We start from the raw sequence: 72,089 nt of genomic DNA on the forward strand, positions 1-72,089 counted from the left end.
ATGACCCCTTTTATACTTACCCCCTAAACTATGAGAATGCACACTTATTTTCCTAAATTATTACCTATGGAATGGGTTGCAAAGTGTTACATGAGTAATAGTCTAGGAGGGTAAGTGTGCACTCTCATAGTTTAGGAGGGCAAGTGTTATGCAAGTAATAGTTTAAGCAGGTAAAGTGTGCATATATTGTTAGAGGGGTAAGACGGACAGAGAGACAGAGGGTGTAAGAAGATTGTGGAAACTGGTTAATAACATATATTGTTAAAAATGAATAAAAGATAACATGAAAATATGGGATAGAACATAGCACAAGATACAACAAGCTAAGAGATATTATTAAATTTAACAACTTTTTTACATCAAACATAAGAGAGACTGAGAAACATCTTACAAGGGCTTTTTCTACTTTGCCTATTACAAAGACAGAAGGGACCTATTTATAGGCAATATCTTACAGAAATAATTTACATTCAGAGCACAATGATTTTCTAGAAAGGGGCGATAGGGGATGAATTCTTGTTGACAATTGTCCAAGGAAGTAGGGGTCTTAGTTGATAAATGATAAAGTGGGTTGACAAATGTCAAACTAGGTAGGGGGCCTGGCTTGTTGGTGATCTTCATCCGGATATGCTTCTGACAAAGGAGTAAATATCTCTAACTCCTAAAAATAAGGGTGGCATGCCTGAAGATGTTTCTAGGACCTCTTTTTTTTTTTTTTTTTTTTTTAAGTATTGTCTAGTCCCATCCATCTCTTCCTTGGAACCATTCTTCATCAATATCTGCATTGACATCTGGATCACGGTTATGATAATAAGGATCATCATTTCCTATAAGAGGATTGGGCATTTCCCAATGATCTTCATGTGGCCATTGCTGTCTACAAACTTCTGGATCAATTGGTACTATTTCATATAAGATTTCCTTATTAAGGGATTATGTCATTGTGAGAGCATGGTAACAAGATACCCAAAAAGTGTCCATATGTGTGTGGAAAGTGTCATCTGGATTAGTGACCCGATGCATCTCTGCAGGGTGAAGGATTCCTTCTGCACGAATATCATTTTTGGAATTGAGTTTAGCAACTAAACACCCTGAAGTAATTTTGCAACCAAATCTTGGATGTTCTGTGGTAGGATACTTTATCCATTCTCCTTCATGAGCATCATTTTCAAAATTTCAAACCAGAATTTTCGAAAATACCTATTTCCACGCAGGAAAATATATCTGTAAAACTCTAGCTCAAAATGAAGACACAGGTAATACTCATTGAGTAAATACCACATGTAGAGATAATGTACAACAGTCCATTTGGTTATCCAAAAGGCAAAAGGGGTTTTCCATTGTTGGTCTATATCAGGAAAGATAGCAAGGAAAAGTCTTTGGTGATCTTTGAGATAATTATGGAGAATTCTAATGATCCTTCTAGATCAGGCTTAAGGTGTTTATTTGGTCTTTTATTTCTAGGGGAAGGCTATCTATCATATTAAGGATATCATCAGGTGGAGGAAGGACCTAAGGATGAAGATGGATATGTAATAGGATATATACATAAAGGTGGAGAAATAATTGTGGTGTTAAGAACTGGAGGTTTTCTAGAAAGGTAATCAGTGATAAGGTTACATTTTCCTTTAATGTGCTTGACTTGGAAAGACCATTGTAAAAACCAATTTGACCATCTGAGTAACTGAGGATGTGGGAGCATTTTCCTTTTGAACTGAAGCATTTTGGGAAAGGAGGATATGTCGATTTCTACTAAAAAATTATGCCCAAGGAGATAAAACTGGAATTTTTCAATCCCATGTTTGACTGCAAGGATTTCTTTGAAAGTGGAGTGGTACTGAAGTTCAAAAGGCTTGAATGCACCACTTTTATAACCACAAATACTTTTCTTGCCATCTACTTCAAAGAGAGTTGCCGCCCAGTATTTATGACTTGCATCTGTCTGCAATATCCGTTTGCCTGGTCCTGAAATTTGTAAATGGGGGAGCTTTTCTACTAATTTTTTCAATTGTTGGACTGCTTCTATAGAAACAAAATTCCATTCTGGAGGAGACTTCTTTAACAATTGGGCTAAACAATTCCTGTATCTAGAGATTTTTGGAATGAAATCTGACATGTAATTAACAATTCCAAGAAACTGTTATATCTATTTGGTACTTGTGAGCTTATCTGGAAATTCACCAAGAGAGACGGCTATGTGAGGCTGCAAAGTATACTTTCCATCTGAGATGTTTACTCCCAAAAAATCTATAGAAGACTATCCTATGACCATTTTCTTTTCTGAAAGTATTATCCCTTGGAATTTCACCAAATTGTAAAATTTAGTGAGCAATTTTTCGTAGGATTCTTTATCCTTTGAGAACATAAGATATCATCTACATAGATTATTACATTGGTCAAGAGTGGTTGGAACAACATTACCATTGCCTTTTGAAATTGAGATGGAGCATTTTTTAGACCAAAAGCATGACAATCCATTGGTAATGGTGGTCTGGAATGCAAAACGTCGTCTTGTATCTCTCTTCTAGATGGATTCCGAATTGCCAAAATCCTACTTTAAGATCAAACTTTGAGAATACTTTTGCATTTGAAAGATGCTGAAAGAAAGCACTCTTGTTTGGCAAGGGGAATTTATCATCTGCAAGAAAATGATTAAGATACTGGTAATTGATTATCAATATGAGTTTTCCTCAAACTTGCTCAGCATGCTTGTTGACAGAAAAAGCTTCACATGCCCATGGAGAAGTTGTTGGTTCAGTGAGGCCTTCTGAAAGGAGAGTAGATAATTCTTGCTTGGCCAAAGCTAAATGATCTGGATTCATTCCTCGGTGATTGGCTTTTGTGGGGTTAACATCTTCATTCTTTTTAAAGGGAAGGTGCATGAAAAAGTTTAGGTTTTTCCACAAAGGATTTGGACTTTTAAGGAGGAATTCAGAATGGCTATTTGCACAACAATCATTGATAATCTGGAGTCTCAAAGAGTCAAAGGGGTCAACTATGAATAAATGAGGTACTTGGGTCCAGGTGAGAAGGTGTTGTTCATGCAAAAGTCCTTTTGAAGACCATCTGAGGCTAGGTTTTTTATGAAGGAGATCAAATCCTATGAGAAGGTCTTTGCCTATAAGAGGGGATCTAAGGAATTAGTGTCTGATGGTAAGGATAGGAAAGATTCTGATGAAGATAGGCTTACTTTTCAGGGTAATCAGGAATGTTTCTCCATTTGCCGCTCGAAACGTCTGATTATGGCGTAACCAAAAGTCTGTAAGTAAAATCTTAGGATGGAGAATTGTTGCTGCTGCTCCTGTATCAAACAAGGCTATCACTAGGATAGGTCTAGAGTAGGTGTCAAGGGATATGTACTTAGGCTATGGGTGTGGGATTGGTTAGAGGGGCTATAATGGGCTGGGATGTATAGATGGTTTGGATTTCTGGGTCTAAATCATCATCATTGTCTGGATCTGAATCTTCTTCTAAAGTGGAATAGGCCATTATTGCCAAAGCTTGAGGAGAGTAGTCATCATCAAGTGAAAAGAGTGATTCTACATCCGAGAAAGGAGTATCATTTGCATGGATCTATGCTTGCTCAAGAAATTTTGCTGCTTTCTCCTTTTTTGGGCAATTTTTTGCAAAGTGGCCTGGTCTTTTGCATACAAAACATACTTTTGAAGTTTTTCCATTAAACAGCTTTCTTCTAAAAACTTCCATGTTTTCTTCCTAGAGGATTTTTTTCTTTTGACCTACATAGTGTCTTTTCTTCCAAAAATATTTCTTGAAATGATCTCTTCTTTTTGTTGGACAGGCATAATTTTTCTCATAGCACTTTATCTACAAATCTTTCCTTATGCAATTGTCTTTGAGTTTGCCATGAACTTTGTTAATTTCTGAAAGAAATTTTCTCTGATTGCAAAGTTTTTTTAGGGCAATGAGCACATGCTAATAAATTTCTCCCAAGGAGGCTTGCTGTAGAGTTACTTTTTTGGAGATTCATCATACGGAGAGTTTCATCTCCTAATGAATCTGGGAGGGAGTTGAGAAAGGTATGTTTGGAATTAACATCATCCACGCCATTAAAAGAGTAGTATCTTCTTGACATTTTGTCAAAATGTTTCTCCAAATCTTTTCTTTCAAACAAGCAACACTTCACCAGTAAGAATTCTTCTCATGCTACTTCCGTATAATGGGTCGCCAAGCCAAGAAATTCATTATGGATGATCATGAAAAAGTCTTCTACTATGTTGCATTGAGCTACCTGTCTTTGCCTGTATTCTCCTAGGTTGATCAACCATTCTCTTAGTCTTCCTATGATTCTTGCAACAAATTTGGCAATGATCTGGGCAATAGTAGCATTTTGGGCTTGGAGTTCAGCTATGCACCATGAATACATGTTAAATATTTCATCATGCCATCTAGAAGGAGGAGCATTATCAATGGTGAACAAATGTTTTGAGTCTGTGGTTGATGAATATGTCAACCTTGTTTGGTTGTCAGGGATTAAAGGTGGTGGAGAAAAGATTGGTGGTGGAGGTGGAGGCTGTTTAGGGCAAAGAACATCATCTTCTTCTATCTTTGGTTAGTTATCCACCATAAACACTTCCTCTAGACCAAGATCAGACAAGTCTAGGTCTGTGTGATCAATTACTGGGAGCATAAAAGGTTCTCTTAGATCTTCAAGGGTAAGGGTTTTAAGAAATGATGAAATTGGGTTTGGAGGGTCAGGATCCACAGCCAACATGTTCATATCTGGAGGTCTTGAAGAGCACCAACAGTAGAATCTGGGGGTTGGTATAATGGTTCTTTATCCTTTTTCATAGGAGAAGATTCATTTTGTGGGCCAGCTTAGGGTTCTAGTTGAAGTGGAGCTAAATATGTTATGCTAGGGAAAATTCCACTTGGTTTAAAAGGGTTGTGATCTGGATGTGTCATGGCTAATGGTTGAAGATTTTGGTAGGGAGAAGTTGATGAAAATGGTGAGGTCAAAGGCATGGACAGGTCTTTATATAGTGATTGTCAAGGTTGGTAGGGCATATGAACATGCATCAAGAGAATCTGAGTTGCTTTCTTCTGTGATCCTTCCATGGATTAGAGTTGTAGTAACAACTGTTTTCTTTCTTTTTACTTTTGCCCAATAAGAGGAAAAGAAATAAACAAGTTTTTAACTGTGGAAGCTATTGTTGCCAATTGTTGTTCAACTGTCTTAATTTTCTTCTTCAAATCTTCAATAAGAGAATTGAGGATGAGAAGGTATGAGTAACTACCTTAGCCATCTTTTGTTGATTATCAAGAATCTTCGAAAGGACTTGGTTTTGTGCCACAACATTTTTTGCTTGCCAGTTTAAAGCTGCTTTTGCCGAAGAAACCTGTCTCTTGGTACCGTGATTAGTTCCAACAGGATTTTTGATTTTCCAAATATGGTTTGTGTTGGTTTGGGGATGGCCAAAAGTTTCAAGAGGAGGAAAATTTTGTGAGTAGGAAGTTGAAGTATGGTAAAACATATAACAAGGTAAAGGCTTCTGTGTTTGGGTTTGACTGGTAGGAGAGGTTTGGTATTTCAGTGTTTGGGGAAGGACTTTTTGGTAGTATGGGATTAATGGAGGTTTCAGATTTTGGTCATGCTTTTCCTTACATGGAGAAGAAGGAAGAATTTTTTGCTTTCTGGTTCTAGGATAAAGGACATAACAATCAAATTCTCCAAAATATTCTCCAAGAAGGTCAACTTCTGGATCTCCTGCTTCATGCCTTTCTTTGAGTATTTGCTAGGAAGATTTTTTTCTTTCTTCTTGAATGATCTTCTTCAAAAGCTTCTTCTTCTTGACAATCAGCACAATCACAAATATCCCCCCATATGTAACTAGAAGGTGATTTTCCTTCATAGCAAGGCTTTCCATCTTCTCGAAATCCCTTGATTTTAAGACCATTTTCACAAACACATGACACTGGTTGGAGCATAGAAATTTGAGTTGGAAAGACTGTTACATCTTACTTCTCTGGTGGAGCTGTTAAGAATCTTGTCTCAACTTCGCCATTTGATTTTCTAATAAATAAAGGATCATTTGACTAGATTGGTTTTGTAGCCTGATGAAGCATCTTATATTTCGTAATCCATGATTCTGGAAAGAGAGAAAGCATCTAGTCTCTATTGATTTGTCTCGGAACGAACGTACACATGGGTGTCATTTATGGATCAACTTGAATCAATAAAGCATCATTGGATTGGGCTATGTCTGGAACTGCCATGTCAAAAGCATGATTCTGAAGTCTATAGGCAAGCTGGTAGTGAAGGGTGGTAGCAAATGTATCTTGCACTTGAAAGGCTCCTATAATCTGGACTTTTACTTTAAGAGCATCACAAAGGTAAGGATCTTTGAGAGACATTTTGAAATTGGGAAAAAGTGTGACAAAAATTGTTCCCGCATTTAAAGTGGTCTGAAAGAGTGAAATTCTAAAGACTATAGGGAGTCCCTTTCTTCCGTGGAAAGTTAGTCCCTTTCTTCAGGAGTCAGAGATATTTACTTCTTTGTCAAAAGCATATCCGGATGAAGATCACCAACAAGCCAGGCCCCCTACCTAGTTTGACATTTGTCAACCCACTTTATCATTTGTCAGCCAAGACCGCTACTTTCCTGGACAATTGTCAACAAGAAGTCAGCCCCTACTGCCCTCTCTAGAAAATTGTTATGCTCTAAATGTAAATTATTACAGTAAAATATTGCCTATAAATAGGTCTCTTGTGTCTTTGTAACAGGCAGAATAGAAAAAACCCTTGTAAGATGTTTCTCGATCTCTCTTATGTCTGATGTAAAAAAGCTGTTGAATCTAGTAACATCTCTTAACTTGTTGTATCTTATGTTGTGTTCTATCCCATATTTTCATGTTATCTTTTATACGTCCTTAACAATATATGTTATTAACCAGTTTCCATAATCTCTCTTTTTTTCTTTTTTCTTTTCTTTTTTTTTTTCTTTTTTTTTTACATTAATAGTTAGGGGTAGGGAATTTAAACCATCGGTAAGAAACATCAAGAAGTGCCAATAGAGCTAAAAGGCTCTTGGCAATTTTGTTAAACATTTTAGTAATAGTACTTTAAGCTTGGGCTTACCGGTACAAAGTATTAGCAAGGCTTGCAATCAACACGTTAGTAACAGAAACTAACGCTATTAAGTTAATAGATGAAATTGTCAAAACAGAGAGGATGGAACAAGGAAAAATTCTCAGACCGAGGCCCGGTCTTGTAAAACTTCAATTGAAGCAGGATCACGATATGTTCAGTCACAGAAAAAGTAACTGTTGCGACAGAAAAGATGGAAATGCTGAAGACAAACAAAAAAAAACAAAAAACGAAAGTTTCACCACCCCTTCAACACAAGTCTCTCTCAACTGGGAAGTTGACCCAATTCCATCCATGTGCCTTGGACAATGATGATTGGTTAATGCAATGTTGGGCGAGTAACTCGCGGCCTCACGGGTGTCTTTGATGGACTTACCCTACAAAATCAACAATATACAAGATAAAGTGACATCAAACTTAGTTAAGGACAAAGAACAATCCAGTCCAGAGGCAAACCTGATGGGTTGGGTTCCTACTATCATCCCACTGCAACTCAGTGCTGTGGTGGCACTTTCCGCCTGCTCAGGAAAATAAAATAAAATGTCAGATTTAAGCAAGAGCCATTTAGTGCAATCAGAGCATTGTGGCATAAGGTTTTAGATGACTCAAACACATCAATAAATCATTAAAAAAATTAACTAATTATTAAGTAAAAGCATAAATCATAAAACAACTGTTTGCAAATGTGTCTCATGTAATCTAGAATTGATAGTTCAATGTCAGTGTAAATAAAATGTTTGCAAATGTGTCTCATTTAATATAGAATTGATAGTTCAATGCTATAGATCTCTTGTTAAAAAAGTGACCCCTTTTTTCTTTTTCTTTTTTCTTTTTTTTTTGTGTGTAGGGGGGGGGGAGGGGGGGGAGTTGAATGACCCAATTTTAACAAGAAAAAAGGCCAAAAAAAAAATTAACAATGTATAATAACCACAAAATCTAGAAATGATTCATGTAACATACAGTAAATTATATTGCACAAACTATAGAAATCCTCTTTCAAAAAAAGGTGCTGGTTCCGCTATGACCTTCCACCCTTTTCTCAAATCTTAATTTGGAAATTTGTTTTTCTAAATGCAGAAATGTGTATACACCTCACCATGGAGATGAAACATTGTCCCTTCATCATAAATAATTCACACAAAAAGGGGACTCATCAAGCATATAATTTTTTTTTTTTATAGGTCTCATCAAGCATATTAGATCACAAGTAAATATCATTATGTCTTACCCCATGATGTTATCTCATGGATCTATTATTTTTCTACTAGTAAGCTACACACCCACTCAATTAATACCCATGACTACACCCAGACCCCAATCTTCTGGAGGTGTCATACAACCTCGAGCTCATTTGCAACATATAGATCCTTCATACCTAAGTAACATCAAACAATGTGCAGTGTTTCTTAATTCTTAGGTAGGCAAACAAGAATTTATGTAAAGATAATGTCCGCAACACACCCACACCCCCCCCCCCAAACTATGGCGGGCGGTGAAATATAACTGTAGAGTGCATATAAAAAATGACATTTCTAAAGCAACAAGCAAGCTTGCTGTTTTTATTTAATGCAGATTTTCTGCATCCCACAGAATGCCCAAAAGCATATACAAAAAGAGTGAAAACTCCTCTAATTTTGGTTTCCAGTCTTTTTCAAGTAAACAATGCATGTAACTCATTGCCGAATATATTTAACATACACAGAGAAAATGCACAATTACTTCCATAATTCTCTTCCTGAGAGAGAGAGAGAGAGAGAGAGAGAGACAGAGGGGGGGGTGTTGAAGGGGTGATTTTTGTGCTTTTATAAACACAACTGTGAACGACTTTTCATTTACAAGTACTCCATCTATGACAGTATTTGGTACCAGTGCATCACAGAAAAGGAAATCATCATTCAGCAACTATGAATTGTGTATTATTGTTATTACTAATTGTTTTCATGATAAAGGGAAGTGCAGGCACAGTTCTAGGAATGAAATATGTCCTCCATAAGAAGGCAATAAATTCTCTCCACATAATTTATTTACTACATAGATAAGTACAACTTCCTCTCTAGTCCTTATCTCCTCTTAACTAGAACCTCTACCTTAATCTTCATTATCCTTTGGTTTCTAAGCCAAGTAATTACTAAATCCACACCCCATCTATAGAATATAGTCATGCATAAGATATGAAAACATCAAACGTCTCTCCATTTTACAAAAAAATTCAGGAAGAATTAAAATAGTTGCAAAAGGCACAAATCAAGATACCTATGTCATAATATGACTACTATGTTAATGAACCAGTGTCAAAAAGTAAACCTAAACACCAAATATTAGAATCAGTTTGAAGAAGATTGACATAGAAAAAAAGTAGTTTGTATGCTTTCTTTTTTAATGATAAATGTAACATCAGTTTTGATTAGATTTCACAACATTTCCACAAAATTTAAGTGAGTGATTAATTTCAAACCAAAGTGTCCCCATTTTTGTTAATGATAGACATGTCTTGACAAATGAACATGACATGTTCCATCTTGCCAGCAGATAAACTAAACATATAATTCATGACTGAAAATAAATGTAATATAAGCAAGACATGTTGATTTTTTTTTTTTTTTTTTTTTTTTTATCAGTAAATCATATGGCTGATTAAATGTGCTAACAATTTTTTTGAGAAAGTCTCAACCTATGGCGTCTACTCTTGATGATACTCTTTATCATCAGACCAAGACACCAATCGGTTTTTAGTGTAAGCAAGACATGTTGATAAAGTAGTTAAAACCTACAGAATGAGTGCAAGAATGTACTGACAAGAACATCGGAGTCAAAAGCAAGAAAGAAAGGTCTGGCACTATAACTTTGACAAATGCACAGCAAAATGTCATCGATTTAGGCCAATGATCTATAGCTCAAATTGCACTTTCTCCCCCTATTCTTTAGATGAGTCCATGGTTCAAAGACACAATGTCAATGAGCTCTAGCTCAAATGAAACTTCTTCCTATCTTAATAATGGGATGGAAGGTAAGGTTATGAGTTCAAGACCCACAGGCTAAATGTGTAACTTATAACTTTTTTCTTTTCTGTTATTTTCTTTTTTGTTTTTTTTTTTTAATTAAAAAAAGAAGACACAATAGGGTCATGGGCAACTTCATAATCAAAAAAAAGAGACATTAATTTATGAAATGGTGTTCTACGTAAGTATCCATGGCATGTTCAACAAGATAACACTGCCAAAATGAAAGTAACTTTTGACATAAAAATAAATAATTCAATCTCATGGTTTGAGATGTTAGCTGATAACAGGACAACACACACACACAAACCCTTTTTTATATATAAATAATGAAATTATGAAACTTTATTGATACCAGAAACAGTCATGCAAGTATACAGGATGTAGATAAATGGGGACAACACAATCAAGCACGCAGATTACAATGATCAATTAAATCATAAATCGAACATAAAGAATAACTACCCACAACTGACATTGTTACACAAAAATAAATAAAATAAAAACACCCTTATGTTACCTAGAACGAGGATCACTGTTTTTTGCAAAAGAGAAACCAGAATGTAGTATACCACTCATTCTGAATTGGACTCAATAGGGCTTATTTTGCAGCTCATAATTAGAAGTTAGAATGTGATAAAGCAGTCTTTAAGTCAACAACTCTAGCCTCTTTTTGCACCAAAGCTTCATAATCTATAAATTTCTCATATCCCTTTATATGGTACCTTTCAGAAATGCAGATAGGGGAAGAAATTAGAAGGAATTCCACAACAGAAAAAGTTCTTTGGGATTATAAAAGACATACATTTCCTGTTAAAATGGTAGTACCTCCACCAGAGGATTGTACCATGACCTATTAATACTTAAAACCATAATTGATTATTTCACTAGTTTTCATTTGTTCATGTATATTGCAATAAATACAAAAGACGATAGTGTTGAAGCGCACAGCTGGGAGCCAGGTCCGCAGTGTCACCACAGAAAGACCTCACAAATATCCTCTCATCATAATTTTCCCTTTTTTACTTAGCCAACAGGGCACTTAGATCAAATTACTTTTGTGATAGGTTTTTCAATAAAGACATCTTTTCAGGTTGATGCCCCTAAGCATATACTTCCACCGTTGAATTTCCTAAGAAATTGTTGGATATGCCATTTTATCTTGGATTTTAGAGTGAATTCCTGAAGAGTAGGATAAGGTGATAATTGACCATGCTCCCAAACTGTCAAATTAGATTCAGCACCACCCACTTCATTTCTTCATAGATATATTGGGCCATTAAGATGACTTCCAAAAGTCAAAATGGTTTAGTTAGTGGGATAACTCTTGACTATGAATAGGGAAGTAGTCCAAAATAAATAAAAACAGACAGAGATATATCAAATTTGGACAATGAACAACTGATATAAACCTTGAACATGTTAATAAGTATCCTATTGTTTAAACTGCCCACTATTCAAATGAGCAAACAATCATGAACTCATTGTATTTAACTTATAAAAATGAAGCATGCTCACTGCAAAGGGAATGGTAATTCTCTAACCCAGTGTTGTTAAAAGCACGCTTCAGGCACACTTAAGCTCAACTCAAAGCCCCAAGCTCTTAATGCTTAGCTAAGCCAAAAAACAAAAAAACAAAAAAAAACGCACTTAATGAAGCGCACTTTAGGCACACTTTTTTGGAGCTTTTTGAAGAAGCTGAAAGCACACAGCATGCTTTTTTTATTTTATTGCTAAAAAAGATATGGATCATCAAAATTAATTGCTTGATCTTGAAAGAAATGATGCGGACCAATGATTTACTACACAACCACTATCCTTAGGGTGTTGAATTACACAAACAATTTTTTTATTTACATGTCATAAGGTACGAACAAGGTTAATTTACAATGTTTGTGTTTTTTGGTCTTTGACTTTTAGATGTATGTTGATTGAACCATATACATCATTTGATCATAATTATCATGGTTATGTACTTTTATAAAGCACAAAAGAATTATATAAAATATTATGTTTAAACTTTCTATGACTAGATTGTTATGATATTAATCAATGATAATTGTTTTCAAATTACTATATAAAAGTTGTAAGAATTGAAATGACTTATGTAAAATTTTTAAAACTTACAAACATTATACAATTGAACTTACCTAATAGGTAAAAATACAAATTTTGAGTTTTTTTTTTAATTATATGTTACCAATATTTCTATTAGAAGTTATGAAATATTATATTTGAAAACTGTGTGCTTTACTTCAATCAGGTGCACGATTATGCTTTGCGCCTAGGCTCCAAGATGCCTAAGCGCTTGACGCATTTACCAACATTGCTCTAACTACTGCAAGACAACATGAGACCTTTTACTGAATGACTTACTACTTCCAAAAGTCACAATTATGTTACTGAGTACGAAGAAATATTATGAAGCATGGATGCTGATACAAGAGATGGGGATATATATAGTACAGATATGTCAACACAGCAAAACCTTGAAATTAGGGTATGAATCCCATATTTCATATGTTTGTGCACGTGTCTGACAAAAACAATTGTTTTGTTAAAGTATTAACATAACCATTTATAACAAATTAATTACATGAGTATCCCTAGTTAATGCAACAAAAAGGTAGGAAACATCTGTACCAGACAAAGGATACAAGTAAGCCTGCCTATGTATTTCCATTTTATTTTGTACTAAGGAAGGTTGCAGTTTGTTATTTGATGTGTGTTCTACATCTCCAGAAGTAACTTAATTTCAAATTTTGGATGTGTTTAACAAGTATTTGCAAGTATTTGAGATGTATTACATATAAAATAAAAAATAAAAAAAAAGTAGTATGGCTCCAGTGAAGAAATTTCCTTGATAGTTAGATTCATCAGCAAAACAGTGAGCAAAGATCATGCTATGTACATGAAAATAGCTCATTCTCATACCTATATGCACTATTTTCACCCAACTCTGACCTGAGAAAATGAGAATAATATCTATATCTAAGAACTCCATGAAAACCAGATATCAGATTGTCAATATTCAATAATGTTTTTAACCAGGCACAGAGAAAGAGAGACCTTTGCAAATTATTTTTTTTTTAATTACCTCTAAAACATCAATAACAATAACTTCAAGGTTGTAAACAAAAACTTACCAGTGCAAATTCAACAAAAGCTATACGAGTTGAATGAACATGATCTCCCAAAAGCCTCAAGCGAGTAACCTGTAAATTTGAAATGATGTCAACTATCAATCACGTAACTTGATATATCATGTTTTGATTGATTTCTAACCCATTAAAACGCAATCATGTTTTAAGTATTGTCCCAACCTCACCACCACAGGCTGTTTCAAAGAAGTTCTTCACTTCAGCTTGAGAAACCTGCATTCACAAATGAACCTTTTATTGGGAAAAAATTAAGATTGACTGGGAATCAAGTAAATCAACTACAATCACTGCATATGCATGCATAATGCATATGACCACTATCACTATGATGGGCATCATCCAGAACAGAGACGCAGTTAAAAAAGTATCAGAAGGAATGTGAAACTTAATACTTCCAAATAAACAGAGGGGAATACCTTCTTATCAATATTTGTACAATAGACTGTCCTGGCACACATTTCCCGTTCATCCTCTGACTGCAGTTAATTTTCAGTCATCAAAACACCAATACAGCAAACAACTTCATAGAGTTTTGAAATTAACACAACTAGAATGAGCCAGAAAATTAATGATTCATACCCTAGGAAGGAATGTAGGGTTCACAGGAAGGATGGCAGTTTTTGAAGGTAAAACCCTAACCGGATAGTACCCAAGCATCGTCCCTCCAAGTTCTAGAGCTGCTCTTGCACCATCTGTTGGCATAAATCCCATGTTCACATTATATCAGTATGTTTTGGTGGGGGAAAAAGAACACCAGTAAGAAAGACTTGCAGGCCAGAACAATCAACTTACGGTCATCAGCAAACTCCACAAATGCAAAACGTAGAACTGAGTGTGGATCACCACAAATTCGGCAATCATTAACCTTCAAAATTTTAAAATAAATAAATAGATAAATAATACTGAAAAAGGTGATTTTACTATCCCATCAATCAAATTAACCATGTAGTAAAAGAAAATGCAATTATCAAAAAACCTAGTTCTCTCATAAATACAAAACATACTCAGAGAGAAAGACAAATTACCATTGTTCTTAAAGGAAGAGGCAAAAACCAAAGCATTTCACTCCGCATGGGCCACACATAATACAGGCAGAGGAAAGCTACTAGTAATACTTTGTGAAGGCACAAGGTTTAACAAGAACAAAATACAGGAATTCATATGATCAAACTATTGGGGAATAGAACCAGGTGATAAAGAAGTTAACATCAGTCACTTAAAACAAATAAAAGTATGATATGAGTCATGATTATTGTAGATTGCAAATGAGAATTATCACTAATAATAAGAATGGGGAAAGAGAAACCATTTTAATCAAGAACAAACCAAACTGGTTTTTGTTTGGTATAATATCTATTTTTTTTTCTATTTATAGAGAAGGGATGAAGGTTCTTTTTACAAATGATATAGTTTTAGTGGTATGAAACTAGAAGTAGATTTATGCCAAGTTAGAAATTTGGCGAGATGCTCTAGAATCCAAAGTTTTTCAATTAAGTAGGACCAAATCAAAGTACATGGAATGTAAATTTAAATTTAGTAAAAGTAGAAACGGTAACAAAGAGATGGTAAGACTTGATAACCATAGAGTGATAGCTTTCATTATCTTAAATCAATAATTCTTAAAGATTGAGAGATTGAAGAGGATGTGAATCATAGGATAAGAGTGGGTGCGTGAAGTGGAGAAGCACATCAAGAATATAGTTCAATCGTAAAATACCTATTAAGTTAAAGGGAGAATTTTATAAGACTGCTATACATCCAGCTATGTTCTATGGTACCGAATTTTGGAATATTAAGGTGCAACATATTCATGAAATGATTGTAGCTAAAATGAGAATGTTAAGATGCATATAGTGGAAATACACAAAAAGACATGATTCAAAATGAGGAAATTTGCTTAAAGATAGGGTAGCCCCTATTGATGAAAAAATCAGAAAAATCATGTTCAGATGAGAAAGACTAATGCACCGGCATGAAAGAGTGAGTTGATCCAAGTTGAAAGAACAAAAAAAAAAGGTAGAGGAAGACCAAAAATCATAAGTAGAAGTAATAAAAAAGAACATGTCAATGAAGGAAGTAATAGATCATATGAATTTAGATAGAATAGGATGGAAAAAAAATAATACATAAGGCTAACTCTAACTAATCTAGTGAGGATCCATAGCCAACCCCAAAATTTTGAAACTAAGGCTTTATTGTTGTTGTAAAGGGTGAAGGTTGTTGTTCAGGACTTATGGGTAATTTTGAACATTTGATACCTTGACAGTATTTTCACCCAACGATTTAATTGGGGGAAAAATGCCCTTAAATTTTTTTTAGAAAAGGGATTAAGAATTTAGAAAATTATTATATATGAAAAGAGGGTATATTTTCTTAGAATAAAAATAATTAGTCTAGTTGAATCTAAAGTACATGAAACAGAAAAGGCAGGTATTGAATACAGAATAAACACACCCTACCATGGTAGACATGCACCATAACCTCCCATGTCTGGGAACTAACAAGATCATAAAAAACAGCAAAAAAGTATTAAACCTCTATCAAGGAGCACAGCCACAAAACCTTTCAGCCAATGACTCATATAAAAGGGGAGATACATAGAAGACAGATTCAAATGCATAGTAAGAACAAGATCTTAAATCAGTGTACTTATGAGAAGAAAAAAGAAGAAATAAATAATTGCAAATATTTCAGAAAATGAATTTGGCAATATTAAACTAATATTGCTGACTACAACTCTTGTAGGAATGAGGTAGTAGTTAAAAAGGCTATGGTGGTAAAGAACTAGAGATTACACAACAGTAATGAAACATGATGAATTTTTTTTTATCAAATTGCACCTACCAAGGAGAGTATATAACAAACAAAGATAGAGCAGAAAAAGATATATATATATATATATATGAAAAAAAAAAAAACAACAGTCATATATCATCAAATGTGGCTTGATTATGTTATTTGAGCAGTCAAAGATAATTATAAACATCCCCATCATGATTGGTTCTTATTCTAATCAATGATTTTTATTTTTTTATTGGTAAGTTACACACACACACACACCCAATGTGTCTTGAATGCACAGCCTCACCCTCCACCTTGCTCTTACAAGGGAAAGAAGTGCCAATTGAGCTGTAGTTTATTGGCTTCTAATTTATGAAACTATCAGATTTAACAGCTTATAAAATTACTAAAGCCCTTCAAAGACATCCATACTAATCATTCAGTGGACAACCACAGCTCAGACTGCAAGTAATGCAAGACCATTGATAGAGTACATTAGCCCTATCAATGAGGTAGTTATAGCAACACAACCACTTCCGATTTTACAAATTAAAAATAAAAACCCCAAGAATCATTCTTAGTCCCAAAAAGGGCATGGAGAGAACCAATCTCTGGCATGCATCAGGTCCCAACACTCCATACTCAGATAACCATTCTAGACTTCTAGGTGATGATCACAACTAGAGTATTTACTTTTTCTAGTGACAACTTTACCATTCATCTTCTAATGAATTTTTTTTCACATATACTTGTTCTATTACATAAATTAGTACTTCGAAAACTACAATTTAGTGCATGCCCAGGTACACATATTGAGAGTCAGGTAGATACTTCATCATAACAATCAAAATCCTTCTACATTATACACATAAGAATTCAACTACCTAAAAACGAAAACCACCAGCTCCCTTAACAAATTTTTTTATAGTTACAAAGGGGAAGGGGACCTTTGAACCCTAGACATCTCCGTTGTAAACACTAGGAAGCGCCAATTGAGCTACAAGGCTCATGGCACCAGATCCCTTAACAAATTCATATAGCTCATGTTAAGAAAATAACAATAAAAACAACCAAGTGTGTGAAATAAAAGTTAAATAAAAACAGCCAAACAGTAGAGTAAAAAATTTTACTTGCTTAGTAGAGTAAAGAAGACAGTTTCGAAGAATGGGGGAGTGTCATTTCAAGCAGCCTACTAGAAGCTGCAGGCCTAGGTAGCATGCTAGGAAATGGCCCTTACAATGGCTACATGCCAGAAGTAGTATCAGAGACTGCTGTATTAATAATGGTATTCATGCTGGGGCTACCAATGGAGCAAGGGGCATCTAAGGATAGGCACTAGGCAGCAGCTGCACTGGGTCAAGCGTGTAAATTTTCTCATTGCATTCAAAGGAACAATGGACTCAAGAAAACATATATAGTTGCCAAATATGTTCCACAAAATTTTTATGATGAACTCATTGACAAAATGTTTAAAATGTGAAAGCCTAAGGGGATCACATAGCCAAATTGTGACAACTCCCCCTGACATGATTTAATTCTTCTGTTTATTTTTGATAAGTTTGCACACACATTCAGTGGGTTTTGAATCCATAACCTTATCCTCCAATCTTTCTTATTGGGGGGGGGGGGAATGCCTTTTGAGCTAGAGCCCATTGGCATAGTTCTCTAGGATGAAATAAAAAATAAAAAATTAAAATGAATTAGCCAGCTTCAAAGTTATAATGAAAAAGAATTCTCTAAGTGAATCAAACTATTATCAAAGAATCAAAATGAAGCTCCTAGGTTCAAATATATTAAAGTACTCTAAAAACAATAGACCGATCAGTGTTCAAATGAGCATTGCAACTTACCTGGCCACAACTACTAAATAAGGCAGCAAGCCGCTCTTCAGTGACCTAAATTTGATAAAAGGATACCAAATAAAGACCTTATATTTATATATTCAACCATCAAGATGATTAGAAATTCCCAAAATTTTCACTTACATGCTGGTCAATATCAGAAACATAAACCGTTCGTCTAATGCTATCCTCTCGTTGAGCTTTGAAAGCTCTCCCATTCAACCTTCTCCTCCCCTGGTTATAGTTGTTTCTTCTCTGGAAATGAAAAGTTGAAATTTTAGCAACGAAATTGAAGAGATATAACAGATACAAGATTGTAAAATGTCAATGTTTTTGGCAAGAAACTTCTTCAAAAACTATTTCTCAATATTTTCTCCCTTTATTTCCAGCAGGGAAGTTTTTTCATCACCTAAATAAAATCAGATAGAAAAAACTACCCTTTCTTGCTTAAGTGTTCCAGCATTTCAATCGAAATATATAATTAGACCAAAATTGGACATATTCAGTCTCAGACCACAAATTGGTTAAAAACACAACTGGCAAGACAAACACCAGAAATTCACCTCATGTTGCACTTGCACCTCTTCCTTTACTTAAAAATAAATAAATAAAATAGAAAACGCAAAAGTTGTTAATCCAACTCAGACAAGAGATTGAAATTAATTTCTGTATGAAAGAAAAAAAGAAAATATTCAGATAGCACCTATTAAAAATTACATAACAAAACCCAGAAACTCTACTCAACACCACCATCAACAAGTACCAAAATATAATTCAGACGATCAATTGAAACTGAGAATTCTGTTCATATCAATTTCTTTCTTCTTAAAAAAGCATACCATTCCAAATTTTCTTCCTATAAAGAAAATGGATATAACAGTATCAATGCTAGAACCTATTTAGTGGTAAGCATAACTTGTGCATACCAAGTTTCATATTCAATAATAATAATAATAATTTTATAAAAATAAAAATCCAAAAACCCATTAATCTACCAATTCAGACACCCAACTCAATTCACATTACACCCAAAAATAAAAATAAAAAATAACAAAAGAAACAGTAAATAAGCAAAACCAACAACAACAACCCATTTCTCTAAAACACAAAGGCAATCCAAACAATCATTCATACAATGATATAAAACCCAAAAATCACATAGAAGAGATCAAATGAGAATGATAATTACCCTGCGGTTGTTGGAATAGAAATCATTGCCAGAAGGCTTATTGGTGTCAGCAAAATTGTTGGGAGACAATTGACCATTGTTCAGAAAATAAAAGCTATTTTGATGATTTGGGTAAGAGGAAGGAAAAAACTCTTTGGCTAAAGGATTCAACTTTTTGAACATGGCAACAAGTTCTTGCACTTGCACATTGATTTCAGATTCCGATGTGGGTTTGGTGTCTAAGGTCTTGGCAGCCACGGCCTCACCAGACACTTCAGCCACCGCAGCCATTAGATTCACACACACACACACACACCCCCACCCAAAAAAAAAAAAAAATCCCACAGCAATATACTATATAGATATATAGAACTATATGTATATAAAAAATTCAGAGAAAATTAATGAATAAATTAATAAGTACACTGTGTTTTCGGGGTTCTCTGAGAGAAAATGGAAATGGGTTTAAAGAATTTTAAGGATTTGGGAGTGTGAGGAGAATGGGAATCTGATTTGGGTTTGAGATTTTTATGAACAAGAATAGAAAAGGGAGGTCTAAAAATGGAGACTCATTAAAGGGAAAAGAAAAAAAAAATATGCTTGGTAAAGGAAAAGATTGTAGAGAGAGAAACAAAACAGGGTTTTGGAGAAGAATATGATCAAATGAGAGAGAGAAAGAGAGCGAAAGAGAGAGAGGCAAACAGCTTTGCTTTGATTTTTGCTGATTGCAACCTCTGTATATCTTTCTCTTTCTTTCTTTTGTTTTTTTCTTCTGATTCTTAGTTTTTTTTTTTTTTAAGGGAGAGAGAGAGAGAGAGAGAGAGAGAGAGTATTAAAGTGAGTGAGGACTGGGTGACGTTAAAATTGGGAAGAAAAGGTGGACATTATCGTAAAAGATGACTTAAGCATTAGCTTTTGTTAACAAAAACATTATTGGATAATGTTTATGTCCCATTTTATAGGATTTTTATATGAAAAGTTATATTTACCAAATTTTTATAACAAAGTATAGATGAGGTTGTTATTTATTTGAATTTATTATTGAAATTATTTTTTTGCCTATCAATAACAATCTGTCACGTAAAATTTCACTTCTTACATGCACTCACGACTAACATTATTCTTTTGCATATTAATAATTACTCACCAAATCAACATTATGTAAAAAATAGTAATTTTAGCATTTTTCCATCTTATTCTTAACTATTAGAGCTTGTTTGATGCCGTGGTTTTCAATAATTTATTTGTATAAAATTTATTTAAAAAATATACTAACTTTTTATAACTTTTATATTGAATATTTGTTAAAATGCGCTTATTTAAAAACAAAACATCTAAAATTGAAATTATTTGCTAAAAAAGCTCAGGCAATTTGCTTTGGATTTTAGTCAAAGGGGCACTTTTAGTATAGATTATGCAATTTCGGGAGTTTGTTGGGACTTGGGAATTGGGATTCCCATTTTTGCATATTTATATCTTGTTGCCTTCCTTTTATCTTTTTTAATTTTGGATTTATTCGCTGTAGTTTTTGTTTAATGCCAACTAGGGTGGCTGCTTTTCTTGGTTAATAACTTTTTTTTTTTTGGCTAAACTCTTGGTTAAAAACTTGAATCTTAATATATTTCGAATTTTTTATTTTTTTATTCGAAGAATATTTTTTATATAAACTTATGTAGCGTGCATTCAAATTAAGATTAGGTGGTTTTTACCACTTTCTGTTTGGCGTGTTTGACAATTGCTTGCCTAAAACAAAGCTTTGACAATTGGTTGTGGGGGCTAATATCTACACTGTTGAGCGTGCGGTCCATGCGTTGGAATTCTTAATGCCACGTGTGAATTTTGGTCTAAAATATTTTTCCAAACTGTACCGATTCTTTTTTTACCAATATTTTTCCACTCTTAGTGTAGTTAGCAGGTGCCCTTAGATATTCGATAACTCCAACAGATTATTTTTATAAGTTTTGATGACATTTTCATAAAAAAAATTTCAAAAAAGAGTGTTTACAAATATTTCTTAAACCAATTTTTTTAGGGGTGTTTGGTTTGCTATAATGTGTCTTTGATATGATATACATTATCATGATATGATATTAAAGATTTTGATTTATTTTATTTTTTCTAACATTACCATAATTTAAAATTACAAAATATATTATATCATTTTAATCTCACCATCTTTCTAAACAATGTAATGTTGTATTCTTTTATTGAGATTACATTAATATAAGATTACAATAACGTAATATTACAGTGTAACGTAATATTATAGCGTAATATAACATTACAGCGAACCAAACTCCCCTTTAAGTATCCATTAACTTTTTCATTTTCATTAACTTTGCCCTTAGGGACTTATTTTTTTATCTGAAAGTTTTATCTTTTTTTAATGAATAATAACATTTTGAGGGTCTGATTAACAAGCGATCTTAATAAATACTAAATTATGAATTACAGTGCACAATTTTTTTAAAAAAAATAAAATACACATGTTAATGATTCATTAGCTTACACACACAAATTCATTATAGTTGTGTATACTTTTTTGAATATATGTATGACAGCTTGACTTTATTTTTTGAAAAGAAAATAAAAATATTATTTAATAAATTATTAAATGATTCTTAACCACTTCTCTTGGGCCATTCGTTAAAAAAAAAAAATCTTTAAAATTATATCTTTTAATCATGTGCTTCATCATCCTTTTAAGGGAAAAAAAATAAAGTTTAATTTAGTCCCTATACTTTTTTTAAATTGTCAAATAAGTTCTTAAAATAGGAGGTGGGGTAGGGATCAAGCAAGACTTTTGCCCCACACCCCGGGGCACAGTAGGGATGGGTTTGGGCTTTTTAGCCCTATCTTGCCTCGCTCGACACTGTTAATGTTTAAGACATTTTTTTGTTTTTTTGTACTTTCAAGTATAGTTATATTAATGAAAACAAGTTTTATTAAAAACACACACACACACACACACACAAATTGTAATAGGTGTGGGGAGGGGTGGACTATTTAACACAAAGTAGAGCCCCAAAGGGTGGGGATGAGGCAAGTTTGCCCCCTCATGTGGGATATGGTAGGAATGAAGTAAGACAAAATCATGTAGGATGAGGGTGAAGACTCTATCCTTGACCTTCAGCACCATCTCACCCCATTGCCATACTTAATCTATCCAAATTTATTAACATTGTGTTAAACATTATGTATTACTTAAGATTTAACTTAAAAACATTCATGAGATGGGCCATATAATAAATATTGTCTATTGATGATCATTTTTTGAAATATATCTTCAAATCGCTTCATTTGCTAATAGATTTTAACAAAATAGTAATATTGATAAAGTGTGGGAGTAAATTGACAAAAATTAAACTAACCGAAATAAAAGTCAAAAGACTAAATTAAATTTTAGCAAAAAAAAATTATTTAAAAAAAAATGTGAATACAACTTCTATGATGGAAATGACTTGAAAAGAGCCAATATTGGTAGTCTAATACTGCCTCTTTATCAAAATATTTATAAGATGTTACATTGTGTTTTGAAAAATAAAAAATTACATGGTGTGATTTTAGGTAAATTAGGAATGCACAATATGATTAAAGTTGTCCTTTTATATATAAAATATGATTTGAATATATGATATTCATTATTCTTTATTAGCAATTAAAATTTAAGACTTAAATGAGATTCAAATCAAGTTTCTATATTTTACAACACAAAAATTTACCAATTGAATTAATTTGAACCCATATTATGATAATAAAGTTAAGTAAAATAGAAAATGACAGCTAAAAAATCATCAATCATGATCTAATCTAATACATTCAAACTTCTCTTTTTTTTTCTTGATAGTAAGAAAATGGCAATAAAATGTTATTGTTCAAACTCGATCCTAGTTTGGAAGAAATTTTTTAAAATTATGAGGTAACTCTTTTTTCTTTTTCTTTTTTTAAGAAAATCATGAGATAACTCAAATGATCATTCATGTGTACTTTTACTCACATTGCCTATTTAATGAGTCATGTGATTTTTTTTAAATAATTTGTACTATGATTTTATGAATTGTCACGTAATTTTTCCTATGTAGCTCAACTCCTTTTAATAGTGAGACTCCATTTGTTTTAGCATAAAATGTAATTGTTTAAATTTTTTTTTTCCTGAAAACAATTTTGAGAAAACTACATTTTTTTAATGCTTGATTATGGTTCTGCTGGCATTTGGCTCATACAAAAAAAAAAAATAATAATAAAAAAATAATAAAAAACAAAACAAAACAAAAACAAAACAAAACAAAACAAAATCACAAATTTTCTTATATATGTAAAATAACAACTTGGGTTCACAACCTCGAAAGAATAATATAGATAAACTAAAATTAACTAGAAAAATAAGGACAATCAAAATAAGAATGCTACAACAAAGAAAAATGAGAGAATTAACAAAAACAATCAACTAAACTTACACAAACAAAGCAAGAGTGAGTTAGATTATAAAGCAAGATATTATGGGGAAGTTTGATATGATGAATCAAAATAGGTAATTGTTTGCCATTGAGAATTGTAAATTTTGAGAGTTATCTATTCTCAAAAGGTTATATTATTTTTGTTCAAATATCTTAACTTTTATATTTATATCATGTTTTAGACTACTCAATATATATTTTCATGTTGGTACACTAAAAAGGAACGTACATTTAAGAGGAATTTTAAAAGATCATCATCGTCTATGGATTAAATGTTTTAGGATAAGTTTCCTAAGTCTGCCCAAAGTATGGAGCCACGATGAGGAAGCAATTGAATCACCTAGGCAAACAAAGTACTTGAGAGATACTATGCCGCTCTACATCGGCCACCACCTAACCTTTGAGGCTTGGATCACCCTAGCACCTCAAAAAGACTTTTGGCAAAGATATTGCATGCCAATCTGACCTTGGGTAGGTATTACAAACCTAGATTTAAAGTGTGATCCTCTCAAGGGAATATCATGGGAAATATTTATCCATGTGACACCCATTTATCTTGAAATTGGTGACAAGTGTCATAAGATCCAAAATGGTTAAGATTCAGGGGCTATTTGGTACATAATTTTAAACACATATTTTTAATTTTCAAACAACATTACATGCATTTTTACACGCTTTTTCATCCACACGTATTTCCAAAAAAATTGAAAACTGTTATTTATACACACGTACCAAACGGGCCCTCGAATTTCCTAAAAATCTAGGCCTATAAATAGAGGTAGATTTGACTTCATTTATAATAACGAATAGAAAACATCAAGACTCTATTCACTAGATAATAAAATAAGTTCTTAATGATAATTATTGGTAAGATGAAGTTGACTAATGGCCATAAGATTTTTTTCCCCTAATTTTTCACACGTAATTTTCCCTATTATAAATATCTTAATATTTATATCTATATTTATACCATTAGTGTTGGTTTACAAATAGCATATTTAGTGGGTTCTAGTTAATTTAACTGGTAAAGTTTTTGATAATTGAATAAGAGATCTAGAGTTCAATCTCCGCCTACACCAAAGACTGATTAGTATCTTTGCCTGATGATAAAGAGCTATCATTAATAGTAGACGTCATAGGTTGAAAATTTCTCCCCAAAAAAAAAAAAAAAAACTTATCTAACTTTTTGTAGAAAACCTTTTACTGAAAGTGTGTTAAAGTATATTTGTACTTTAAAAAAGTGAGAAAATGTGAGATTTTAAAAAGTTGTACATAAAAGCTAAAAGTAGCAACCAAAAAAAAAAAAAAACCTTTTTAAGAAAGACCCTATAATAATTTATAAAATATCTTAATGTGTATATTTTTATTTATACCATTAGACTACTTAAAAATTTTCTCGCATTGATACACTAAAAAAGAAATGGACACTCTTATAAAAAAAGGAATGAACACTACAGAGGACTTTCAAAACAACATCCTTTAATATATATACTTTGATTATTTAAAACTAGGAGTGTCAACGGGGTGGGTTTGGGCTGGGTATAAATAGGTTAGGTGCATAAAACTCATTTACCCATTATAATCCAAACTCAATCCAGCCCAATTAATATAGGTAAAACCCAACCCACCCAATTACCAAATAATGAATGATTATATATAACAAAAATACCACTAAAACCTTTAAAATGCTCAAAATACTCTTAAATCTAAAAAATTACTAGAATGCCCCTAAATGTTAAAAATGAGTAAAATACCCCCCAAAACCCTCTAAAATCACCAAAATACCTTTAGAACCTAAAAAATAACCAAAATACCCTTTGAACTTAAAAAGCAACCAAAATACCCCGAAACCAAAAAATGACCATAATACCCCCCCCCCCTCGGTCGAAAGCCTAAAAAATGACCAAAGTATTCCCAAAATAACCAAAATACCCCTAAACCTAAAAGATAACTGAAATACCACTGAAACTTTTAAATAAAATAAAATAAAATAAAAGACCAAAATACCCCTATGACCCCCTTGGTTATTTTAGAGGTTTCATCATATTTTAGGTCAATTTAGAGGTTTAGGGGAATTTTGGTCATTTTAGATATTTTCAAAGGAATTTTGGCTAATTATAGAGGTTTAAGAGTATTTTGGTCATTTTAGAGGTTTTAAGAGTATTTTGATCATTTTAGAGGTTTTTAAGTATTTTGCTCATTTTAGAGATTTTTAGGTATTTTAGTCATTTTAGAAAATTTGGGAATTTTTTTTGTCATTTTAGAGATTTCAAGTGTATTTTGGTCATTTTAGAGATTTCTGTGTATTTTTTTTATAATTTTAGAGATTTTTAGGTGTATTTTGATCATTTTAGAGGTTTTGAGGTATTTTTAGCTCATTTAGAGATTTTTTTTTTTTTTTTTTATAGAGATTTCAGTTGTATTTTGGTCATTTTAGAGGTTTTTGGGTATTTTCGGTCAATTTAGAGATTTTATGGATATTTTGGTCATTTTTTAGGTTCCAGGCTATTTTTAGTCATTTGGAGTGTATTTTTTTAATTTTGTTATAGCAATTCCAAGGGTGCTTTGGTCTTTTTAGTGGTTTTGGGGTATTTTAGAGTTGAGTGATTTAGGTAAATGATACTTGGGTCATAATTGGGTACTAGTTAAAACTCAATTAATAGCAATGTTAATAGAGTTTAATTAGGTTAATACCTGTGCGTGCCCAATTCCCTGTTAGTGGACCAACCTAGTAATTGGGCTCACAATTTACTTATCGTAGTGGGCTTTTGAATATCCTATGATGGGAAGTTCCTTGATTGGCAAACTAAGTCCCACAAGAAGTGCAAACCTCACTAACCAAACACCTTTCTTTTTGTTTCTTCTTCTCCTTCTCTGTCTATTCTCTCACTTTCTCTCCCTAATGTCTAAATCCTTTTCCTCCTTCCTTTTCTCTATTTATAGTCTCCCCTTAGTGGGTTAATCATGCTTGCTTTCCAACAATCCTCGCGTGGGTGAGTCCCGTTTTGATTATTCCTGACTAAAGTGGACTCACTTTGGGAATTGGGAAGTGAATGTTGGAACTAGTGCTAGACGCCAAACGGTACTTGACAGCGATATTCCCCAAAGCACTACCAAGGTACCCTAGAACACATTCGAACAACAACAATGTCAAGACCCAAAACAATCCTGGGCCTACTTGCCATGCAATCCGTACACACTAGGCCCCCAAGCGATGGGCTTGTGATAGCGCACCGTACATCCTTGGGCCTAACAATAATGGGCCTATGAATGTATACCGTACAATACCCATTTGACCCAATTAATAATTTAGCCGATTTAAGTCTTGTTTTAATGAGTGGATAAATGGTGCGTTCTAGTTAGCTCAACTGATAAAATATCTGATAGTTGAATAAGAGATCTGGAGTTCAATCCCCGTCTGTACTAAAAACGAATTGGTGTCTTAGTCTGATGATAAAGAACTATCATTAGAAGCGAACGTCATAGGTTGAAACTCTTTAAAAAAAAAAAGGTAGATAAATGAGTTTAGGTTGATTTTGCCATCCCTATTTAAAACAATTCTAATTTCTAACACATATTCATTTTGTAACTTTTCTGAAACAATAATTTTCAATATTTGTAATTCTTTAGAATTAATAATTTTTATTGATTAGTCTGATGATAAAGAACTATCATTAGAAGCGAACGTCATAGGTTGAAACTCTTTAAAAAAAAAAAGGTAGATAAATGAGTTTAGGTTGATTTTGCCACCCCTATTTAAAACAATTCTAATTTCTAACACATATTCATTTTGTAACTTTTCTGAAACAATAATTTTCAATATTTGTAATTCTTTAGAATTAATAATTTTTATTGAAAATTTCATTTCTTATCCTTATCCTAATACCTATCCTTTATTCATTTTACGGTAATAACTTTTAGGTAGTTAGGTTAGCCCTTAAAATCCTCCATCTTTGATATTGCTCAAAATCTATCACAAAAACAGATTTTTATAGAGATTTCAGTTGTATTTTGGTCATTTTAGAGGTTTTTGGGTATTTTCGGTCAATTTAGAGATTTTATGGATATTTTGGTCATTTTTTAGGTTCCAGGCTATTTTTAGTCATTTGGAGTGTATTTTTTTAATTTTGTTATAGCAATTCCAAGGGTGCTTTGGTCTTTTTAGTGGTTTTGGGGTATTTTAGAGTTGAGTGATTTAGGTAAATGATACTTGGGTCATAATTGGGTACTAGTTAAAACTCAATTAATAGCAATGTTAATAGAGTTTAATTAGGTTAATACCTGTGCGTGCCCAATTCCCTGTTAGTGGACCAACCTAGTAATTGGGCTCACAATTTACTTATCGTAGTGGGCTTTTGAATATCCTATGATGGGAAGTTCCTTGATTGGCAAACTAAGTCCCACAAGAAGTGCAAACCTCACTAACCAAACACCTTTCTTTTTGTTTCTTCTTCTCCTTCTCTGTCTATTCTCTCACTTTCTCTCCCTAATGTCTAAATCCTTTTCCTCCTTCCTTTTCTCTATTTATAGTCTCCCCTTAGTGGGTTAATCATGCTTGCTTTCCAACAATCCTCGCGTGGGTGAGTCCCGTTTTGATTATTCCTGACTAAAGTGGACTCACTTTGGGAATTGGGAAGTGAATGTTGGAACTAGTGCTAGACGCCAAACGGTACTTGACAGCGATATTCCCCAAAGCACTACCAAGGTACCCTAGAACACATTCGAACAACAACAATGTCAAGACCCAAAACAATCCTGGGCCTACTTGCCATGCAATCCGTACACACTAGGCCCCCAAGCGATGGGCTTGTGATAGCGCACCGTACATCCTTGGGCCTAACAATAATGGGCCTATGAATGTATACCGTACAATACCCATTTGACCCAATTAATAATTTAGCCGATTTAAGTCTTGTTTTAATGAGTGGATAAATGGTGCGTTCTAGTTAGCTCAACTGATAAAATATCTGATAGTTGAATAAGAGATCTGGAGTTCAATCCCCGTCTGTACTAAAAACGAATTGGTGTCTTAGTCTGATGATAAAGAACTATCATTAGAAGCGAACGTCATAGGTTGAAACTCTTTAAAAAAAAAAAGGTAGATAAATGAGTTTAGGTTGATTTTGCCATCCCTATTTAAAACAATTCTAATTTCTAACACATATTCATTTTGTAACTTTTCTGAAACAATAATTTTCAATATTTGTAATTCTTTAGAATTAATAATTTTTATTGATTAGTCTGATGATAAAGAACTATCATTAGAAGCGAACGTCATAGGTTGAAACTCTTTAAAAAAAAAAAGGTAGATAAATGAGTTTAGGTTGATTTTGCCACCCCTATTTAAAACAATTCTAATTTCTAACACATATTCATTTTGTAACTTTTCTGAAACAATAATTTTCAATATTTGTAATTCTTTAGAATTAATAATTTTTATTGAAAATTTCATTTCTTATCCTTATCCTAATACCTATCCTTTATTCATTTTACGGTAATAACTTTTAGGTAGTTAGGTTAGCCCTTAAAATCCTCCATCTTTGATATTGCTCAAAATCTATCACAAAAACAGATTGCCCTTGTGGTTTGGACAATATTGCCATTCCAAAGGATGGGAAATAAGACAAAATTTAGTTTCAAACATATTTGAAGTTATTTTTTCAAACTCATTACGTAACGATTTATAAGATTATTCATGTGTATTATTTAAACAAGTCACGTGATTAATTAAAAAAAAAAACCATATAACTAAAACTACATATAAATGGTCTCTTCAATCTTCACATAATGAGTTGAAGTAAGACAATCCTAAATATGTTTGAAGCCAAACTTTTTCTACACACACACACACACACACACATATATTAATAGCCAAAACTTAGAGAAAATCCAATTAGATTTTAATTAGATTCTAAATTTTATGCCATGAGTCCTATTTAATTTTTAATTTTGTGTCAAGTAAATTATTGAGTGTGAAAATCGAAAAGTCTAAATTCAATTAAATTCTAAATTTGATTCAATTAGAGTCCAATTTTTCACCACGTGTCCATCTAAGTTTTTAATTTTCATAGCAAGTGAATTACTGGATGCATAAACCAAAGAGTCTAAAACCAATTAAATACTAAATTATATATATATATATATATAATTGAAAAACCATTACATATTTTAGAAGTATATGGTTTTATAAAAATGTAAGCTAATGCCATGTATAAACCGTATAATTGTGATTATTTTTAATTGTATCCGTGCATATGTATGATGCTATACACTAGTATATATTTAAAACTAAAGTTTAGAGAAAAATCAATTAGATTTCAACTATGAGTTAATTTTGTGCCTAGTGTCAACTTAAGTTTTTTAATATATGTGCCAATTGCTAAGTGAATTAATAAGTGTAAACTAGGAAGAGTCTAATATTAAAGAACTAAAAAATAAAATAAAAACTAATCATATATCCACTCAACAAAAATCACCACACATTTTATCTTATCAATTATTAGAATAAAAACTATCATATATATTATATAGTAATTAAACTTAAGCAAGAATTTTAACATACATCTAATTAAGTTTATTTTTAAAAATAATTTGATTAATTCTGTATAATTTTTATGATTAACAAATGCATTTATTTTTAAATGCATTCATGCTCATACATGATTAAAGTCACTAATAGCAACTAAAGTGATGATCCAACTATCCAAATATCCACTATAGTTTATGAGTAGAGTCGTAGCGTGCCTTTATGTTAAAACTCATTTCTTTCTCCCTTATGTTTGTGTATTTATTTCTCCCAAAAAAAAAAAATCTGAATATCCAATAAGGCCCAAGGGAAGACTTACGATTAGCTCAAGGTTGATTAAAAGCAAAAATTACGCCCAAGGTTTATCACTATTATATAACCATTTCTATATATATATATATATATAATAAAATAAAAATTATATATACCGTTGGTACTTGCCCCACGTGCTAAAAATAGCAATAAATTAATCTTTTCCCAAATGCAAGAACAACCATCATGAATATTTTTTTAAAGGCAGCCATAATAAAGTTATAATAAGTCCAATAAATTTTAGTGAAGAAAACTGCAGAAGAGTTGAATTTTTCGATAATCTGACACAACCTCGACCTTTTACTTACTTTTAGACGTTTACACTGCCCTTTTTTTTCACTAGTGGGAATTTAACAAGTGCCCTTGAAAATGCTGCTGCACTTATTTAATCATTGAACAATCACATTAAAGTAAAACCTCATCGTTTGTATTTTTTTAATTGTATAACCGTCAAACTGAATACAATATAGATATATATATATATTATTTTAATGATATAAAAAATAAAACTGAAAACAATATATAGTAGTTTTTTAACAGGTGAGCATTTATTCCATATGCTTTCAACTGCAACAAAAAAGATTCGAGGTTTGCAAAGCATTGTTTTAAAGGCTTTAAATCCTGATATTCTCTTGACTTGTACCATCTGATTTTTGGTGGAAACAGGTTGTGATTGAAATGCCATTCTAGAGAACAATGCCACTTTTCATTATAGGCACTATTATTGCGTCTTTTAAGTGTTGGCTCATTACTTCGGTGACATTTACTTGTCACTATTTGCAAATCTACGCAACACACAAGATGAATGAAAATAATGATATAATCATCTAAAATACCACACACACACTTATACAGCAGCACGAATCTATCAAATATAGCAAAATACTTCAGCTCAAAACAGAATTGAATTGATTAACATAATAAAATTGATAATATTTTGATAATGCTATATTGTAACACACAAATTTGATGTGTCAATTAAATAAACTATAACAAAATGAATCATTAGCAGGGAAAAAAAATAGTAGAAACAGTAAAAGATTCGCTAAAGATAAACAAAATAGAAGAAATAGAGAGCGAATTGACCTTTTTTTTTGGGAGGGGGATTGTAGGTAGAACCAATGGATGGGAAGAGAAGTGCGAAGGGAGTAATAAGAAAATTACATAGAAAATGAGATTGAAGAGAAAGGGTTGCATGAAGAATAAGGTTAGAGTGAGAAATTATGAAGGAAGAAGAGTGAAAAGTGAGGAGAGAGAGGTTAAACAAAATGTATCAGTAGGAAAAAAATGAATAAGGCATTTAAAAGCTTGAATTTTAAGAGGGGGGGGGGAGAGGAAAAATTGTTAAAAAAAAAAAAAATGATGATGCCATGGCACAACAAGATTTTTGAAAAATTACAATGGTTACATTATTATATATAGTATAGATAAAATTTTATGTTTATTAGTGTAATTTATTCATTGTAAAATTGTGGTGATGGTTTAGAAATTGCTCAAAGAGTACAAAGTTTTCACATGTTCAATATGAGGAGTTCATGTTATTTGACCCAATCTTTTGCACCGAAATGAATTTTTGAGTGAAACTTGTTTCATTGGAAAAAGGACAACCAAGACTTCAAAATGGACACAAATATGATCTAATTTGGATTTGAAGTGAGTGAGATATAGACATCTAAAGTCAGCACAAATGCTAAATCTAAGAAGCATGCTAGAGTGCAAAATTGCGGGATTTGGAGTCCAAATTCTTATAGGAGAAGGATTCTTACTAGGTTTTAACCCTATTTTGTGCTCATGTGTAAACCACTTATTAATTTTAGAAGCAAGAAAGAAAGCTACAAGAGGTGGAAACTGTTGGCTATTTAGAGAGAAAATCCAAACGTCCATCCTAGTGTACATGTGAGTTCCAAAAGACATTCTTCGGGTTCTCTCACAGTGGTGAAATCAAAACTTGAAACCATAGTCATCCTAGTGTTACTTAGGAGATCAAATCTTCAAGGTGGTCCTTGGATTCACTTGCAAGAAGTTCGTGTGAAGGAATTCATAATAAAAGTGTCCAATCAAGTTAGAAATGCATTTGGCCACATTAGCTTAGAGATGCATGCTACCACATGAGTAAGTTACTACTATAGGTACCAATCAAGAAAATGAGTTTGTTTTAATTGTAAGAACTTCAATTCTATTAGTAATTTCTTCTTGGGGTTTGGGAACCCTCGTAGCGGTTTTTCTCTTGGATTTTTGTCCTTGAGTTTTCCACTTCGTAATCATATCGTGTGTCTTGTTTTTAATGATTTTTTGCTTTATGAGATGGTTCTATTAATTTGTGAGAATTAGCTTGAAAATCAAAATAAATTCTTAATTGATTATTTTCACTACACATCGGGCTCTAAAATTTCCTAACATGTGTCAAGGACATTTTTTGTGACGAGCTAAAATGCTAGAACAAGCCCAAAACTCCCCTTAGGTTTATTTAAATTGATTAATTTGAGAGAGCCAAGCCTAAAATTCCAGTATTCAATGAATAGAGGCTAGTGGTGCATCACAAGAACAAAATCAAAGTGCATAACTCCCCTTGGGTTTATTTTGGTTTAGTTTGCTTTTGTTTGGATAAGAGACTACTTTAAGCACAATTGAGAAATTATTTGATTAAATCTAATTAGGTGTTCTTCCTCAATCATTTGAGCTCATTAGGAAGCTGTTCTTAGTAGTGTCCAGCAGCCAAAGTCAGCCAAGCTCTAGGGGCTAAAATGGGTTGGTCAAAATGTTTAGCCACATATAGCTGAAGCTAGAAGCCTCCAATTGGGTGGAAATTTCAGGTACTAGACCATTTTCATGAGCTCTAGGTTCTGCAAGTGTCCACAGCCCACTTTGCAATATGCATGGCTTGAGCTCATACAAAAGGTCTAAAAAAAGTCTACTCACATCCTCCAAACCACACTCCTTCAAATTCTCCTTATATTACATGAGCTTGAACCATACTTAAAAAAATAAAATAAATTATAATATATGAATTAGGCCCACAAGGAAGTTGGCTTGGTAGAAAATTTGTTGCAAAAACGACCATCAACAACATGTACCCAAAAAAAAAATCCCTTTTACATTGGAAATGATTTCCTTAAAACTCCATTCTCATATTGTTTTTAAAGATAAATAATGCCGTTTTAGAGAACCTCTTAATATTCAACTGCAAAAAATTTACGTTGGCCATTATGAACACATGATGAGCTATACTTTACTCTTACACTTAAATGTTGTTCAAAATATTTTTTTCCTAATCGCAAATCATAAAGATATTTATATTATCAATGAGGCTGAAGATAAGAAGAAGAAAAAAAGAGTGTATTTTCCTCCATATTGAACAATTCATGTCAATATGTCATTGTCAAGAGCTTTATAGCTCAATGAAATGATTTGCTCTCCTTTATCAGGAGAACTATTGTTCAAATCCCTTTTCTCCTATTATTATAACTATAGAATTATCCTCTCTCTCTCCCTCTCTCTCTCTCTCTCTCTCTCTCTCTATATATATATATATATAAGTATCTTATATCTTATTGGGTCTTTTGTATCAAGTTTCCTTTATATGTTAGGACTGTAGACTTGCATTTCCTAAGCCCAGAAAAATACAGTTTTGTGTGTGTGTGTGTGTGTGTTGTGGTGGGGGGGAATTATGCTGATCTCATAACTCTCAATTGTGTCATTTTTTACTCTCATTTTTTAAAATTAATTCAATTTCATCCTTATGATAACATTAATAGTTGAGGAATCAAATTAAACCTTTTCCAATGGTTTAGTAACCTTAACAGATACTAGACTTATCAGTTAAGTGAATGCTTAGTGCTCACAGACAATTCCAGAGAGGAAGGGTAGCGACTTTGCAACTTACTGCCCATTTGTTTCAACTTTAGGAAGGGAGGCGACTTTGGGAGGGGGTGAACATCTTCTGCAAATTTGATAACTGTTTCCCTTCTTTTTATTCCTACTAACAGAATATATAACTTACGTTCATGTTGTAAGTTGTGTGATTTGGACAATAACGCTTAAAGTAGTTTGTATTGAGGAATATCTAACAAACAAATCAATGTGCTTTGCAATAATATGAACACCATCTCTAAGAGTTAACCAGATCCTGGGACAAGCTCATTGATGTATCACTACAATATATGGCGAAAGAAAAGCTAAAAAAATAGTCAATTTCATCCTTTCAGTTGAGGTAATGGGCAATCCTTTGATCAAGGGGTTCACTCAATATAAATTCAAAGTTTGTGCAGCAATGATAAGATTTAAGAATACCCAGGTAAGTTAATGCAGGATTGCATAGTCAAACAGATCTGGGGATGCCCAGAAGAACGATTTTGCGCATGCTCAGCTTGGGAGACATAATTGGTCAGTTAAGGGCACATGGGACATATGAGAGATATAAATAGTCACAAATAAAATGGGTCTAAAGTCCAGATAGACATCATGATGATACTATGCTCTCAATGCCGAAGTCGTAATTGGGTCAAAGAGGAAGTACTTGAAAAATTTGTAATGCACATCAACATGCTTTGTGACGGCTGAAGTCATTGGTGATTGGAGGGATGTGGATTATGTTCTACTTATTGTAGTGTGTAGTAATCGATTGTGTGCATATAATAAGATCTGAAGCCAATGTAAAGACACCCAGAGTATACTATTTGTATGGATAGTATATTAAGAAGTGGTGATCAGAAGTGATAAGAGCATGCATATGGCCTTCAATCACTGTTCAATACCAATCTTTGGTGCGTTGAGGGTTAGCAAAAGGCCTAATTGGTACCTATGTTTTATGCTAACTAAATATTGCTATCACCTATTATTATAAGGTGATCAAGTGGGTGATCACACCATATCAATGGTGCACATCCTCACACTAGATTTCCAACTGTCTCCTAGAGAAGAGATGATAATTTTGGTGAATGTATATGACTCTACAAAGGGTTGTATTTGTTCCTAAAGATACAACTCTTTCAAGTGGGTATAACTCCTCATGAAAGGGTATAAGTTTTCCTATATATAAACCCCATGTCTTCAGGCCATTTTTTTCCTTGTCCCCTCTCATTTATAGAAAAACTCTCTACATCTGATTTCCACCCTCACAGGACTTTCTTTTATCTGGGGCCAACAACATCTACTACCTAAACAAATAAACCCAATTCAATTCTATATAGATTTTTCTTAACCCTAAATCAACCATAAAGCACAATAGCATGCGCTTCAAGAATCTGAGCTGATCCTGACCAACTCCAAAAGAAAGGAAATTGTCATAAGCAAACAACAATATGTAGTCTTCCCTGCATTGGTGGTCCATGCCAAGATGCCAAGATAGCAAATAAACCCAATTCAATTCTATATAGATTTTTCTTAACCCTAAATCAACCATAAAGCACAATAGCATGCGCTTCAAGAATCTGAACTGATCCTGACCAACTCCAAAAGAAAGGAAATTGTCATAAGCAAACAACAATATGTAGTCTTCCCCGCATTGGTGGTCCATGCCAAGATAGCAAACAGGAAGGGCCACTTAAAGCAGGAACTACAATGGTAAAACGCATCCATCACAGGAAAAATGTTGAGAAAAGAGAGGCACAAAGTGATATGAGATGGTTAGAGCTTAGACACATCACTAGAGTACAAAATAGATAAGATAAAGGGCAAAATCTAAAACCAAAACAAAGCAGGACAGCAAGTTTGAAACTAAGAAGCGTTCAGGGTTTTCAGTGTCAGCACTAAATTTTTTTTTAAAAGGACCTGATACTGCTATAGGGATTTAGGTTACGATGTAATGTTCAGTGAGGTAAAACTAGTTTTTTGGTAGTAATTAGGAGTTAGAATACTGAGAAATTCATAGTAAAAATTCTTATGGTATCTCACTTTTGATGTTTAGATGTTAAAGTGAAAGATTTAATTGGTAGAGAATGATTAGGGTTGCTAAAAGACCACTTGAAACTGTAAAAGAGCAATTAGGAAGTAAAGAGGAGAGAGAAAATAGAATAAAGCTGGGCATCACAACTAGGGTTCTTAGTCCTGGGCAACACACCTAATGAGGGGATACATTTTACAACAATATTTTAATGATACCATACCACAATTTAAGCATCACACAAAGCCAAAATGTTTTAACTTCAATCATCTCACTCCAGATATGACAATGCATAATTTATTTCAAGTGAAAAGCTTGGCACCTAGTAAACAAGGAACCCAAGCAAACATATATATATTTTCAAGAATCAAGAAAAGAGGTGAATGATTGGTTTTGCAAACTTATATATATTAAAACACAAATGGACATACCTGTCACTACAAAATTTACATCAATATAGGCACCATAAGAGAGTAACAGGAAGTCTGAACTTGACACATGCTGCTTATCACCAAGAGCTCCACCAGTTAGCATATAAAAGTCAAAGAACACTGGATTGGAATCCTGTGGAACAATGAAGGTCAATTATAGCAAATTTTGGATCCTTTTGATCATAAAACAAATGTGAGTTTAACGAGTAAAATGAAGAAAACCAAGGCTGACCTGATCAAGCATTACAAGAGCAGGGTGAATAAAGTGAAATATGTAAAGTGGTTTCTGACAATGCAAATGCTCAACCACTTGCGCAATCCAAAGAGCCACCTGCTTTCTTTGGGTCCCAGTAAAATCATCTACAATTGCAAAGCACTTTTCATTTAAGTCTATACTAGGAAAACTTTTCTTTGAACAAAGTGTTTGTATAGAGAGAGGGAGGGAGATTGTGGGAATGTCTAGATTTACAATTTAAAATTGTCATAGCAATCCTAATACCTGTCCCATGGAATGGGGTTCAACTGATAGCCCAATGGTAATAGCATCCCTTGTGATACCCTATGTATGTGTTTCGAACCTCGCCTGTCCCACTATCTACATATGTAAAAAAAAAAAAAATACCTGTCCCATGGTAAAAATTTGCTTTTACACAATGCCACATGCATGATTTGGTTATCACCAATAAATGGGCTAAGTGTTGGGGTTTTTCAAACTGTTCTTCTACTTTGGAGTTCTTTTCTACCCTTAGTAGTGCCTCTTAAGTTGTTTCTCTTATTCTGTTTTTAGTTGTTTTTGTTTGCTGTTTTTTGTGTTCACCATCATGAACACCTGTAATGGCTGTTTGCGTTCTTCTTGTTGAATAAAAGTCTTATTACTTATCAAAAAAAAAAACCCATAAAGCACAATAGCATGCGCTTCAAGAATCTGAGCTGATCCTGACCAACTCCAAAAGAAAGGAAATTGTCATAAGCAAACAACAATATGTAGTCTTCCCTGCATTGGTGGTCCATGCCAAGATGCCAAGATAGCAAATAAACCCAATTCAATTCTATATAGATTTTTCTTAACCCTAAATCAACCATAAAGCACAATAGCATGCGCTTCAAGAATCTGAACTGATCCTGACCAACTCCAAAAGAAAGGAAATTGTCATAAGCAAACAACAATATGTAGTCTTCCCTGCATTGGTGGTCCATGCCAAGATAGCAAACAGGAAGGGCCACTTAAAGCAGGAACTACAATAGTAAAACGCATCCATCACAGGAAAAATGTTGAGAAAAGAGAGGCACAAAGTGATATGAGATGGTTAGAGCTTAGACACATCACTAGAGTATAAAATAGATAAGATAAAGGGCAAAATCTAAAACCAAAACAAAGCAGGACAGCAAGTTTGAAACTAAGAAGCGTTCAGGGTTTTCAGTGTCAGCACTAAATTTTTTTTTAAAAGGACCTGATACTGCTATAGGGATTTAGGTTACGATGTAATGTTCAGTGAGGTAAAACTAGTTTTTTGGTAGTAATTAGGAGTTAGAATACTGAGAAATTCATAGTAAAAATTCTTATGGTATCTCACTTTTGATGTTTAGATGTTAAAGTGAAAGATTTAATTGGTAGAGAATGATTAGGGTTGCTAAAAGACCACTTGAAACTGTAAAAGAGCAATTAGGAAGTAAAGAGGAGAGAGAAAATAGAATAAAGCTGGGCATCACAACTAGGGTTCTTAGTCCTGGGCAACACACCTAATGAGGGGATACATTTTACAACAATATTTTAATGATACCATACCACAATTTAAGCATCACACAAAGCCAAAATGTTTTAACTTCAATCATCTCACTCCAGATATGACAATGCATAATTTATTTCAAGTGAAAAGCTTGGCACCTAGTAAACAAGGAACCCAAGCAAACTTATATATATTTTCAAGAATCAAGAAAAGAGGTGAATGATTGGTTTTGCTAACTTATATATATTAAAACACAAATGGACATACCTGTCACTACAAAATTTACATCAATATAGGCACCATAAGAGAGTAACAGGAAGTCTGAACTTGACACATGCTGCTTATCACCAAGAGCTCCACCAGTTAGCATATAAAAGTCAAAGAACACTGGATTGGAATCCTGTGGAACAATGAAGGTCAATTATAGCAAATTTTGGATCCTTTTGATCATAAAACAAATGTGAGTTTAACGAGTAAAATGAAGAAAACCAAGGCTGACCTGATCAAGCATTACAAGAGCAGGGTGAATAAAGTGAAATATGTAAAGTGGTTTCTGACAATGCAAATGCTCAACCACTTGTGCAATCCAAAGAGCCACCTGCTTTCTTTGGGTCCCAGTAAAATCATCTACAATTGCAAAGCACTTTTCATTTAAGTCTATACTAGGAAAACTTTTCTTTGAACAAAGTGTTTGTATAGAGAGAGGGAGGGAGATTGTGGGAATGTCTAGATTTACAATTTAAAATTGTCATAGCAATCCTAATACCTGTCCCATGGAATGGGGTTCAACTGATAGCCCAATGGTAATAGCATCCCTTGTGATACCCTATGTATGTGTTTCGAACCTCGCCTGTCCCACTATCTACATATGTAAAAAAAAAAAAAAAAAAAAAATACCTGTCCCATGGTAAAAATTTGCTTTTACACAATGCCACATGCATGATTTGGTTATCACCAATAACCTTTGCATGAGCATGATCCTTTCTTTATATGATGAAAACGACTTGAGTCTCTCAAAATGATTTCATGGTCAATGATCATAGATATGTAGCAAATGGCCGTGTGGCAATCGCCACAGACACGCAAGTTCTTGGTGATTCGGATGGGTGCCCCTGCAGGTGATGTTAGGATGCCATATGCAAGTGCCAACTTCTCACTATGTTCAAAAAGAAGATCACCCTTCTCCTCATCATCCACATCATGAAGAGCAAAACTTGTCTCAGGAACATATCCCATGGCTTTGATGCGTAGAATTAGGTCTCCTAGGATCTTGTATATTTGTTGAGATAGAGGATGTGACCTGTCCCCAACAAAAAAGGCTGCAGTTCCTTTCTTTCCTTCGACCCAACTGCAACCGGGCCTCTTCTTGATCCTTGTATGTCTCATCAAAGATCTAATTCTGGCCACATCTTTCCATCGCCTGGCATTGGCATATATGTTTGAAAGCAAAGTATATGACCCATCATTCTCAGACTCCAATTCTAACAACTGGTTTGCAGCATGCTCTCCAAGTTCAATATTTGGATGGAGCCTACAAGCACTAAGCAATGCCACCCACACTATTGGTGTTGGTTCCATAGGCATGCCTTCAATGAGCTTTAGGGCCTCATCCAATCGACCAGCACGACCCAATAGGTCAACCATGCAAGCATAATGTTCCACTCCAGGAACCACCCCATATTCATCACTCATGCTATTAAAGTATTTCATTCCCTGCTCAACCATTCCCGTATGGCTACAAGCATAAAGAACAACAACAAAGGTTACACCATCAGGCATCCACCCTGCTCTCCTCATCTCATCAAAAACCCGGAGAGCATCTTCTCCACAACCATGCATGCCATAACCCGTCATTAGAGATGTCCAAGAAACAGCATTCCTTTCCTTCATGTTATCAAACACAACTTGAGCAGCATCAACGTCTCCAGATTTGGAATACATATCTATGAGGCAATTAGCTACAAATACCACCATAGACTCATACTGATTGCGCAATACATAACAATGAATTTGTTTACCTAACCTTAGTGCAGCTAAACGAGAACAAGCCATCAAAGCACATGCTATAGTAAAAGCATTTGGCTTTATGAAAACTTCCTGTCCAAGCATCTTTGAGAAAAGCTCCAGTGCATCATTGGCTTCACCATGCTGAGCATACCCACCAATCATGACAGTCCAAGTTACCACATTTTTCTCTTTTGTTGGTATTGAGTCAAACATCATTCGTGCTACCTTAACACTTTTGCACTTAGCATACATGTCAATGAGACCATTAATTATCATTAGATCATCCCCTGGATCATTTCCATCTACATTCAGAATACGTTTTATGGCATAACAATGAGTCTCTTTTCCATGAAGCAATGTTCCCACAGAAGCACAACCTGAAAGAAGAGACACAAGAGTAACAACATTTGGCTCTGAACCACAAACCTGCATTTGACGAAACACATCCAATGCTTTATAACCATGATCCCTCTGAGCATACCCAGCAATCACTGCGCTCCAAGTTACAACATTCAACTCGATCTTCTCCTCACGCATCTTCTCAAACAAAGCAAGAGCATCTTCAAATCTACCAATCTGAGAGTACCCAGTTACCATAGCATTCCAAGAAACCACATCCTTAATCATCATCCGCTCAAAAACCTTGTTTGCTTCATCCATCATCCCACACTTGGCATACATGTCCACTATAGCATTACCCACAAACACATCCTCCACCAACCCATTTCGAACCGCAAAACCATGAATCTCCTTACCCTGCAACCATGCACTCAACGAAGCACAAGCAGGAAGGATATTGACAATGCTAACTACATCTGGGCAGATTCTATGATCATCAGCCATTCTAGTGAACATTTTTAGTGCATTTTTCTTATTACCACCTTGCACGTAAGCAGCCACAATCGAATTCCAAGACACCACGTCACCTATCCCTCTCACACACAATTCATCAAATACTTGGCACGCATCATCCAACATGCCACACCTTCCATACATAGCCACCATCGCATTACAAACAAACACATTGGACTCAAACCCATTTGCACAGACAATAGCATGAACTGAAGCACCTCGTCGGAATGAAGGAAGATCACCACAAGCTTTGAAAACAAAAGGGAAAGTGTAGTGGTCAGGCTTCCAGCCAAATCTCTGCATTTTTCTATACAAACCAAGTACATCTTCAAGAAACCCGAGACGAACTGCATGTCGTATAAGTGCATTCCACCAGTAAACAGTAGGCTGCGATGGAACAAGGCGTTCGAGCACCTTTATGGCATGCATGGGAGCTTCACATGATATGTAGGTGCCAATGAGGTATGTGGCCATGTCTGCAAGGCCCTGGACTAAGATTTGCTGATGGACCAGCTTGGCTTGGATTAAGGTCTTGCATTGCTTTAGAAGCGTGTTAGTGATGAGAGGAATTGTGGGTGTTGTAGTAGTATTAGTAGAGAAGAAGAATGTGGTGAAGGGTTTGAGTACAAGTGGTGGCTTTGGTTTCAGTTTTATACCAAGGAAGAAAGAGAGGGGCATACTACTCGTTTGAGGACTAAATGGGCCTGTCCCAATGCCTAAAATTTTGATCTGTTGCACACATGCCACTCATCCATTGGCTTGTAACTTGGCTAAGGTGAACAGACCATAGAGACAGCAGATGACAGAGAAAACACTGCATCAACACAACCAATACACAGAAATTAGGCTGGGACTATACATTTACACAGCCTAGCAAGACCAACAAAAAAACAGCAAAAGCATATAATTTAACATCAATCCTGCCAGCACTAAATCAAATACACCCTCAAAAATACAAAGCAGCAACTCTTAAGCACATTGCAGACCAAACCAATAGTATAGGCATTTCAAAATAGATCTTTGCTGCAGAAACAAGTAGAGAACTACAACACAGCAAAGCTCATATATAAAACATAAATAAATAAAAAAGACCACTTAACACCTGTTCAACAAACCAAGCACTTTTTCAACATCATGCATTTATCCTGCTATAACTCTTGCTATTTAACAGAAATTCAGCAATAGTATTGACAGTCAACCAAAGGGAGATAAGGAGTTCACAATTTCACATAGCTATAGCTAACTAAATTATATAAATATATAAAAGAATATTAGTAGGAAATGATGAAGAGAAGAGTGGACCTCAAGAAGAAAACGTGCTCAGCCTTAGTAGCCCAAACCAGCCCACATTTCAATGACCTCCTGCTAACCAAAACCAACCAACATTTAACTCTAAAATTAAAAGAGTTCCAACTGCACATGTATCTAAGAATCAGCCAAACAAACAAACAAACAAACACAAATTATTTATTACCTCAAGAGAAGCCTAAGAGAGAGCTGTTAAAGACTGAAATTTTAGTAACTATTTGGGATCCAATTAACCACAACCATTCAAGTGCTCCTAAACACTGCAAACATAAGACTCAAAATTTCAGCTGACTTGAGCATAGAGAAGCTAAAATTCAGAGGGCAAACTATAAATGGTTCACACACATATAGAAGCTTTAAGAAAATTGAAATATATATATACTAGTCACATACCCATGCAATGCACAGGAAAACTAATGAAAGAGATCTAAAAAAATAGGAAGCAATTGGTATAGCTTCAATCCAAGAAGAATCAAAGAACCACTAAAATGCTTTCTCTCTAAATCTCACCCTCTCAAATAATCTATATAATAAAAATTAAATCAATATCTAAGGGCTAGTAATATTTTGTCAAATATTTGTAAACTTACTATGAGATCAATCCCTTTGGAATGTCATTAACTTGACTTAGTTATTCAGGAAAAATAAGTGCATTAAACGGGAGTGAGAGATCTAATAATACCAAATTATCAAGTGTAAACTACAATTTTAGAGTCAATTCTTCAAGTAAAGAAACACAAGTATACATTTTTGGCTATTGACTGAAAAATATCATATAAGAATGAGAGAAAGATAAGTCATATTAATATAGTGCCACTATAGTTCATAATACATTAACAGCACACCTCTATAGATATTGTAGCACAAGATGTTGCACCAATGTCATATCCACATGGTAGTCTTCCAAGAGCCAGAAGACAAATTTGAAAACATCAAGACACTCCTTAAGAGTTAGGCTATAAGTAATTAGATGTAGACTTTTTGTTTCACTTACCACAAATAAGTTAAAAAAAAATTAAAAAAAATTAAAAAAATATCTAGATGATCGCAATCATTGCAATTTAAAGCTATAGCTGATTATTTATAAACATATATTAATACAAAAAATATATTTCATAACACATTCCATTGTGAAGTTGGCTTAAATAATGCATAAGTGAGAGATTTTGTCAAACACAATGTGTGCATCAGTGCATGTTCCAACATGGGAATAATGAGAATGTTTACAATATGAATCCACCCAAAAATTACACCCAAGACAAACTAAACACATTACAATTGAACAAACACAGCATAGCCTTCTCTAATAATACTTTGCTGCTAAACACCCTTGCATTTTTTCTAAATCCAAAAAGGTGTGTGTGTGTGTGTGTGTGTATGCAGCCCAAGCCAACTTGAATAATGAGAAATTGCATTTAGGATGTTGCAATGAAGTCCTATTGATATTTGATGAAACTGAATTGCCTCCTTAGGTGAAATCCTAACTCCATTCTTACATGGAAATTGGGGTCATGATCTATCAATTGCAGAAAAACCATGTAAACCAACTGACTTACCACCTCTACATTACAGTTTAGGCTGCAACCAACTGAGGTTTGAGCACTAATTTGCACGAGTTTTGACATCTGACATGATTTATATCTATTTATAAATCAATAACCCACAGATTGAAGGAAAAAAAAATCTTAAAACTGATCAATTTCAACATTAGAATGTAGCATAAAAACCAAAAATGCACAATCCAAAAATAAATCAAAAGGTGCGGGAATGAGCACAAAAGATAGTCCAAACAATTATATTTCCAGTATTCAAACCCAAGTCAGCGTATCCCCAATCTGCATACAGCAGAAATCCACACCTCAGGTAACAATGTCTAAGATATTAATGATTATTGTGATAAATAAAAGGAAACAAACATAAATGCACAACTTACTGGGTCATCATCAAATAGTTTATGACAGTTCATCTATATTATTATCCCAACACCTGTTGCTCTCAGAGGCGTTTTGTCAAACACCTAGCAAATATAACCAAGAAATAGAACATGGTTCATCTACAAAAATTTAGAATAATGGAATCTACATATTAGAAACATATTGATACATCAAAGTAAAATTTAAGATTAAAAAAAAAAAAAACATCTTTAGTCAAGTAGAAGTAGATAAACTCAAACAAACNCTTCTTTGCTTGATTTCAATAAGAAATTTTAGAGTTGGAGTGTGAGAAGCTTGATACTGTTGAAGGTTTGTCGTTTACAAGAGCCAACGAAATCTTTTGAGATTATGCATGAGAAACCCAAGAGTTTTGTTGATGACATGATGCGCACGAACCAGCCCCTTTGTTCTTCTTTGCTTGATTTTAATTAGAACTTAAGAGTTTGGGTGTTAGAATCCTAATAGCCACATGGGTTCTTCTGAGATTGTGCGTGAGAAGTCTCAAGTATGAGAGTTATGAAGCTATTAGGTTTCTTGTGAAAGGTGTTGGGATTAGTGCCCTAGAATCCTATTGTATGATGTTATGTATGATATTATGTATGACATTATGTATGACTTAATATTATAATTAATAAAGTTGTTTTATTATTATCAAAAATAATGATAACATGAATATATGGACATTATCATATAGTCCATGAGATGCATAGTATGTGATTTATGCGATTTAGTCACAGATGATATAAGTCACAAGTTCTTTGTAAATTCAGAATTTTAGTTTGTAGTCGGTGATGAAATTGGGCATTTCATCTGCGAAAACTATAACATATCAACTAAGATCGTTTGTCTTGATCATAGAAGTGGAGACTTCTAGTTGATATGTTGATATGTTTTAAAAGTTAAGACATATTGAATTGGATCGCTGTGAGATTTATTATTCTCTTAACGACTGTCAATTGAATAATAAATTTCACGACTTATATTTACATGAATTCTTAATCCTGAGAGAATAATGGACCTGATCATGAAGTGTAGGTTGTTTTGATATATTAAAAGTAAGATCTAAAGTAACGGTCAAAATCTCAATATGTTGGGCAACCACATTTAGTGTTGATGGAACATATATTCTCAAGATGGAATTCATAATCTCTTAATGGAGATGTAAAATATTCCCTTGAGATAAGTTTAATGGGTTCAGTTATTCAAAGAGTTAGGCCTAACCACTTTGGTAAGAAATTACTAAAGTATATATTTATGAAATTGGATTTCATAAATATATGGTGAATAACTTAAAAGGATTAAACCGGGTACTCAAAGATTAAGATATAGTAATCTTCAAAGTGACAGTCTATATTCATGACTTTAAATTACTACGAATATTTTATGAAGGGGTTGCATGTATAATAAGGTCTTGGGATATAATTTATAGATAAGGCTAGAGTGCAACTATATTTATATAGTGGTATTAAATATAATTAATGGTAACTTTGGACTTGTAAGGAGTTGACAGAAAAGCCCAAGGTTCATTGGAGCTAATGTCTTATTGGTCCCTTTTTGTCCCACTCTAAGCCACACACTTAAGCCCAATTGGAAAGGCCTAAAAGCCAGTCAAATTAGATAATTGGTTAGATACAAAGGGAAAAACGTACAGAATTTTATGTATGAGAAACATCATTGTGAAATGGTGTGTAAGTGAGTGTAAGTCACTCTCTAATCTCTTTGTGACCGATTGAGAGTCCACACTTCTTGGGCATTAGTAGAATTGGAGTGAAGATTAAAAGTATTCCCAAGTGCTTCGATCTTTGTTTTGAAATTCTCTACATCAAGGTACACTCTCTTGTTCTATATTCTGAAACTTACTTAATGGATATTATTAATTCTGAATGAAGTAGATCCGTTAATTTTTCCACTGCGTTTATGCATATTTCCTATAGAAGGAGGTGGTGAAAAAAAAAAAAGAAAAAAAAAAAGATGGTGTTAAAATATGTTAATTAGACAAATGTCAATAAATTAAAAAAGGTATCTAAGGAATAGTACCTAATGTATTGTATTTAAGTTTTGCCCACATGCACTCTATTTCAAAAGTGGAGGCCAAGAACCTACGATCCAATCTATTCATTTGCCATTAAAACATGCTTTGGGGATGTAAATATGACAAAATTTAGTTACAAAACTAGTTGTAGCCTAAGGCTACAATATTTCTCAATAAAATAAACATTAATGCATATTTTGAAAATCTAACTATTTAATTGCATGTTCTTTAGCCCTTAATACATGAGTCCAAATCTTCTGTCCTATTTTTCCTATTCTACTCTATACTCCACCAATAAATAATTGTCACGTGTTCATCTAATTAATTAAATACTATTTAATTAATTAGGTGAACACGTGGCAAATATTTATTGGTGGAGTAGGAAAAGTGGGACAGAAGATTTGACTCTTAATAACATGTCAAATTTTGTGTCAACCGAATATTATTTATTTTATGATCTATAAGCTTATATATTATGTATAATTTTAAACTACAAAAATTTATAATTTAAATAATTTATTGATCACATAGCTATTAATCTTTAATTTTTCAAAAATTTTACAAGTATAAAAATAAAAAAATAATATAATCTAATAGTAAATTTATCAAATGCACCTCAAATTTATAAAAAGATATTGAGTTAGATTACAGCAAGTTTTATAATGAATGTCTATTTATGATTCCCATTGTTCATTTTGAATAAGCTAATCTTGTGTCCAAACACTATAGGAGTTCAAGTCCTAACTCCTAGCTTCAACTTTCCCTCCCCCTCCATCCAAAAAACCTTCCTTCTCCCCTCTCCCACCACGCGTCGGCGGTGAACAAAGGGCTCTGTAGCCAAAACGAAGACTACGAGTGAATTCCTCGTCCTCCACAATCCATCAAGAAAAACCCATTTCAAACCCAAACCAACCATCCAAATAGAGTGATTCAACAAGCTGGTACTGAGTTCAACAATATAATCAATGCGAAGAAGAATGGTTCTTCTGATTTAAAGCTTGTGATCCAGAAGAAGAAACCGCCTAAAAACCCATATAAGAGCTGAGTTTCTGAGCCAAGAAGAACAAATCAGTCTACAGCAAAAACTTGAAAATGTGGTTCGTTTGTCTCTCATATTTGTAATCTATCTATAAATAATATAAAACCGAAAGCATTTGAGTTTTGGATATATTGTTCAGTCTTTTATGTTTGTTTGAGTTTATCTACTTCTACTTGTTCGTCTCCATTATACCCTTTATTTACATTTGAACTCATCCTATGTTTATCAAAATCAGTTTTGCTCTCTTTAGAATTCTAGGTTCCAAATGATTTGCTCTGCGAAACCTTTACTGAAGCTAGATCTCATCTTCTTTGAGTGTAAAAAGTTGGAGAAGTTGGGGTTCAAGGGTTTTCTTGTTGGTTTTATAAATGGATTTTAATGTAACCGTAAGAAGTTTGATAGATCTAAAAGAGACGGCGAACCAAGAAAAAAAAAAGAAAAAGATAGCGTTAACATCTGTTAGCTAACTTATTTAATTAGACTTTTTTTTTTTTTTTTTGAGAGAGAGAGTTTCAAAGGGGTACCTAAGGAGGAATACTTAAAATACTATATCTAACTTTGCCTGAGTGCATATTTAATACAGATTACGTGTAAAACCTTTATTTTACAGTTTCCAATTTCAGTATGTCATGTCAGTTTATGACAAATTAAGCCATAAAACTTGCCACACACAATCATGTCTCAAGATCCGCCCATCACCAATGGCGGCTCTTGTTTGTTGCCACTTGCCATCACCAACTCCAATAGTACCTACTTTCTATCAAGGTGTATCTCCTCTTCTTCCAAACTTCTCATTCCCTCCACTAATCCCAATATAATCCAAGACATCATCTGTCCCTTTTTTTTTTTTTTTTTTCCTATTCAATGGAGGAAAGGAAGGCATTTAAGGTAGAGTGTTTGAAAGATGAGAGCAACAAAAGGGCTCAAGGATTAAGTAAAGGACAAGGGCGGATATGGGGGCAAAATTTGCAGAAAAGCATCTGTTTGGAAAAAAAAAAAACCAGCAAAAAAGCATGCAGTTAATAAATATTAGTAAGTTAGACTGTTTAAAAAAAAAAAAAAAAAGTGGAACTCGAGTCTATGAAACTCGAGTTCCAAGATTTTTCAGAAGGAACTTGAGTTCTATTCAAATGGAAGTCGAGTTTCCTAGACTCAATTTCCACCTTTTTTTTTTTTTTTTTTCNCTTTAGAATTCTAGGTTCCAAATGATTTGCTCTGTGAAACCTTTATTGAAGCTAGATCTCATCTTCTTTGAGTGTAAAAAGTTGGAGAAGTTGGGGTTCAAGGGTTTTCTTGTTGGTTTTATAAATGGATTTTAATGTAACCGTAAGAAGTTTGATAGATCTAAAAGAGACGATGAACCAGGAAAAAAAAAAAAAAAAGACAGCGTTAACATCTGTTAGCTGACTTATTTAATTGGACTTTTTTTTTTTTTTTTGAGAGAGAGAGTTTCAAAGGGGTACCTAAGGAGGAATACTTAAAATATTGTATCTAAGTTTGCTTGAGTGCATATTTAATACAGATTACGTGTAAAACCTTTATTTTACAGTTTCCAATTTCAGTATGCCATGTCAGTTTATGACAAATTAAGCCATAAAACTTGCCACACACAATCATGTCTCAAGATCCGCCCATCACCAATGGCGGCTCCTATTTGTTGCCACTTGCCATCACCAACTCCAATAGTACCTACTTTCTATCAAGGTGTATCTCCTCTTCTTCCAAACTTCTCATTCCCTCCACTAATCCCAATATGATCCAAGAAATCATCTTGCCCTTTTTTTTGTTTTTGTTTTTGTTTTCCTATTCAATGGAGGAAAGGAAGGCATTTAAGGTAGAGCGTTTGAAAGATGAGAGCAACAAAAGGGCTCAAGGATTAAGTAAAGGAGAAGGGCGGATACGGGGGCAAAATTTGCAGAAAAGCATCTATTTGGAAAAAAAAAACCAGCAAAAAAGCATGCAGTTAATAAATTTTAGTAAGTTAGACTGTTTTTAAAAAAAAAAAAAAAAAAGGGTGGAACTCGAGTTCCAAGATTTTTCAGAAGGAACTTGAGTTCTATTCAAATGGAAGTCGAGTTTCCTAGACTCGATTTCCATGGTTTTTTTTTTTTTTTCAGACTTCACGCAAGAGGGAATTGTACAAAAACAGTCCAACTTACTAATATATTTCATCCGCATGCTATGCACCAAAATTTTTTCTGAAAAGCTACTATTAGGCAAATTTTGCCCGGATATGGGCTAGTGTTGTATAAATATGATAATTTGGTTTGTGGAAATTAGGCTTCGGTGTTCATGATGATATGAACCTCAAACCTGAGAGAGGTCTCCAGGTCCAAGGTAGCTTGAAAATGTTCAACGATAGAGGGATTGGTGCCAAAGGGTCAAGGTGGTCACAATACTGGGGTTGTGAGGGGGTTGAACTTTCGGGTAATTTTCAAGTCATAGAGGGACTTGCAAAGCTTCTTAAAATAGAAACTTCGAAGATCACATATGTGCAATTTGCAAGAAGTTTGTGCGCAAAGTCGATACCCTAAGTTAATTAGATTTGATTCACAACCTTACCAACCTCAATTTGGCCTAAAATGAGTAACCATCAAAAGGCTTTCAATGTCAATTCTCATTCATACCAAGGTTGAGGCTCAATGTTTTCAATTAAAAAAAAACACAAGTGCAGATTCTGCAGAAACATGACTACTCGAATGTCTCTGTAAGTTTCTACTTTCCATATTTTTGTGAGTTCTCATCATTCAGTAAGGATTTTCATGCTCAAATCCCTTTGAATTGAAGATTTTTCAAAGCACTTTCCAATGACATCTCGTTTTCATAAATATGGTGTTGTCATGGCCAAACTAACAATCAAACATTTCTAATACTTAGTAAAAAGTGCCAGTGTTTAGGCAATGATTTTGTGATATCTCACTCATATCAGACTCAATTTTGGCTTGTGACTACTGACTGTCACTATTTCATTTTTCCCTCAAGGAAGCAATTTACTGCTTGTACACGAAAATTGAGATAACCTAATTTCAACCTATAAATAAATCAGGACCATAACCTGTGCCCCTCGAACACCTCAACTTGGCTAGATTTAGTCAAATTATGGAAAACTTAAAAGTTTTGGAGCAATATATGAGGTTTGACCAAAGTTTAGCTAGCTTTGAGAGAAAATCAAAATGTACAACCAAAACAATTCTTATGCTAACGTGAAGATATCTCAATTCCCATCGAAATGAGGAGTAGATCGTTAAGATTATGTGAACTATAGATTATGGAAAGTTCATATGATAAGCTTCCCTTTAAGAGGTCTCAGAACTACATGAGCCATTTATAGGAGCATGACCTTGTCCAAATAATACTCTAAAATAGTTAATCCCATCATCATTATGTAATAGATTATTAGAATGATCAAAATGATAACAATGGAGTAATTGCTATTAGGCGAATGCTGAAAGGTGCTTAAGCCCTTCCCCTGCGGTCCTACGAACATATAAATGAATCCCATAATCTATTACATGATTCAGAATAAGAGACCTTACATGCTTCTAACCCTAGGTCAATAATAAAATAATTTAGATGTTAGATGATCAATCACACGTAAAAAAATCCTATGATTGGTGGTGACTTCACTCACCTTTACAAAATTGAAACCTCACAAGGTGGTCGATCAATATAAAATTTTATATATAAAATTATTAGTCGAGGGTTTTAATTTGATTCATCATTGCAAAATTTATTTAAAACTGTTGGGTTAAGATATGGACCCGAGTTAGTTAACTAATTACTCAAGCTAATTAATTAGTTTCATTACATGCAAATCCAATTAAGGCACAATCAAATTATCAAACTAAAATGTAGAGACCAAATTGCAATGACCTCAAAATATAGGGAACAAAAAGTTTATTGATGGTATTGTTGTCGTTGCTATTTGTATAGATTGTATTGAAAAATAAAGTATATCTATTTTTTTTTTTTTTTTTTGAGAAGGAAGTATATCTATTTACTTAGTATAGATAGATGTACTGATATAGGGTATAAAATCACTTTATTAATGCAAAAAAAAAATAAAAAAAAATTCATGGATAATTAATTTTTTCTTAATAATTATTCAATAGGCATAATAACTACCAACGTTTTTTTTCCCCAACAAAAAGTAGGATCTTACAATCCTTGATATGATCTGCAATCTAGCTGTGAGGTCTTGCACCAACCCTAAACCCTATAGGTGTGCTCGTTAGAAATATCATAAACTACCAACCAGTTAAGCTATAAAGCTCTTTGCTTGATTTTAACAACCTTGGAATGGGAATTTAACCGAATATTTCTTTTGCTTTTGAATTTCCTTCACATCAATTGTCAATATTCTTTGTTCTTTGTAGTGTATTGGGAATGTCTAATTGATCAATCTACCGGGCTAAGAATGAAGCATGCACCTTGTGCTTTTGCTATTTATTTTAGGGTTATGTTAACAGGTGCCCTTAAGGTAATTTTATTTTATTAACCCTTAGGGTAATTGTTAATAAACCATATTAGGAAAGTTTTTAACACTACTTTTATGGGGAATATAAAAAATTGTTAGAGAAATTAATTGCTTTATCATTTTTCCATAAAAATGTTTCTAAAAATAGTTCTTAAGCCAATGCTCTTAGGGCATTTGTTAACATTTCCCTTTATTTTATGCGGTGATGGAAAATATTTCATTTCATCTATGCGGGCTCTTGCTTGATGAATGGTTCATGAACTTAGTTTTTTTGTCTCTCATTGTTGAGTTCAATTCTTGTAATTCAATTGATACTTATTCTGTTTCTTTAGTTACAACCAACAGTAGTTGGATTTTATAGTTTATGTCTGTTTTCAAAGTAGGAGAAAATATCATTTTGGTCATTACATTTTGGGTTCATTGTTAATTTGGTTCCTATATTTTGGTTGTAGTTAATTTGATCGTTGTTATTTTCAACTTGTTGTTAATTTGATCCCCATATTTTAGTAACAATTAAATTAGTCCATGATATTTTCAATTTACATATATTCTAGGTCCAAATTTGGGTTTGTTTTAGTTGCTAAGTTGATATGTATCTATCAGAGTTAGAGATTAGTAAATTTGATTTGCGTTTTTGTGTTTGGTTGCAAGAAAGTGCAAAAAAAGCTGTGATTTGATAGTAAAGACTAAATTGACTACAAATTAAAAATAGCAAGACCTAAATTATTTGCTACATATATGGATGTAATTAACAATGACTCCAAATTATAAGAACTAAAATGGTATTTTCACCTTTGAAGCATAGGTATTGTTTTCTTTAGATTTTCCTTTGAGTTGATCCAACTTTCACATTAATTCATATATGTATGGCACTTTTGGATGAATTATTGAATGACCTGTTGCTGTGGGCTAGTGGTGTTAACTGTCAAGAGTCAATGCCTTTTTCTTTGGCAGAGGCGTCTTTAATCCTAGTTAGCATGTGTGAAGAGGCCACTGACCATTGATGATTATCCTAGGACTCTCTCGTAGTATTTGTATTTCAATACCGACACAGTTTCTCCTCTTTGTAAGGAAACCTTGTCAGTTCCACACAATCTACAAACATCAGCGCAAACTCTACAGCTCCAAATCTTGCTCTTCATACTCTGGTCTCTTACTGGGGAAAGACCCAACTGCCATATCCACTGCCCTTTCACTCTCTGAGCATTCAAAATCATATTTTCTTGGTACCCAAGTCCATGGCCATATTGTCAAGTTAGGTCTTACTAGTGACATTTTTTCACAGAATAATCTTATTAAGATGTACTCCAAACTCGGGGTATTTAGTTATGGGCTTAATGTGTTTGATGAAATGTTACAAAGAAACCTTGTTTCCTGGACTTTGATAATCTCGGGTGCCATTCAAAATGGTGAATGCATACTGGGGTTGGATATTTATTTGCACATGATAAGAAGTGGGTTGAGGCCAAATGAGTTCACTTTGGGTAGTGTTGCAAAAGCGTGCGCTATCGTTGGAACTTATGAATTTGGTTTGTGTATTCATAGTTTTGCTTTGAAAATTGGGATGGAGTGGAACCTGTTTGTTATTAGTTCCATCTTAAACATGTATGCTAAGTTGGGGGATATTGGATCAGCTGAGAGAGTATTTGTGTGTATGGACAAGCTTGATGTTGGTTGTTGGAATGCTATGATAGGAGGGTATGCAGAATGTGGCTATGGCTTCGAAGCATTGAAGATTGTATCTTCGATGCAATGTAGGGGTGTAAGAATGGACCATATCACCTTGGTAAATGCTTTTAAGGGTTGCTCAGTTATGGGAGATTTGGAATATGGTAAACAACTTCATGCATTGCTCATTAGGAGTGAGCTAGAATCTAGTACTTCAGTGATGAACGCTCTCTTGGATATGTACTTCAAAAATGATGGGAAGCAGTCTGCTCTGAAAGTTTTCAATAGAATGAAAAACAAAGATGTTATCTCATGGAATATTGCATTTGGGGGCTTTTCTGAGGAAGGAGATGCAAGAGAAATTGTAATATTAATTAATGAGTTATTGCTGATTGGAGTGAAGCCCAACAATGTCACTTTCTCAATCTTGCTCAGAAAATGTGGGGAGCTCCTGGATATCAACCTCGGGCTTCAATTTTTTTCACTTGCTTTACGTCTTGGATTCTTAGATGAAGTTAACGTCTCAAGCTCACTAATCAGTATGTTCTCTAGATGTGGGGCCATGAGAATGGCATGCCTAGTATTTGATGGTGTACCTCTCAAAAGCATAATCACTTGGAATGAGTTGATTTGTGGTTACAATTTAATATGTCATTACACAGAAGCTCTAAATATTTTCTGTAGTTTGAGGAAGTTGGGAGTTGAGCCAGATAGATTTACCCTCTCCAGCATTTTGGAGGCTTGTTATAAATGTGGAAACCAACAGATGGGAAGACAAATTCATGGTTCTATTGTGAAGCTCGGTTTTGCTTCTCATGGATATATCTGCAGTTCTTTAATTAAAGGTTACGTTTCATTTGGGCTACTAGATGACTCCTATGAATTTTTTAATGGGCTTGACAGATTAGATTTGGCATGCTGGGGGGTGATGATATCTACATTGGTGCATGAAGGCCATAATTATGAAGCTATGAGATTCTTTAACTCTCTAATAAAATCTGGTGAGAAGCCTGATGAGTTTATTTTGGGAAGTGTTTTGAATAGTTATGCTGCTGTTGGAGCTTATCAACAAACTAAGTCTGTCCACCCACTTGTTATAAAAATGGGATTTGACAAACAAGGGTTTGTTTCTAGTGCAGTTATAGATGCCTATGCAAAATGTGGGGATATTGAGGGCTCTAGGACGGTTTTTGACCAGTCATTTAGATTGAATGATGTGATTATATATAATACTATGATCATGGCTTATGCCCATCACGGTCTTGTTATGGAAGCTTTGGAAATATTTAAGAAAATGAAGTTGGCTAATCTACAGCTCAACCAAGCCACATTTGTATCAATTATATCAGCTTGTAGTCATATGGGTCTTATTGATCAAGGCCGTCTTTTGTTTGAATCAATAAATTTGGATTATAGGATGGAACCATCTCCGGATAATTATGGTTGCGTAGTTGATATGCTGTCACGGAATGGATACCTTGATGATGCGAAAAATGTAATAGAAATGATGCCTTTTCCTCCATGGCCAGCTATTTGGAGATCCTTGCTTAGTGGTTGTAGGATACATGGGAACAGAGAGTTGGGAGAATGGGCAGCTGGGAAGTTACTTAAGATGGTCCCTGAGAATGATGCAGCATATGTATTGTTGTCGAAGGTTTATTCTGAAGGGGGTAGTTGGGAACATGCTGCAAAGATAAGAAGGGGTATGATCAAAAGAGGTGTCTCAAAAGACCCAGGATATAGTTGGGTTGAGATATAGTAAAAGCTTTGATTTCCTTTGACAAAGAAGCTGTCGAATGTTTCAGCTTTCAGAATAGCTGCTTGGATGCTGATCCTTCAGAAAGTTTGGGGAGAGAGATTTTGATTCCTTGTTCATATAATAAATGAAGCCTCGGTATGTATTTCATGCAAGTTATTGATTCCTTGTTCTCTCTCTCTCTCTGTAGCTTTACACTTAAGTTCTGTTGTTTGACAGGGACAGCAAAGGATATCACCTTTTTGTTCTCGGCTTACTACGGCAATAATGCTGATTTTTGAATTTTCTTGGAAAAGCCCATTTGAATGCAGTAAAAGAATATAGGTAGTCTGGCAATGAAAGTTTGGTTTCTGTTGGATATGATTGAATTTGGATCCACATATCTAAATTTGGAATGCAACTTTCCAAGGCATACCAGCCTATATTTCACTTCACATGATTGCTATTTGCTAGTTCTTGTACAACAAAAGTTTCTTACATTACGGTCAAAATGATAGGCTGCCTCATGGAACAGTTAACAGAGAATTTTTCTACTACTGAAGAGTCCATGGTAAATTGATGCGGCTATGAATTTTGAGGTTAGTTTTCTTTGTGTTTCTATTACCATAGGAAGAAAAGAATTATGTTCGAATAGATTAGTTGGATAACATCATAACAATCGGAAATTTTGGAGTGAGGATAGTTTAAAATTTTGTCGAAGTTTAGGATCATATGTTGTTTATTCTTCATTGTTTACTGTTGATGTGAAATTACCATGGCATCATACGAATTAAAGAGAAGATATTGAATGTGCACTGAGCACACTCTGATTCACTATAGGTTGGAAAAGAGCTTGATTATAGCTTAGTTAAACGCCTAGCTTTCTGAAAATTCACATTTAGCCTTGGCAAGGCTCAACTGTCACAATGATGGGGAAAAAAAGAAGAGCTTAAAGTGTCTCAACATATCTGTGCATATTTCCTTTTTATTGCATTTGTATAAGCTTCATGGCAATCACTTAATACTGAGTATAATATCTAAGGTCTCCACTTATGCACCCTCAAGAATTTATCCCAATGATTGACTTGTGTGGAAAGGGAGTGAATCTCTAAGGGACTAATTGGGTACTCGAGGAGCCCCATTTTCGCAATGATAAAGAAGTAAATAAGCATTTAATATTTGAAAATTAAAAGAAAAAGTTTGCACAGATTACTGCCTCATTCCAACCAAAGGAAGTTATCATATTATGAAAAAAAAGTTATGCTCATTTTTATTATTATAATTATAATTTTGAAGAATTCATTTGGCTAAAATATATATATTATTTATTGAAAATTTTAAAAATTACTATGAAAATGGAGGCAACTAAATGAATGAGTATATGGTACTGTCTTATGAGTTGTTTTTGGAGTCTTTTTACAAATCAAAAATCAATTTGGGTATTCATGATTTAATATTCCATAATGTATGCTGCCATGTTTTTTTATAGTTTGATACAGCATACTGAATGAAATTGTGAATTTTTTTAGAAGACCCCATCACAAGATATTTGGAGGGTGGGTTGTGGATTCAAAGAAAAAACAAAAGGAAAGAAAAGAAAAGAAAAAGAGTCTAAATGTTAAAATTGGGCCAATTACCACTAGGTCAAATGCAACTTCCTCCCTTTTAAATTAAGAATGGGGTGTAGGGTGTGATTGTGGATTCAAGACTCATTAGGTGCATGTATATTTACCAATTAAAAAATTGTCGTACCTAGTGCACAAAACTTCTACTTTTGCTTTTTCTAGGTCTGAGAGAGGTCATGGTAGGCCATCTTATCCTCATTTTTCTTTTTTGAAGAGACTGATTTTCGGACTTGAACCAGTGACCTGTTGCTTTTGGTGGAAGGCTCTTACCATCGCACCAAGGCCTAACCTCTATTTACCAATAAAGGAAAAAAGGGACATTGTTATATTCCTTTATATATATAATGTGTTTCTTCTGAGGAAGAAATTATAATTGGGTGGCTGAAGCATTATGTTCTGTCTGTGTATGTTGTGTCAGAACTTAGAGGTAATTATTTGGAAAGATCGTTGTTCATTTTTCTGTCTAAAATTAATTCTCACAGTGGAAAGGAGTTCATGAAAAGTTGTGTATTAGAGCTGATCATGTGAACTATGGATGATATGTTATCATGACTTCAAGAAAGCTTCTCTAGTCTCTAGTTTAAACTAATTGAGAGGATATTATCATAAAATTCTACTATTGATGTCATCTCTATATGTATGTATGTTGCTTTTACTTGATGGAATTGTTTAGAAATCAAGATTTTCAATGATTATTTCTATTTGCAGTTACAACTTAGAAGACTCAATTCTAGGCAAAGTTTTATGGTTAAATTCATGAAACGTTGAACTCTTCTTTGATTGTTTCTACTTTCAGTTACAAGCCTTAATCTAGGTAAAGGTGGATGGTTAAACTCATAAAACCTTGAATTCTTCTTCCACAGGTGATCCCTTAACTTGCTTCTTAATACAACTACCTAATTGGCATGTGTATTCTTTTGGTTGGAATCTTCATGGATACAGGCATTGCAACCTACCATCACCTTTTCATACTCAGGCCAGCAGCTTCTCAAGTCTCAAATGAGCAACTGGCATATACTCAGGTGAAAAATTTAGGAAGGAGTTGATATAAGAAAGAGAACACTGGAATGCTTGTGTATAGTGTATTATTTCTTTTTTGGGGCAAAAACTGCTTACAGAAAATTCCAGGAGAGGGGCACATTTCCAGAAAATTGCTTTTTGGTAAACTATTTCTGCTTATTAACGTTGCATTTCCAGGTTTAATGAAATTTATGAAATACCTAAGATTCCCTTACCCTTTTCACCCAAAAAAAAAAAAAAACCATTGTTTTTATGAACCCCTTTCTAAACATTTCTCTTCTCTCTCTCTCTCTCTCTCTCTCTCTCTCTCTCTCTCTCTCTCTCTCATCTGAACACTGAAGAGGATACTCTATGTTTTGCTACGGTTTTATCTCTATTTTCCAATGTGGACACAATGGAAAATTGAGTCGCCACTTAGTTTTGCAATGGCCTAGGAACTAAGAATATAGTGTCATTTTGAGGAAGGACCATTGATCTTACTACCAGAGTATGGATTCAGAGTTTATGTATGTTTTTGGGCAGGTGTTATGCACCCAAGACCGCTCAACCCTAAGGTTGACTTCCTCTCATTATGTCTTGTGTCTTAATCCTATTAAAGGCATGTCCAATATTATTATCTAACTCACACACACGCTAGCATACATCTAACAATCAACATGACATCAAACATCCCTAAACATACATCTAGCATTCTTGTCATCATATCACAAACCCTAGCATACACCTAATCATGCATATCATCACATCATAAACCTTAGCATTCACCTAGCATGGTAGACATATCATCCAAACAAGGCAGCAACAAATCAAGGTACAAAGGTAGGCATGGCAGCAAGGATACGTGGTAGAAACACAAACATGACAAGATAAACATGTGATTGCATTAAGAAAAAATCATGCCAACAAGCATGTTCATATATCTATTGCATGTTCATACCAATGTATGTCTTACTTTACTTTCCTCATTGCATCACAGCACCTATGACATTAATGAAAGGACATATGAATGCATGGTCATGGTATTATAGCAAGAAATAAAAGGGCAACCCTAATCTAGCATATGATGACAAACCAACATGTAAACAGAAAAACAGAGATTCACAAGGCATAAAAAAGGAGCAAGATAAAGACATATTATGCATGATAAAAGAAGACATGGAAACAGAAAATTAAAATTAGGGTTTTTGGGCAGTGACCTATGTATGCATACAGGAGTTTGCATTTGTAGGATTTGACCAGCGTACGCATGCATGATGCATGCGTGCACAGGGTTGTTCAAAAACCCTAACCTAGAAACACACAAAGAATATAGAGCAGACAAAGCTTTAAACAACAATTCTAACAACCTAACATGCTTACAACATAAAGAAAACATAAACATAATCTAAACAAACATATTATAAGCATAAACAAGGTAAAGAAATAGATTAAAACATAAACTAAAAGGCAAGAATGAAAGAAAAGTTTAAAATGAATACCTTAAAGTAAAAAGCTCCTAAGCTTGATTTTTTACAGTTCCTCTTAGTTAAATTTATTCACAAGTCAATGAGAATGTGATTAGTAATCTTAAACTCAAAAGATCAAGGCTAGAAAAGGCTCCAATCAAATAAAATTTACTTGAGGATGTTTTGTGAAAAACTCTGTCTTTGATTCACTATTTCTAGTGAATCTTAGGTTTTTCCTTAGGATTTTCTATGTGTTTTGAAAAGGTATCATGTATGGCTATTTATATTGTGAAAATAGGAGTTTGGAACGGCTCCCAAACGATGTGGGAGTCGTTCCAAATCTCAATATTAATGCAAAAAATTTTCATTTTTTATATTTCTGAAACCCTACCTGTATGCATAAGTAAGTAGTGCAGTTTTACTAATCAGAGAAAATATAAACTTTAGTTCATGACGATGAACACAAAGGAGGTAATTCCCGTTGGTGGCATTAGACAAGGTTTGTTTACCAGTTTTTTTTTGGGGGGGGGGGAGGGGGGGTTGTGTACTTCAATCAAGCATTGCAAGAAAAATGGTAATGGAGGTATGGGCATGAAACATATCATTTATTGCGATGTGTTATGTCCTCATTATTGGTCATTCAATCTGATTATTTTTCTAATTACTGATTACTGATTTGATTTGATTTGTTTTTCTTTTTCTTTATTTTCTTTGATCTGATCTATATGATTGAGCTTGAGATATTTATGATTTATTGAGTGGACTTTGAGAGTGAGATATTGTTGTTTTGCATGGAGTGAAGGGTTTTAAGTGGATGTGAAATTAGTATTTATTGTTTCTTATATATGAAAAAAGATACTGAGAATAGCAATTTTGATATGGTTATAATGTTTTTTTTTTTCCTGAATATAAATTCTTGTATTTTTCATTAATTTTTGGGGAAAACTGAGCTTTTGTCCTTAATTTTTAAATTATGCAGCAATTTGTCACTCTTTTCAAACTATTTAATAGTGTGTCCCTCTTTTGGAACTCAATATTACGATTTTTGAGTTACGTGCAAATCTTGCCATGCTAGACCAAGTAGATGTTGCTTTTCTTGATTAAGAAAATCCACTTTGCTCTCCTCCCTCGACTAACGCCTAGAAAGACAAATTTCTGTCTTAACCTAAAGCCCTACTATGAGCTTGAAAGAGCTCACTAGATTGATCACAAGCAAAAGAAACCTTCAAACTCGCATTCACATCTTAATTGTTTTTCACTAAACATTGAGGTTTCAAGTGAAAGTGAAGGTTTGGATCAGACTCTAGTCTCGACCTACGTCTCTTTAGGTCTGGTTTTCATTAAAAGGCTTCCTTGAAAGAAAGTACTTTTAGGATACTACTTGAATGACAATAATAGGATTTTCTTTTTGTAGCTTCAATTTGGATAGGCCTACATCTTGCCTTCCACTACTGGAATCAAAATGGATCTATGACTCCTGGAACTTAGACATAGCGCTCATCGCAAAGAAGAGTTTTTGTACTACCTATTTATCCATCGATTTTCTTAAAATCGAGTTCCATAGAAATTTTTTTTGGACGAACTGGATATTGGTATTACCGAGTTCTTTGCAATTGTTTAAAAAAAAAAAAAAAAAAAGGTTGGAAAGAAGAAAGTTCTGTTAATGTTCCAATACATTCGTACGACAGTCTTGAGAGTGTTAGACACATCATGGTCGACAAACCTACACAACTAAAACAAATATCACCACAATAAAGTCACCACAAAAGAACCACCGTGGTCAATGCTATATAAGGAAATGTGTGAGTTGGAGGTGTATTGTAAATGGCACGGGTTAAGAGTTCCTATGGCACATTTAGCAAAGTTACCTGGAGATGAAGCTACCAAGGTATTTGCTCGTCTTGAAAGAGAGAAAATCAAATGCAAAGGTGACTAGTTCGTTTCCATGCAATCTAAAAGGTAGGAAACATTTACAGGGGAAGGCACAAGAGTAAGTCATCAAGTCCATTAATGAAATTACTCCATTAGACGCAACAAAGATATTTCAGACTTCTTAGATTCAAGCAATGATGATTTCTAGACATTTCTACCTACAAAGATTAGACGTTGTTTTTAATGTCTAACAATGGTGATTATGTACATTCAACTTTTGCAAAATAAGAATTTGTGCTTACTACATACACCTTCTGTTACATAATGCAATTTTTTATTTTATATTATTTTATTTAAGACTGATATGTGAGTCCCACTGGCTATGGACGCATATAATTATAAAAAAAATAAAAAAAAACCAAGAACTGCATACTTTTTCATAATGAAATTGAGTTCACTATAACCACTTTTCTTGCCCTTTGGAGGGTATTTGTTAATAAAAGCCTTCTAGTATTGTCAACAATAATAAATTACATCAACAATTCCTAAAAAATTTGGTGTCCTTAAATTTATCATAATATTAGACCAATTGATCATAATATTGTCAAAATCAACTATTACTACATTCCAAGGTCCAAGGTAGAAGTCCTTATTATACACTGTATGACGTTAGGGGAGACCAACTTACTATCCAAATATTATCAAGTTAAAAAGAAACTCAAGGAACATGCAAAATAAAGATAATGGTTTAAATTGCTAACCCATCTCATTACCTAAACTCTTAATAACAATTTTTAGAAATTCTCAACCAAAGAAGATCTATAGTTCATTGCTTTTAGCATATCTAAAAATTTATATTTTTCTTACTTCAAATTTGCAACTCCAAACAACCAATATTCTCCAATGTACTCACATAATGCTGAAACAACCAAATACTCAATGCACAAACAATACTTTCCATACAATACAACATATCAAATGCAAGAGTCTTTCTTGTATTAAAACACTTTCCTAAAATGAAATACATTTTATCAAATAAACTTTTGCAATTTCTAAAACTATTCCTCACCTACTTCAGAAAATTTTTATGTGCATCAAATTATGATATGGGTTTTGTACCTGTGATGAAAGAGAGATGATCGCTAGAGAGTGAGCATCGAATCCATGGATGTAAAGCACAGCTAAATTAATCAGATCTAAGAAACACTGATTCTGAACTATTTGGGGGGGGGGGGGATGGGTATTTATCCCTAATTTAAAAATTATGTAGCAAAATGCCCCTGTTTTGAAACTTGATTTTGACAAAATTGAGTTATATGTAAAACTTGATATCCTCAAAATCGAGTTCTATGTATATTTTTAAGTAGAACTCGAAATTAGCAATGTCGAGTTCTACTCAAATTTTAAAAATAAATAAATAAATAAAATAAGTAGCAAAATATGCATAGAACTCGCTAATGTTGAGTTTCACTCGTAACTCAATTTTGTTAAAATTGAATTTCAAAAAACGTGGGCATTTTGCTAAATAGTTTCAAAACTGAGACATTTTGTTACATAGTTTTCAAATTAGGGGTAAATACACATTTTGCCCTATTTGGGTTGGTTTTAGTTTCAATATAACTCAATTTTCATAAAATCGAGTTCTCTTTTTAAAAAATTCCAACGCAACTCATTACCATGAATATTGAGTTACATCGAGGACAAAAGTTTTTTAGTAGAACTCGATATCTCTAATATCAAGTTACACTTTGATTTTTTTTTTTTTTTTTTTTAAACAATTGCAAAGAACTCGGTAATACCAATATCCAGTTCGTCCAAAAAAAATTTCTATGGAACTCGATTTTAAGAAAATCGATGGATAAATAGGTAGTACAAAAACTCTTCTTTGCGATGAGCGCTATGTCTAAGTTCCAGGAGTCATAGATCCATTTTGATTCCAGTAGTGGAAGGCAAGATGTAGGCCTATCCAAATTGAAGCTACAAAAAGAAAATCCTATTATTGTCATTCAAGTAGTATCCTAAAAGTACTTTCTTTCAAGGAAGCCTTTTAATGAAAACCAGACCTAAAGAGACGTAGGTCGAGACTAGAGTCTGATCCAAACCTTCACTTTCACTTGAAACCTCAATGTTTAGTGAAAAACAATTAAGATGTGAATGCGAGTTTGAAGGTTTCTTTTGCTTGTGATCAATCTAGTGAGCTCTTTCAAGCTCATAGTAGGGCTTTAGGTTAAGACAGAAATTTGTCTTTCTAGGCGTTAGTCGAGGGAGGAGAGCAAAGTGGATTTTCTTAATCAAGAAAAGCAACATCTACTTGGTCTAGCATGGCAAGATTTGCACGTAACTCAAAAATCGTAATATTGAGTTCCAAAAGAGGGACACACTATTAAATAGTTTGAAAAGAGTGACAAATTGCTGCATAATTTAAAAATTAAGGACAAAAGCTCAGTTTTCCCCAAAAATTAATGAAAAATACAAGAATTTATATTCAGGAAAAAAAAAAACATTATAACCATATCAAAATTGCTATTCTCAGTATCTTTTTTCATATATAAGAAACAATAAATACTAATTTCACATCCACTTAAAACCCTTCACTCCATGCAAAACAACAATATCTCACTCTCAAAGTCCACTCAATAAATCATAAATATCTCAAGCTCAATCATATAGATCAGATCAAAGAAAATAAAGAAAAAGAAAAACAAATCAAATCAAATCAGTAATCAGTAATTAGAAAAATAATCAGATTGAATGACCAATAANCAAAATATTTGTTTAGTCATCAAGTTTTGTTTTCGATAATTTTTTTTGTACTTAACCTTCCTATCCCCTCCCCCCCCCCCCTACAAAACCATAGTGCATGTTCAAACTCAAACAGTAATGTTATATTTGTAATGTAAAATATATAATAGGTAGTAATGTTATCTTTGTTGGTACATGTGAACTGATATTAAACATTTTTGGATCTATAATTGTGCTCATAGCCACTTGCTTTTGCTTGTGAACTTATGATTCCTTTGTCCGTTGAACATAATAATGTGACTTTGATTGTTTAACTTTAAAATTGTCAATCTTCAAAGAAGCAATTGATTGGGTAATTTACAGTTATCTTCAATATGAAAAAATGGCATATTACAAAGATGTTAAAGGAATGAGTGTACTTTGGTGAGAGCTAGAATATACATTTTTTGATAAATTGGTTTAGAAAACAAGTTTGTTGAGTTCAAATTAATTTATGGAATTCATCAAGTTTTGTTTTTGATAATTTTTTTTATACTTAGCCTTCCTCCCCCACCCATAGTGCATGTTCAAACTCATTGTGACAATTAGTTTGTCCAATTATGTATTGTTAGACTATCAATTTTGATGTAGTTAGTTCAATTAGTTATCTTTGGTGTTATACTACTGTCAGGGGCTAGTGGAAACACAAATATTAGAACAATTGAAGGAGGTGGCCTCCAACCCATGAAGAAAGCATTGATCAACTAATCTAGTAATCCTTCCAAATAAATAAACTACATTTTAGAGTTGATAAATAATTGTAATAGATTGAAATGATTATGAATATATTGGTATATATATTCTTTTCTCTTTTTTTGTTCAACATTTTTGTATATTGTATAGCCAATTATAAAGTTTTTGTATACTCATTAGAGTTTAAGAAGATTATAAGTTTCTCTTAAAAAGAAGATATGATAATTAATTATATATATTTTCATAATCTAGGTGTGTATATATACATATTACAGTTGATAATTATATATATATTTTCATACACATACATTATGTGGATTTTTGTAGAACCATGTAGAGTTGTGATTTGAGTTTATTTTGACACACTAGTTCACCCCCCCCCCCCCAAACTCAAAATTCTTGTCTCCGCCACTGGAAACATACACTGGAATTAGTATGTACATCATTGAACTGCCCATCCTCATGCGTCATGTCAAGTCACACTATGCATGTGTATTTACTATTACACCATGTTTTGTCCAATCTAACATTTTCGACAATAATCACATGCCAACGAAATTCAAGAACATGTTTAGATGCACGTGAATAATTCAGCACACCTTTGTACTACCCTTCATCATGCATTGTATTTACTGCTACACCATGGTCGGCCCGTTCATATTTTACAAAATACCCTTTATGTGAACAAACGACAAGAACATACAATAATGTCCACGTGAATAATCATACATACTTTTACACTGCACTTCATCAGTTGGTTACTATTGCACCAAGTCTAGTTATATCAAACACATTCATCAAAAAACATATGCCAATAAACATTACTGTTGAACCATATCTTGTCTTATTAAATATGGTTGTACTATTCAATTATGCATACATTTGTAACTTTTGTACTATTAAATACTTTGCTATACATGAATTATGAATACTCTCGTACTACCCTGTATCAGTCCCTTATGCATCATGTCAAGCCTCATCAGCAAAGTTTTATTCCATAAATTAATTCGAAATCAACAAAATTGTGTTCTAAACCAATTTATCAAGAAGTGTATATCCTTCTTATTTTCTAGCTCTCCCCAAAATACACTCATTCCTCTAACATCTTTGTAATATGCCATTTTTTCATACCAAAGGTAATTGTAAATTACCCAATCAATTACTTCTTTGAAGATTGACAATTTTAAAGTTAAACAATCAAAGTCACATTATTCATGTTCAACTGACAAAGGAATCATGAGTTCACAAGCAAAATCAAGTGGCTATGAGCAACAATTACATATCCAAAAATTGTTTGATATCAATTATCATGTACTAACAAAGATAACATTATTGGCTAATATATATTTTATATTAAATAAAATAGGGATGTCCAGTGACCCGGACCAACCGACTCGCCCGCCGAACCCACTCGAACCAAAGGTCCATAGGTGACTCTGAATTCAGTTTGCGGTCGGTCACGGGTTGCTAATGAAAATAACCGAATAATTCTATTTGGATTCATGTTTAAAAATATTTCACTAGAATAACTTGAACCGATCGAATTATTTATATAAAGAAAATATGATTTGACGTGCCAGTAGACTGCTAGTCCACGTTCTTGCGTTTTTAGTATCTGAGAAAGGGAATCGTGTATGAGTGTATCATCTCATTAGTAAACAAAAGTTAAATTTTTCCACACAAATTCCCAATATACAAATCAACCGTTTAACTCAAATTAAAATTCCAAAATTTACGGTGTTGATGAGAGTATAAGCTGAGCACTCAGTGATTTCAGTGGCAAAATTATCCAATTTCTAAATCAAAGGTTATAGTCCAAAATCAAGACCCAAATCTAATAGTGACAATTACATATCAAAGATCTGATATCTCTCACTATCTCTAATGAGTCTCTTCAGTTTTCACTTTGGAGTTTAGATTGCAGAGTTGATGGGTCACAGCTTCACGCTTCCTCACCTCTTCACTTCCTTAGTTTAAGTCTTTAAGCTTCGGTCACTCTCAAACTCTCAGAGTCTCAGTTCTCTATTTGGTTCTCTCAAACTCTCACTTCTCTATTTGGTTGGCTCTTTGACTCTCTTTAAACTGATTCTCCAAATCCAAACCCTAGCTGCCTTTAATGCCATAGCCCACTCCTTTCTCTACCAGTGATCAATATGGGTTGAATTGTTGAAGAGATTCAAAGCCTAGCCATCGCCACTGTCCACTCAGTTCTCTCTCTAAAGAGTAGCTACTGCCGGCGTTTACTTTGCACCCCACTGCTGTCTCCTCTTCACTGAGTCAGTTCTTACTCCAAACACTGGTAATTATTCTCTATTTCTCATCTTTATTTTTTGTTAGTCTCGTTGGTTTCATTTGTTGTGGAAATCAAATGTTAAAATCAAATAAACCCAAAGATTTATAATAAGAAACCCTAACTAAAAAAACCTTGAAACCCTAACTATTTTATTTTTGTTTTTGTTCTTTTTTTAATCGATTTTATTCCTGTTTTAATTTTATACAAGCTTGAAAGTTAACTCCAAGTAGGGTTTTCTGCCTTCAAATTTGATACTCCAACACCCACTGTTTCTTTATGGTATGGTTTTTGCTTTCCTTTGTGTTTAGTGTTTAAGTTGGGATTTTTTTTTTCTTTTTCTGTTTAAGTTGATGCTTGATAAGGATAATAGACCAATCTAGTGTAATCTTTTATGTAAATCATATATTATGTTTGGTTGTAATAATCAACTGTAAATCATATATTATGTGTTTAGTTTTTAAATCATAGATTATGTGTTAGTGTTTAGTGATTGATCTGCTATGTAAATCATATATTATGTTAGTGAATTTGTTATGTAAATCACGTATTATGTTTGTGTTTAGTGTTTAATCTGCTATGTAAATCATGTATTATATTTGTGTTTAGTGTTTAATCTGTTATGTAAATTATATATTATGTTAGTGTTTAGTGTTTAATATGCTATGTAAATCATGTATTATGTTTGTGTTTAGTGTTAAAGTTGAGATTTTTTTTTTTCTTTTTTTTGTTGTTGAGTTGATGATGATAAGGATAATAGAAAATACGGTGTAATTGCAAAATAAATCATATATTATGTTTGTGTTCAGTGTTTGTTGTTATTGACATTTCGCTATTGTTTAATCAGTTTTGAGCCCCATTGTTTTGGCTGTTATTATTAATAAAATTTCAAGCTTTTGTTGTTTTTATTTGGGTTTTTTTTTTTTTGGGGGGGGGGGGGGGTTTGTTTTATGTGTTTTCATTTTTTGTATAAGTAGGATACTGTTTTTCTTTTTGGTTTTGTGGTTATTATTATTATTATTATTTAAAAATATTAATTATACTTGTATTCTAGTTTCTTAATACATATCTTTGATTTTTTTTAGGTCATGGAAACCTCCACTGATGCACCCTCTATCCAAACACTAGTTGCTACACAAGCTGATGGTGCTGTTCCTACCTAAGTTGAAGCTTCTGCTGCTACCCATACGCTTTTGCTGCTACCCAAGCTTTTATTGTTGTTGCTATTGAGTTGCCTTCAATTCCACCAAGCAAAGTGAGTATGAAGTTCTATTAGTGGTACAGTAATAGAAAAATTTGTTGTTTGGGGCCATTTTGAAAAATAAAGATAAGAGAGGGTGATACTAGTAAAACTAAGGCTATTTGTAATTATTACCAAAATTATATAATGCTAATAGTAAGAGTTGTGGTACTAGTAATTTGTTAGCTCATGTGCCAAATTGTCCCAGAACATAATAGAGAAGATCTAGTTAAAGGGTAGCAAACAATTAGCTTTTGAACCCAAAAGTGATGGAGAAGATAGGTTCCAGCTTGTATCAACAAACTTTTCTATTGAGGCTTCTAGAAATGCATTGATCGAAATGATTATATCGATGAGTTGCGTTTTAGGTGTATCGAGGGGTATGAGCTTAAGAAATAGGTAACTACCTTACAATCTAAGCTTTGTTTAAAGGATATCTCATCTCGACAAACTATGGCTAGAGATGTTATTGACATTTTGAGAGAGAAGCTAAGGAAATCCTTGAAGGGTTGTAGGGTGTGTCTCACTACGGGCACATGGACTTTAATTCAAAATTAAAATTATATGTGTCTCACATGTCACTTTATTGATGATGCTTGGAAATTGCATAAGAGAATTTAAGATTTTGTCAAGTTTAAGACCACAAGGGGGAAACTATAGGTAGAAAGATTGAGATGTTTTTGCGTGAGTGGGGTATTGATAGGGTAGTCACTTTGATAGTTAATAATGCTAGCTTAAATTTAACAACAATTAATTTTTTGCAAAGGGTGACTAAAGATTGGAATGGGACAGTTTTAGAAAATGAGTTCATGCACATGAGGTGTTGTGCCCATATCCTAAATCTCATTGTGGGGGAGGGTTTGAAAGAGATTGATACATCTGTTGCTAAGGTGCGTGAAGTTGTGACGTATGTGAAGTCCTCACCCAATAGAATCAAACTTTTAGGAGTTTTATGGAGATGTTAGGTATGGAGTCCAAAAGTCTTCTTTGTCTAACTATACCTACAAGGTGGAACTCGACCTACATCATGTTAGAAACTGCTGAAAAATATGAGAAAGTGTTCATTTGAATAGATTTTGAAGATGATGGTTATTTGTCGTAATTTAGGACCAAGGAAGATAGTAGTGGTTTGGGATCTCCTTGTATGAGTGATTTCCAAAACTATAGGGCATTTGTGACTTTCTTAAGGCTTTTTTATAATGCAACAAAGAAGTTCTCTAGTTCTTTGTATGTTACGTCAAATGCCTTCTATGATGAGATCTTTGTTATTCAGGAAAGTATTTCTAATTTAGTTAAATCTCTCAAAACACTCTCTTGAAAAACACAGCCACAAGCATGCAAACTATATTTGAGAAGTATTGGGGGGAAGGGGATAAAATTAATCCTCTTTTGTATATGGTTGTGGTTCTTGATCCATGAAAAAAAATTGAGGTTTTTGAAGTTTTCTTTTTCTGAAATTTACGGGAATGCAGTGGCGGAAGTGATGGTTGATAAGGTGAAAGATCTTTTGTATAAGTTGTATAATTTTTACTCTTCTATTCATTCACCAAATGAGCAAGAATAAAGTGGGAGTGAGAGGAAAGAATTGGAAAGTGATGCTAGTTATCCATATGTGATGGTTCACTCACCATATGAATGTTTCTTGCAAGTTGAGTAATCTGTAGGTTGTAGTAATGAGCTTGAAAAGTATTTGGTTGAAAACTATGATTGTAGAAAGGATGTGAATTTTGAGATATTGGGGTGATGGAGGGACAATTGTAGTAGGTACCAAGTGTTGTCCAAAGTGGCTAAGGATGTGCTAGCTGTACTAATTTCCACTGTTGCATCTGAGTTAGCATTTAGCACCAAAGGCCACATTGTTGATCCATTTCAAAGTTCACTCTCTCCTCTCATGGTTCAAAACCTTGTATGTTCACAATTGGCTTTAAGCCACAGTTCCAATATCTCATCGCTAGTCAAGGGATAATGTAAGGGCATAGGAGGAGGAGTTACTTGACTTAGGTAATATGTTTAAAATTTGAAACTTATTGTCTATTAGTTATATTAAATGTCTCATGTATTTAAGTAAAATTTAATCTATTGTGTTTATTCCCTATTGTTTTCTAGTTTTAAATCAATAACCAACGACAAGTGCAATAGTAAATACCAACTCAAGCAAGGGTTCCACCTCAGGCAAACAACCCTTAACTAGTATTGGTGATTAATCATTGATTTAGTATGGTTCTGCCTTTAGCCCCTTATTGTCATAAACTTGGTTTCCTTACTAGTTGGTCTTGTATTTGGTACTAATGTATTATTTGTTGAATATTTTTTTTGTCTATTGTAGGAGGATGGTCATTTATTTTGTAAAGACGACAACTTTTTGGAAGTTTTTTTTTGGATATATTGCTTTTTTAACAACACTCAACTTTAAATGCTTATAGAAAAGAAATCTTAGTTTATAGGTTTTCTTTTCTATAAGTTGCAGAATTGTTAACTATAGAGTAGTCATCCAATGCTTTGGAAAAGCTATTTTTTGGCAATACCTATGGTATTTCATTATTGTAATAATTATATTGTTGGGAACATTGTATAACTAGCAAGTTTTCTACCTTACGGTTTACTGCCTTAAAAACTTGCAGTAACTGGCTCTATGGTACTAAGTATATATATCCATTAATTGAAATATTGTAGTATACTATTATCTGTTGTGATTTATTTATTGTTGAAAATATTATTTGTTGTGTGGTTGGCAGGTTTAATAGGTGTTGAGCTTCTAGCTTACTACCTATGTGCTTATTGTGTTTAATAGATCATAGATGGTAAAATTAGGGTTTTTGTAGGTTGTGTTGTGCTATCTTGTCTAGATTTAGTCTATTTTGCTGTGTTTATTTTTTGTAGTTAATGTGGGAAAGATTATATATTTGGATTGATATGTATTGCCCAGGTGCTTCTATTGTTTCAGAGATCACAGGTGATAAAAAATAGGCTTTTTGGTGTGTTGTGTTATTACGTCCAGGTTCAAATTTATGAAAATTTGTGAGAAATAACAAGATTATATTGGGTTTGATATGTCCTAAAGGTCCAACAGATTTAGTGGGCCTATTTTAAAAACAATTAAGTAAAAAAGAGGCCCAATTTGAAATATATAGGAAATTCAAAGAATCTGAAATCAATGTGATTTATTAAACTGCTAAACCAAGTAATTTAGGCTTAAAAGACCTGAAAAAATAAAATTACAAAAATTTTAACTAAGTCCAAAATTTTGGCCTAATCTAAGGCCTAGAACTGACTAATTAACAACTTTGACCCACCCAGCCGATTATTCAAAACGTCGGATCCAACCTAAATATTGGGTTGAATATGGGTCTGAAACTCAGCCACCTGATCCAACTGGGTTAAGTTCGGTTTAGGCCCTAAATTGACCTGTGGACAGGCCTAAAATAAAACATATCAAAATATAGTTGCTCCATAGTCTTCCATTGTTGATGTGGAACCTATATTACAAATTCACATGAATAAGGGTTATTCACATAAGTTTACTATTGTATACAAGAAATTATGAATATGAGTACCAACTTATGTTCATTTTAGCACTTATTTTAATAATGTTCCCATCTCATAAATTATGTTCTACGATTAAAGTAAATAAGAATGTATGCGAATTTTTTTTAATAAAGCAGTTAATTTTCACAGAACAAGA

At 33.5% G+C, this 72,089-nt stretch overlaps 4 protein-coding genes across 11 annotated transcripts; 1 reads left to right on the forward strand and 3 right to left on the reverse strand.

The window, feature by feature from the left end:
• Positions 1-7,190: 7,190 nt before the first annotated feature.
• On the reverse strand, positions 7,191-19,840 carry LOC112037232 (polyadenylate-binding protein-interacting protein 9-like). Its single transcript, XM_024070045.2, has 10 exons — positions 19,077-19,840; positions 18,032-18,142; positions 17,897-17,941; positions 14,058-14,130; positions 13,845-13,957; positions 13,682-13,741; positions 13,428-13,478; positions 13,251-13,319; positions 7,562-7,623; positions 7,191-7,482 (listed from the first exon to the last, which is right to left on the reverse strand). Exons 1-10 carry the CDS (start codon positions 19,344-19,346, stop codon positions 7,425-7,427), a joined length of 912 nt encoding a protein of 303 aa, XP_023925813.2. The 5' UTR covers positions 19,347-19,840; the 3' UTR covers positions 7,191-7,424.
• A 10,860-nt stretch (positions 19,841-30,700) lies between these two features.
• LOC136064545 (uncharacterized) lies at positions 30,701-37,342 on the reverse strand. The gene is made up of 5 exons (XM_065766435.1): positions 37,162-37,342; positions 36,895-37,022; positions 36,663-36,795; positions 30,889-31,135; positions 30,701-30,725 (listed from the first exon to the last, which is right to left on the reverse strand). The coding sequence occupies exons 2-5, from the start codon at positions 36,904-36,906 to the stop codon at positions 30,701-30,703; spliced, it is 417 nt and encodes a 138-aa protein (XP_065622507.1). The 5' UTR covers positions 36,907-37,022; positions 37,162-37,342.
• A 1,166-nt stretch (positions 37,343-38,508) lies between these two features.
• LOC112037245 (pentatricopeptide repeat-containing protein At5g16860) lies at positions 38,509-44,590 on the reverse strand. Of its 5 annotated transcripts, XM_065766438.1 has the most exons (7): positions 44,490-44,586; positions 43,402-44,391; positions 42,723-42,816; positions 42,551-42,610; positions 39,156-42,062; positions 38,889-39,016; positions 38,509-38,789 (listed from the first exon to the last, which is right to left on the reverse strand). In XM_065766438.1, the coding sequence occupies exon 5, from the start codon at positions 41,924-41,926 to the stop codon at positions 39,341-39,343; it is 2,586 nt and encodes an 861-aa protein (XP_065622510.1). In that variant the 5' UTR covers positions 41,927-42,062; positions 42,551-42,610; positions 42,723-42,816; positions 43,402-44,391; positions 44,490-44,586; the 3' UTR covers positions 38,509-38,789; positions 38,889-39,016; positions 39,156-39,340. The 5 variants fall into 5 exon arrangements, with proteins under 5 accessions (XP_065622510.1, XP_065622513.1, XP_065622509.1 ...); XM_065766441.1 differs by lacking the exon at positions 43,402-44,391 and having other exon boundaries at positions 39,287-42,062; positions 44,490-44,590; XM_065766437.1 differs by lacking the exon at positions 43,402-44,391 and having other exon boundaries at positions 44,490-44,590.
• An 8,254-nt stretch (positions 44,591-52,844) lies between these two features.
• LOC136064547 (pentatricopeptide repeat-containing protein At3g09040, mitochondrial-like) lies at positions 52,845-58,381 on the forward strand. Of its 4 annotated transcripts, none has more exons than XM_065766445.1 (4): positions 52,845-55,600; positions 55,682-55,786; positions 55,960-56,040; positions 57,930-58,381. In XM_065766445.1, the coding sequence occupies exon 1, from the start codon at positions 53,042-53,044 to the stop codon at positions 55,463-55,465; it is 2,424 nt and encodes an 807-aa protein (XP_065622517.1). In that variant the 5' UTR covers positions 52,845-53,041; the 3' UTR covers positions 55,466-55,600; positions 55,682-55,786; positions 55,960-56,040; positions 57,930-58,381. The 4 variants fall into 4 exon arrangements, with proteins under 4 accessions (XP_065622517.1, XP_065622518.1, XP_065622515.1 ...); XM_065766446.1 differs by having other exon boundaries at positions 58,009-58,380; XM_065766443.1 differs by having other exon boundaries at positions 55,682-56,040; positions 57,930-58,357.
• Positions 58,382-72,089: the final 13,708 nt, after the last annotated feature.

The sequence above is a fragment of the Quercus suber genome, unplaced genomic scaffold, assembly GCF_002906115.3.
Source record: "Quercus suber isolate HL8 unplaced genomic scaffold, Cork oak 2.0 scaffold_704, whole genome shotgun sequence".
Taxonomy (NCBI): Eukaryota; Viridiplantae; Streptophyta; class Magnoliopsida; order Fagales; family Fagaceae; genus Quercus; species Quercus suber.

Excerpts from the sequence above, each read along its gene's own strand:
- LOC112037232 (XM_024070045.2), bottom strand. The coding sequence starts at position 19,346 with ATGGCTGCGGTGGCTGAAGTGTCTGGTGAGGCCGTGGCTGCCAAGACC. Across the intron at positions 17,942-18,031 it reads TTTCTGATATTGACCAGCAT|GTCACTGAAGAGCGGCTTGC; the intron begins GTAAGTGAAAAT and ends TATCAAATTTAG. Across the intron at positions 13,320-13,427 it reads AAACAGCCTGTGGTGGTGAG|GTTACTCGCTTGAGGCTTTT; the intron begins GTTGGGACAATA and ends TCAAATTTACAG.
- LOC112037245 (XM_065766441.1), bottom strand. The coding sequence starts at position 41,926 with ATGCCCCTCTCTTTCTTCCTTGGTATAAAACTGAAACCAAAGCCACCA.
- LOC136064547 (XM_065766445.1), top strand. The coding sequence starts at position 53,042 with ATGATTATCCTAGGACTCTCTCGTAGTATTTGTATTTCAATACCGACA.
- LOC136064545 (XM_065766435.1), bottom strand. Across the intron at positions 31,136-36,662 it reads TGTAAATTTTGTAGTGACAG|ATTTGCAAATAGTGACAAGT; the intron begins GTATGTCCATTT and ends TGTGTTGCGTAG. Across the intron at positions 30,726-30,888 it reads TATGGAATAAATGCTCACCT|CAGCATTTTCAAGGGCACTT; the intron begins GTTAAAAAACTA and ends AAATAAGTGCAG.